This window comes from Eptesicus fuscus, chromosome 8 (assembly GCF_027574615.1).
Source record: "Eptesicus fuscus isolate TK198812 chromosome 8, DD_ASM_mEF_20220401, whole genome shotgun sequence".
Taxonomy (NCBI): Eukaryota; Metazoa; Chordata; class Mammalia; order Chiroptera; family Vespertilionidae; genus Eptesicus; species Eptesicus fuscus.
Genome location: NC_072480.1, coordinates 47,094 through 119,182, shown reverse-complemented (window position 1 = coordinate 119,182; position 72,089 = coordinate 47,094). Strand labels below are relative to the sequence as shown.

The window sequence follows — 72,089 nt, the reverse complement described above, 5'->3', positions numbered from 1 at the left end:
GAAGATATCAAATGAGAGATTGACAGCAATACAATCATAGTAGGAGACTTCAATACCCCACTATCACCATTGGACAAATCCTCTAAACAAAAAATCAGCAAAGAAACATCAATCTTAAATGACTCACTAGACCAGATGGAATTAATTGACATCTTCAGAACATTTCACCCCAAAGCCACAGAATATACATTCTTCTCAAGTGCACATGGGTCATTTTCAAAGATAGACCATATGTTAGGACATAGGCAAAGTCTCTCCAAATTCAAGAAGATAGAAATCATATCAAGTATCTTCTCAGATCACAGTGGCATAAAACTGGAAATCAACTACAGTAAAAACAACCCAAAGAAGTAAAATACCTGGAGACTAATCAGCATGCTATTAAACTATGACTGGGTTACCAAAGACATCAAGGAAGAAATAAAAAACATCATGGCAACAAATGACAATGAAAACACAACAATCCAAAATCTATGGGACACAGCGAAAGCAGTCATGAGAGGGAAGTTCATAGCTCTACAAGCCTACTGAAAAAAACAAGAAACAATGGTAATAAATTACTTAACCCTACAACTCAAAGAGTTAGAGAGAGAGCAACAAGAAAAGCCCAGTGTAAGCAGAAGGAAAGAAATAATAAAGATCAGAGCGGAGATAAACGACATAGAGACCAAAGAAACAATACAAAAGATCAACAAAACCAAGAGCTGGTTCTTTGAAAGGATAAACAAGATTGATGAACCTCTAGCCAGGCTCACCAAGAAGTAAAGAGAGAAGACCCAAATAAACAAAATCAGAAATAAAAGAGGTGAAATAACAACAGACCACGACGAAATACAAAGGATTGTTACAAAATACTATAAACAACTCTATTCCAACAAACTGGATAACCTGGAGGAAATGGACATGTTCCTAGAAAAATACAACCTTCCAAAACTCAATCAGGAATAATCTAAACAGCTCAACAGGCCAGTAACTATGTAAGAAATTGAAGCAGTCATCAAAAAGCTTCCAGCAAACAAAAGCCCGGGGCCAGACGGCTTCACAGGAGAGTTTTACCAAATTTTCAAGGAAGAACTAAAACCTATCCTCCTCAGACTATTCCAAAAAATTCAAGAGGAAGGAACACTTCCAGGCTCCTTCTATGAAGCCAGCATCACCCTAATACTAAAACCAGATAAAGACAACACAATGAAAGAGAATTACAGACCAATATCCCTCATGAACATAGATGCCAAAATCCTCAACAAAATTCTAGCAAATCAGCTTCAGCAATACATCAGAAAGATTATACACCATGACCAAGTAGGACTTATCCCAGGAATGCAAGGATGGTACAATATCCGCAAATCAATAAACGCGATACATCACATAAACAAGTTGAGAGATAAAAATCATATAGTCATATCAATAGATGCAGAAAAAACATTTGACAAAATCCAACACCCTTTCTTGATAAAAACGCTCAACAAGGTAGGAATAGAAGGATCATACCTCAACATAATAAAAGCTATATATGATAAACCCACAGCAAACATCATACTCAATGGGCAAAACTAAAACCATTTCCCCTAAGAACAGGAACAAGACAGGGATGCCCACTCTCACCACTCCTGTTTGACATAGTACTGGAAGTATTAGCTATCGCAATTAGGCAAGAAGAAGAAATAAGAGGCATCCAAATTGGAAAAGAAGAAGTGAAGCTGTCCTTATTTCCAGATGACATGATATTGTACATAAAAAACCCAAAAGAATCCATGAAAAAACTAATAGACTTAATAAATGAATTCGGCAACGTAGCGGGATACAAAATTAACGCCAAGAAATCTGTGGCATTTCTATACACCAATAGTGAGCTTACAGAAAGAGAGACTAAAAAAGAAATCCCATTTACCATCGCACCAAAAAAATTAAGATACCTAGGAATAAACTTAACTAAGGAGGTAAAAGACCTATACGCGGAAAACTACAGGACACTGAAAAAAGAGATAGAGGAACACGTAAACAGATGGAAGAACATACCATGTTCATCGATTGGTAGAATCAACATCATTAAAATGTCCATACTACCCAAAGCAATCTACAGATTCAATGCACTCCCCATCAAAATACCAACAGCATATTTCACAGACCTAGAAAGAACTCTCCAAAAATTCATCTGGAATAAAAAAAGACCCCGAATAGCCACAGCAATCCTGAGAAAGAAGAATAAAGTAGGAGGGATCTCAATACCAGATTTCAAGCTGTATTACAAAGCCACTGTTCTCAAAACAGCCTGGTACTGGCACAAGAACAGACATATAGATCAGTGGAACAGAATAGAGAATCCAGATATCGAACCAAACCACTATGCTCAATTAATATTTGACAAAGGAGGCATGAACATACAATGGAGTCAAGACAGTCTCTTCAATAAATGGTGTTGGGAAAATTGGACAGATACATGCAAATAAATGAAACTAGATCACCAACTTACACCATACACAAAAATAAACTCATAATGGATACAGGACTTAAACATAAGACAGGAAACCATAAAAATACTAGAGGAATCCACAGGCAACAAAATCTCAGATATATGCCAAAAGAACTTCTTCACTGACACTACCCGTAGGGCAATGGAAGCTATAGAGAAAATTAACCAATGGGACTACATCAAAATAAAAAGCTTTTTTACAGCAAAAGATACCATCAACAAAACAGCTAGAAAGCCCACTCTATGGGAAAACATATTTGCACATGCTATCACTGATAAAGGTTTAATCTCCAACATCTACAGGCAGCTTATGCAACTTAATAAAAGGAAGATAAATGATCCAATAAAAAAATGGGCAATGGACCTAAACAGAATATTTTCAAAAGAAGACAGAAGGAAGGCCAAGAGACACATTAAAAGATGTTCAAAGTCACTTATTATCCGAGAGATGCAAATCAAAACAACAATGAGGTACCATCTCACACCTGTCAGAATGGCTATCATCAACAAATCAACAAACGACAAGTGTTGGCGAGGATGCGGAGAAAAAGGAACCCTCGTGCACTGCTGGTGGGAATGCAGACTGGTGCAGCCACTGTGGAGAATAGTATGGAGTTTCCTTAAAAAACTGAAAATGGAACTCCCATTTGACCCAGTAATCCCACTCCTGGGAATATATCCAAAGAAACTAGAAACACCAATCAGAAAGGATATATGCACCACTATGTTCATAGCAGCACAATTTACAATAGCTAAGATTTGGAAACAGCCTAGGTGCCCATCAGCAGATGACTGGATCAGAAAACTATGGTACATCTACACAATGGAATACTATGCTGCCATAAAAAAGAAGGAATTCTCATCATTTGCAGCAACCTGGATGGAATTGGAGAACATTATGCTAAGTGAAATAAGCCAGTCAATGAAAGAAAAATACCACATGATCTCACTCATTTGTGGATAATAAAGAACATTATAAACTGATGAACAAAAAGATAGATACAGAGACAGTAAAGCATCAAACAGACTGTCAAATTGCAGGGGGAAGGTTAGGGAGAGGTGGGGGAGATAAGAAATCAAACGAAGGACTTGTATGCATGCATATAAGCATAACCAATGGACGCAAAACTCTGGGGGGTAAGGGCATGTATGGGTGTGGGTGGGGGGGCAATGGTAAGATATGTATACATATAATACCTCAATTAAAAAAATACAAAAAAACAAAAACAAATACAAAAACACAAACAAAAATAAATAAATAAAAATAAAAAAACATAGGGTAGCTGAATGGATAAGAAAACATGACCCATATATTTGCTGTCTACAAGAGACCCACCTCAGAACAAAGGACTCACACAGACTGATAGTGAAGAAATTTTTTGGGGAAAATTTTACAGGCAAATTGAAATGAGAAAAAAGTTGAGGTAGCAATACTTATATCTGACAAAATAGACCTCACAGTGAAGGCCATAACAAGAGATAAGGAGGGCCACTTCATAACACCAAAGGGAGTAATTCAACAAGAGGATATAACTCTGGTAAACATATATGCACCCATTACAGGAGCACCCAAATACATAAAAAAACACAAAACTTCTGAGAGATATCAAGGGAGAGATTCACAGCAATACAATCATACTAGGGGACTTTAATACCCTATTGACACCACTGTAAAAATCATGTAAACAAAAAAATCAGCAAAGGAACAGCAATCCTAAATGATTCACTAGATCAGATGGACTTAATGGACGTCTTCAGAACATTTCACCCCAAAGCCACAGAATATACATTCTTCTCACGTGCACATGGGATATTTTCAAAGATATACCACATATTAGAACACAGACAAAGTCTCTTCAAATTCAAGAAGATAGAAATCATATCAAACATCTTCTCAGATCACAATAGCATAATATTAGAAATCAAATACAATAAAAACAATGAAAAAAATCAAACACTTGGAGGCTAAATAGCATGCTATTAAATAATGATTGAGTTACCAAAGAGATAAAAAAAGAATAAAAAGCATTGTGGCAACAAATGACAATGAAAACACAACAATCCATTATCTATGGGACACAGTGAAAGCCATCCTGAGAGGGAAGTTCATAGCATTACAGGCTTGCCTCAAAAAAATAATTAAAAAATGGTAGTAAATTATCTAACCCTGCAGCATAAAGAATTAGAAAGTGAGCAGCAAGAAAAGCCAAGAGAAGGCAGAAGGAAGGAAATAATAAAGATCAGAGTGGAAATAAATGACATAGAGACAAAAATAACAAACAAACAAACAAACAAACAAAAAACACACACTAAAAAACAAAAACAAAAACAAAACAAAAAAAATAAAATAAAATACAAAAGATCAATGAAACCAAGAGCTGGTTCTTTGAAAGGATAAACAAGATTGATGAACCTCTAGCCAGGCTCATCAAGAAACAATGAGAGAAAACCCAAATAAACAAAATCAGAAATGAAAGAGGTGAAGTAACAACTGACCCCACAGACATACAAAAGATTGTAAAAAAAAAAATACCACGAGTAACTCTACTCCAACAAACTGGACAACCTTAATGAAATGGATATATTCCTAGAAAAATATGACCTTCCAAAACGCAATCAGGAAGAATAAACAAATGAAAATACCAACAACTACTGATGAAATTGACACAGTAATAAAAAAAAGTCCAACAAACAAAAGCCCTGGTCCAGATGGCTTCACAGGGAAGTTTTACCAAACATTCATAGAAGAACTAAAACCTAATCTTCTCATAATAGTCCAAAAAATTCAAGAGGACTGAACACATCCATGCTCTTTTTATGAAGCCAGCATTACCCTAATCCCAAAACCAGATAAAGATACTACAAAGAAAGAGAACAATATTCCTTTCCTGATGAACATAGATGCTAAAATCCTCAACAAAATTCTAGCAAATTGGATCCAGCATTACATTAGAAAGATCATACACCATGACCAAGTGGGATTTATTCCCAAGATGCCAGGGTGGTACAATATCTGCAACTCAATAAACATGATACAGCACATAAACAATTTGAAAGACAAATATCACATAATCATATCAATTGATGCAGAAAAGGCATTTGACAAAATCCAACACCCTTTCCTAACAAAGTTCTCAGGAAAGTGGGAATAGAGGGATCATATCTCAACATAATAAAAGCCTTATAAAACAAACCTACAGCCAACATCATACTCAATGGGCAAAAATTAAACCCATTTCCCCTAAGAACAGGAACAAGACAGGGATGCCCACTTTCACCACTCCTGTTCTATATACCACTGGGAGTGCTAGCCATAGCGATTAAACAAAAAGAAGAAATAAAAGGCATCAAAATTGGAAAAGAATTAAAACTGTCATTATTTGCAGATGACATGATATTGTACATAGAGAACCCTAAAGACTCCATCAAGAAACTATTAGATTTAATAAATGAATTTGGCAACGTAGCAGAACACAAAATTAACATCCAGAAATCTATGGCCTTTTTATGGATGAATAATGAACTCACAAAAAGAGAAACTAAACAAAAACAAAACAAAAACAAAAACAAAAACCAATCCCCTGCCCTGACCGGTTTTACTCAGTGGATAGACCGTTGGCCTGTGGACTGAAGAGTCCCAGGTTTGATTCTCGTCAAGGGCATGTATCTTGGTTGCAGGCACATCCCCAGTAAGAGGTGTGCAGGATGTAGCTGATCGATGTTTCTCTCTCATCGATGTTTCTGACTCTCTTACCCTTTCCCTTCCTCTCTGTAAAAAATCAATAAAATATATTTTTTAAAAATTAAAAAAACAATCCCCTTTACCCTTGCACCAAAAAAAAAAAAAATAATAAGGAGGTGAAAGCTCTGTACTCAGAAAACTATAGGACATTGAAAAAAGAGATAGAGGAAGATATAAACAAATGTCCATACTACCCAAAGCAATTTATAGATTCAGTGCAATCCCCATTAAGATACCAATGACATATTTCACAGACCTAGAACAAACTCTCCAAAAATCCATATGGAATAAAAAAGACCCCAAATCGCTGCAGCAATCTTGAGAAAGAAGAACAAAGTAGGAAGGAGCTCAATACCAGATATCAAACTATATTACAAAGCCTCTGTCCTCAAAACTACCTGTTACTGGCACAAGAACAGACATGTAGGCCAATGGATCAGAACAGAGAACCCAGAAACCGACCAAAGTCATTATGCTCAATTAGTATTTGACAAAGAGGCAAGAGCATACAACGGAGTCAAGACAGTCTATTCAATAAATGGTGCTGAGAAAATTGGTCAGACACATGCAAATAAATGAAACTAGACCATCATCTTACACCATACACAAAAATAAACTCAAAATGGATAAAGGACTTAAACATAAGGCGGAAAACCATAAAAATCTTAGAGGAATCCACAGACAGCAAAATATCATACATATGCTGTGGCAATATCATTACTGACACAGCTCCTAGGGCAATGGAAAATAGGGAGAAAATAAACAAATAAGACTATATCAAAATAAATAGCATCTGCACAGCAAATGAAACCATCAACAAAACAATAAGAAAGCCCTCAGCATGAGAGAATATATTTGCCAATATTATATAGGATAATGTTTTAATCTCCAAAATTCACAGGGAACTCATACACCTTAACAAAAGGAAGATAAACAATCCAATAAAAAAATGGGCAAAGGACCTAAATAGACACTTTTCGAAAGAGGACATACAGAAGGCCAAGAGAAATATGAAAACATGCTCAAAGTCACTAATTATCTGAGAGGTGAAAATCAAAACGACAATAAGGTATTATCTCACACCTGTCAGAATGGCTATCATCAACAAATCAACAAACGACAAGTGCTGGTGAGAATGTGGAGAAAAAGGAATCCTCGTGCACTCCTGGTGTGAATGCAGACTGGTTCAATGACTGTGGAGAACAGTATGGCGTTTCCTCAGAAAATTAAAAATGGAACTCCCACTTGACCCAGTAGTCCCACTTCTAGGAATATATCCCAAGAAATTAGAAAGACCAATCAGAAAGGACATATGCACCCCTATGTTCATAGCAGCACAATTAACCATAACTAAAATTTGGAAACAGCCTAAGTGCCCATCAGCAGATGAGTGGATTAGAAAACTGTGGTCCATCTACACAATGGAATACTACGCTGCTATAAAAAACAAGGAACTCTTACCATTTGCAACAGTATGGATGGACCTGAAGAGCATTATGCTAAGTGAAATAAGCCAGTCAGAGAAAGATAAATATCACATGCTCTTACTCATTTGTGAAATATAATGAACAACATAAACTGATGAACAAAAATAGAACCAGAGGGGAAAAATATTTTAGAATATAATAGAAGTGATCCTGTTATTTGCAGATTTTTAATATTTCCTACAACTTTTGTTATATTATACTATGTTAGTACAGTTTTGGTAATGTTATTATATTGAAAATATTTTTTCTTGTAATAGTAATGTTTAGTGCATGTACTAGTAATATTATATTTAAAATCATTTTTCTTGAAATATCAATGTTTATTAAATTTAACATTATTGTATTTAAAATCATTTTTCTTGAAATATTAAACAACTGTGGTACATCTACACAATGGAATACTATGCTGCTATCAAAAAGAAGGAACTTTTACCATTTGCAACAGCATGGATGGACCTGGAGATCATTATGCAAAGTGAAATAACACAATCAGAGAAAGATAAATATCATATGAACTCATTCATTTGTGGAATATAATGAACAACATAAACTGATGAACAAAAGTAGATACAGAGACAGAGAAACACAGAACAGACTGTCAAACCTCAGAGGGAAGGCAGTGGTGGGTGAGGGTTGGGAGGGATAAGAAATCAACCAAAGTACTTGTATGCATGCATATTAGCATAACCAATGGACACAGACACTGGGGCCGTGGGGTCTTGTCCTGGGGGTGGGAGTGGCTGGGGAAGGGTTGATGGGGGGGGGCGGGGTAAGGAGATATATTGTAATACTTTAAACACTAGGAAAGAGAGAGTACCCAAATAAATAAACTCAGAAATGAAAAAGAAGTAACAACTGACACCACAGAAATACAAAGAAGTATAAGAAAATACTACAAACAATTATATGCCAAAAATTTGAATGACATGGAAGAAATGTTTAAATTCCTGGAAAGAAACGATCTTCCAAGATGAGACAAGAAGAAACCAAAGATCTGGACAGAATGATAACTACTAATGAAATTGAATCTATAATCCAGAAACTGCCAACAAACCAAGTCTTGGACCAGATGACTTCACGGGTGAATTTTACCACACATTCAAAGGAAAAATAACACCTATCTTTCTCAAACTATTCTAAAAATTAGACAAGAAAAGAAGGCTTCCAAGCTCATTTTTTAAAATATATTTTATTGATTTTTTACAGAGAGGAAGGGAGAGAGATAGTTAGAAACATCGATGAGAGAGAATCATCGATCAGCTGCCTCCTGCACGCCCCCTGCTGGGGATGTGCCCGCAGCCAACGTACGTGCCCTTGACCAGAATCGAACCTGGGACCCTTCAGTCCGCAGGCTGATGCTCTATCCACTGAGCCAAACCGGCTTCGGCCCAAGCTCATTTTATGAAGCAAACATTATTCTGATTCTAAAACCAAAGACATTTCAAAAGAAGAAGATTATACGCCAATATCTACCAAATGTATATGCAAACATCTGCAATAAAATATCAGCAAACCAAATGCAGCAATACTTTAAAAGATTATACACCATGATCAGAGGAATTTATTCCTGGTATTCTAGGTTGAGCCTATATCCTCAAAGTTATCAATGTGATAAGCCACATAAACAAAATGAAGGATTAAAAATCATATGATCTTATCAATAGACGCAGAGAAAGCATTGGACAAAATCCCATATCCATTTATGATGAAAACTCTCAGAAAAATGGGTATATAGGGGTAATACCTCAACAGGCCATATATGAAAAATGACAGCCAACATCATACTCAATGGGGAAAAACTAAGTGTTTCTCTTAAGATCAGGAACAAGACAGGGATATCTGCTTTCATCACTCTTATTCAACACAGTACTTAGAGTCCTAGCCACAGCAACCAGACAGAAAAAAATAAATAAAAGGCATCCAAATTGGACAGAAAGAAGAAAAACTGCTGTTATTTTCCAGATGACATTATACTGTGGAGAACCCTAAAGAATACACACACACACACACACACACACACACACACACACACACACACACACACAAATATTGGCAAGAGGAAGGAAGATGGTGACTGGAAAGACAGCAGGGAGAGAGAGAGTGTGAGAGAGTGAGGGAGTGAAAGGGGAGTGTGTGCATGTGTGTAGTGAGTGTGTGTGTGAGCTAAGGACAGTTAGATCCTGCAGGACTTTTGGGGGCTGGTGGACCAGGCAGTCTTAGACTGCAGGACCCCGTTGCTGCTGCAGCAAACACTCCCAGGTGGCTGGCACTGACACATAAACCACTGCCATGTTGAAGGGCAGAACTGCTGTGACTAGGATTCTAGCCTAACCATCACCCAGACTGGCCTCAGACACAAACTGGGATCCTACAGCCACTCTGGACAAAGACCTGCTATGACAGCTACAGACCCAGGGACACCAAGACTCCAGACACCCTGGTTGCAGATTTCTGTGAGTCACAGAGTGAATTTCTGTCCCTACTGACCCACCTCAGCAGCACAGGGCCTGTGTGACCCACGGCACGCGAGTGGGCCTCCTGCCAACACACAGATTATTGACGTGCATGTACATGGACTGAATCTCAGCATGAGTGAGAGGCTGCACTGAGGGACACTGACTTTGATTCTCCCCACATGCATGCAGGAACACTGTTTCTTGTTGCGTGCATGTAGGGGGATTCTGATTATCAGTGCAAATGGATTGATTCTCAGTGTGCACGCAAGGCCACACTGAGCACCAGTGACTTTGATTCTCAGTGTGCAGACACGGGGACTCTGTTTCTTGCCATGTGTGCTCAGGGACCCTGATTCTCAATGTACAGGCAAGGCCACACTGAGCGCCAAAGACTTCGAGTCTCGATTCTGGGCATGTGCACACGGGACTCTGATTCCTGGAGCACTGTTGGGGACTCTGATTTTCAGCACATGCATGCAGAGACTCTGTTTTTCAGTGCGCGTGTGCAGGGAACCTGATTCTAGGTGCGTGTGTGAAGCCTCACAGAGCACCAGTGACTTCAATTCTCAATGTGCACATGGGGACCCTGATTCTCAGTGCATGCACAAGGCTGCACTGAGCACCTGTGACTCTGACTCTCAGCGCATGTGGCTCCCGCTGACCCACGGCAGCCACATGTCTCAGTGTCTGAGTTCTTCAGTGATGCTTAGGTGACATGATGCTCCTGCTGTGTATGGCTCAGGCACCTTGGACCTTCTGGTGATAGCAAGAATGGGGAGACAAGGAAACAATCCCCAAAGGAAAAAAAGAGGAATCACCAAGAAAGGAACTAAATAAAATAGAGACATGCAATATGACAGAAAAAGAATTCACAGTAATGGTCATACAGTTCATAAATTTGATGGATGAGAAAATCAACAATCTATGCAAAAATCAGGAAGAAATCAAAAGTGATATAGCTACAATAAAAAATGTGATGGAAGGTTTCAACAGTAGACTAGAAGAAGCAGAGGACAGAATTAGTGAGTTAGAAGATAAGGTAGAGAAAAAAGCCCAATTGCAAGAGCAATTGTAGAAAAAATAAATAAAAAGCAGGAGGAGAGCCTAAGGGAGCTTTGGGACAACATGAAACAAACTAACATCTACACTAATAAATGGGTAATATGCTAATTAGACCAGACATCTTCAGGACGACCTTCTTGGCATCCTTCCGGAGAAAGCCACGGTGGCGGGGCTGAGGCAGAGGCAGATAGGGGCGAACAGGTCAGCAGGGGAGAGCAGTTAGGGGGATCAGGCTGGCAGGAGAGAGCAGTTAGGGTGATCAGGCTGGCAGGGGAGAACAGTTAGGGGAATCAGGCCAGCAGGGGAGAGCAGTTAGAGGGATCAGGCTGGAAGGGGAGCAGTTAGGGGCATCAGGAAGGCAGGTAGAGTGGTTAGGGATGATCATGTAGGCAGGCAGGTGAGCAGTTAAAAGCCAGAAGTCCTGGAATGCGAGAGGGATGTCCGAGGGGTCACAGATTGGAGAGGGTGCAGGCCAGGCTGAGGGACCCCCCACCCCGTGCATGACCCCCAGGCCTCTAGCATGTTATAATAGTGGTGCAAAAAGGACAAGAAGAGCAGCAAGGATTAGAGAATCTCTTTGAAGAAATAATGACAGAAAACTTCCCTGATATGGGGAAGATAAAAGTCACACAAGTACAAGAGAGTCCCAAGCAAGATGAACCCCAAAAGACCCATACCAAGACATGTCATAATTACATTGGCAAATATTAATGATAAAGAGAGAATCTTAAAGGCTGCAAGAGAGAGACAGAGAGTTACCTACAAAGAATCCCCCATCAAATTATCAAAGGATTTTTCAACAGAAACACATCAGGCCAGAAGGGAATGGAATAAAGTATACAAAGTGATGCAAAACAAAGGACTATATCTAAGAATACTCTATCCAGCAAGTCTATCAATCAAAATTGAAGGGGAAATAAGGAGCTTCACAGAGAACAAAAGACTAAGGGAGTTTATCACTACCAATCCAGCAATGCAAGAAATGCTAAAGAAATACTGTAAAAAGAAGAAATAGAAAAGAAGGAAGGAATAGAAATGGCTACAAACAAGTACCTATCTACACTAATAAAAATGAAATGCAAATTGACCGTACGCCGAAACCGGTTTGGCTCAGTGGATAGAGCGTCGGCCTGTGGACTCAAGGGTCCCGGGTTCGATTCCGGTCAAGGGCATGTACCTTGGTTGCGGGCACATCCCCAGTAGGGGGTGTGCAGGAGGCAGCTGATCAATGTTTCTCTCTCATCGATGTTTCTAGCTCTCTATCCCTCTCTCTTCCTCTCTGTAAAAATCAATAAAAAAAAATTGACTGTACCTCTGCTACACCCACAAGCCATGCCCACCAGCCAATCAGGAGCAAGTATGCAAATTAACCCAACCAATATGGCTGTGGCCATGGAGCGAGCAGGAGGCTTGGGTTTCCCCGGCAATGGAGGAAACCAAGCTTCCTGCACACCCTGGCCAGCCCAGGCCTCCGCTCAAGCTACAAAGTTTCAATTATAGAAGATAAATAAATCCCAGATAACAGGGCCTCTGCTTGGGTTGCTGAGGAGCATGGCTGACCTGCAAACCACCACAGGCCCCTCGCCCAGGCCACCCCATGCCCCAAGGGAACCCCCACCCTGATCCGGGACACCCTTCAGGGCAAACCAGCTGGCCCCCACCTGTGCACCAGGCCTCTATCATCTAATCTAATAATAGACAAATATGCAAATTGACCGCACCTTCGCTACACCTAAGCCACGCCCACCAGCCAAGCCACGCCCACCAACCAATCAGGACTAGTATGCAAATTGCCCCAACAAAGATGGCGGCTAATTTGCATATCAAGACAACGTCCAAAGAAGTCAAGAGCTGCAGAAGGGAGTAAAGCTTCGAAGAAGCAAGCAAGCCGGTGGGGGGGGGGGAGGGAGGATAAGGGCGGGGTGGAGGCGGAGTCGGGGGCGAAGGGAAAAGCGGGTGGGCTGGAGAAGAAGGCGGGGCGGGGGACAAGGGCGGGGCGGAGGCGGGGCAGGGGACAAGGGCGGAGCGGAGGCGGGGCCAGGGCCGAAGGGAAACGCGGGTGGGCTGGAGGAGAAGGTGAGGCGGGGGACAAGGGCGGGGCAGAGGCGGGACCGGGGGCAAAGGGAAACGCGGGCAGGCTGGAGGAGAAGGTGAGGTGGGTGATAAAGGCGGAGCGGAGGCGGGGCCGGGGCCGAAGGGAAACACGGACGGGCTGGAGGAGAAGGTGAGGCAGGTGAACAAGGGAGGAATGGAGGCGGGGTAGAGTGCAGCAGGAAATCCTATTGCAGGATTTTTCCTGCAACGGGAAAGCTAGTATCTAATAAAAGCGTAATATGTAAATTGACCATCACTCCAACACACAAGATGGCTGCCCATATGTGGTGAAAGATAGCTGCCCCCATGTGGACACAAGATGGCTACCACAAATGGCCAATAGGGCAGGGCAGTTGGGAGGGACCAGGTCTGCAACGGAGGATATAACTCTCGTAAACATATATGCACCCAATGAAAGAGCACCCAAATATATTAAAAAAAAAAACCAAAAAAACTTCTGGAAGATATCAGGGGAGAAATTGACAGCAATACATTCATACTAGGAGACTTTAATACCCCATTAACATCACTGGATAAATCCTTGAGGAAAAAAACAACAACATACAACACAGCAAAGAAATAGAAATCCTAAATGACTCACTACATCAGTTGAACTTAATTGACATCTTCAGAACATTCCACCCCAAAGTTACAGAATATACATTCTTCTCAAGTGCAGTGGGACATTTTCAAACATAGACCACATATTGGGACACAAGCAAAGTCTCTCCAAATTCAAGAAGATTGAAATCATATCAAGCATCTTCTTAGATCACAATGGTGAAATATTAGAAATAAACTACAATAAAAACAATCACAAAAATTCAAACACTTTGAGGCTGAATATGATTGGGTTACCAAAGAGATCAAAGAAGACATAAAAAAACATGCTGGGGAAAAAATGACAATGAAAACACAACAATACAAAATCTATGTGACATAGTTAAAACAGTCCTGAGAGTGAAGTTCATGGCATTACAGGCCTACCTCAAAAAAACAAACAAACAAACAAAACAAAACAAAACAAAACACCAAAAAGAACAAAAAACAAGAAAAACTGGTAATAAATTATCTAATTCTGCAACTTGAAGAATTAGATAGAGAGCAACAAGAAAAGCCCATAGTGAACAGAAGGAAGGAAATAATAAAGATCAGAGCATAAATAAATGACAGAAAAAAAAAACCACAATAGAAAAGATCAATGAAACCAAAAGTTGGTTCTTTGAAAGGATAAACAAGATTTACCTCTAGCCAGGCTCACCAAGAAGCAAAGAGAGAGGACCCAAATAAACAAATCAGAAATGAAAGAGGTGAAATAACAACAGAACCCACAGAAATACAAAGAATCATAAAAAAATACTATGAGCAACTCTATTCCAACAAACTGGTTAACCTAGAAGAAATGGACATATTTCTAGAAAAATGCAACCTTCCAAACTCAACTAGGAAGAATAAAAAAAAATCTAAATAGGCCAAAAACTATGAAGGAACTTGAAGCAGTAATAAAAAAAAACTTCCAAGAAACAGAAGCCTGGACCAGTTGGCTTCACAGGGAAGTTTTATCAAAATTCAAAGAAGAATTAACCTATCCTCCTCAGACTATTCCAAAAAATTCAAAAGAAAGGAGCACTTGCAAGCTCTTTCTATGAAGCCAGCATTACCCTAATACCAAAATCATATAAAGACAATACAAAGAAAATTACAAGCCAATATCCCCCATGAACATAGATGCCAAGATTCTAGCAAATCGAATCCAGTAGTACATTAGAAAGATCATACACCATGACCAAGTGGGATTTATTCCGGGGATACAAGGATGTTTCAATATCCGCAAATCAACAAATGTGATACACCATATAAACAAACTGAGAGATAAAAACCATATAATCATATCTATTGATCAGAAAAAGCATTTGACAAAATCCAACACCCTTTCTTGATAAAAACTCTCAGTAACATGGTAATAGAAGGATCATACCTCAACATAATAAAAGCCCTATATGACAAACCTACAGCCAACATCATACTCAATGGGCAAACACTAAAACCATTTCCCCTAGGAATAGGAATTACCCACTCTTACTACTCCCATTTGACATATAGTACTGAAAGTACTAGCCATGGCGATCAAACAAGAGAAAGAAATAAAAGGCATCCAAATTGGAAAAGAAGAAGCAAAATTGTCATTATTTAAAGATGACATGATATTGTACATAGAAAACCCTAAAGAGTCCATAAAAAAACTACTAGACTTAATAAATGAATTCGGCAATGTAGCAGGATACAAAATTGACACCCAGAAGTCTATGGCTTTTTTTTACCAGTACACACCAACAATGAACTCACAGAAAGAGAAACTAAAAAAGCAATCCCATTTACCATTGTAACAAAAAATTTAAGATACCTAGGAATAAATTTAACCATAGATGTAAAGCACCTGTACTCAGAAAATTATAGGACACTGAGAAAAGAAATAGAGGAAGACATAAACAAATGGAAGAATATACCATGTTCTTGGATTGGTAGAATCAACATCATTAAAATGTCCATACTACCCAAAGCAATCTATAAATTGAATGCATTCCCCATTAAAATACCAATGGCATCCTTCAAAGACCTAGAACAAACTCTCCAAAAATTCATCTGGAATAAAAAAAAGAACCCGAATAGCTGTAGCAATCTTGAGAAAGAAGAACAAAGTTGGAGGGAGCACAATACCAGGTATCAAGCTATACTACAAAGCCATTGTTCTCAAAATTTCCTGGTAATGGCACAAGAACAGACATATAGACCAATGGAACAGAATAGAGAACCCAGATATCGACCAAAACCACTATGCTCAATTAATATTTGACAAAGGAGAAAGAACATACAATGGAGTCAAGACAGTCTCTTCAATAAATGGTGTTGGGAAAATTGGACAGATACATTAAAAAAAAAAAAAGAAGAAAGAGAGAAAAGAAACTAGACCACCAACTTACACTGTACACAAAAATAAACTCAAAATGGATAAAGGACTTAAATGTGACATGGGAAACCATAAAAATATTAGAGGAATCCACAGGCAGCAAAATCGGAGACATATGATGGAGCAACATTTTCACTGATACAGCTCTTAGGGCAATGTAAACTAAAGAGAGAAAAAAACAAATGGGACTACATCAAAATAAAAATCTTCTGCACAGCAAAAGAAACCATCAATGAGAAAGCCCACTGCATGGAAGAACATTTTGCCAATGTTATCACCAATAAGGGTTTAATCTCCAACATTTACAGGGAACTCATACAACTTAACAAAAGGAAGATAAACAATCCAATTAAGAAATGGGCAATGGACCTAAATAAATACTTTTTGAAAGGGGACATAAAGAAGGCCAAGAGACATATGAAAACATGCTCAGTCACTGATGATCTGAGAGATGCAAATCAAAACAACACTGAGGTACCATTTCACACCTGTCAGAATGGCTATCATCAACAAATCAGCACACGATAAGTGCAGGAGAGGAAGCAGAGAAAAAGCAACCCTCTTGCACTGCTGGTGGGAATGCAGACTGGTGCAGCCACTCTGGAAAATAGTATGGAGTTTCCTCTAAAAAGTATAAATGGAACTTCCATTTGACCCAGGAATCCCACTTCTAGGAATATATCCCAAGAAAACAGAAACATCAATCAGAAAGAATATGTGCACCTCTATGTTCATAGCAGCACAATTTACAATAGCTAAAATTTGGAAACAGCCTAAGTTCCTATCAGCAGATGAGTGGATTAGAAAACTGTGATCCATCTATATAATGGAATACTACGCTGCTATAAAAAAGAAGGAATTCTTACCATTTGCAGCAGCATGGATGGAACTGGAGAGCATTATGCTAAGTGAAATAAGCCAGTCAGTGAAAGAAAAAATACCACATGATCTCACTCATTTATGGATAATAAAGAACATTAAAACCTGATGAACAAAAAGATAGATAGACAGGCAGAGAAGCATTGAACAGACTGTTAAATTACAGCGGGAAGGCTGGGGGGCAGAGGGGTAAGCAAGAGATCAACTGAAGGACTTGCATGCATGCATATAAGCATAACCAATGGACGCAAAACACTGGGGGGTGAGGGCATGTATGTGAGTGGGGTGTGGTGGCAATGGTAAGATATGTACAAATATAATACCTTAATAAAAAAAGAATATAAAAAAGAAAAAAGATCCATTTGCTAAAAAAACACCTAAAAACAATGACACCTCAGTAACAACCTAGATCATGGTTTCCAAATACCATTTCCCACCAAAAGAACCATGGCTACTTGCAAAAATTACTGATTCCAGGTAATATCTTATTGTGCCAGAAAATAAGGGAGTGCTGAAAAAAAAAAAAACAAGTTAAAAATTTAAAAGACAAAATGGGACACAGAGGTGAAAGAAGAGTGCTGAGATAATTGAATATTCATGTTTAAACAAATTAAGCTGAACCTTACACCATACACAAAAATTAACTCAAAATGGATCAAAGAGCAAGTGTAAAAGCCCAAACTATGAAACTCTTAGACAAAACAGAGGTGTGAATCTTCATAATCATGGATTGGGCAGTGGTTTCTTAGATATGACAATAAAAGCATAAGCAACCAATGAAAAAATAAAGTGAACTTTATCAATATTAAAAACTTTTGAGCTTTGACTGTTGAACATTAGAGGGAAGGCAGGGGAGGTGGGTGGGTGGGAAGAGATCAACCAAAGAACTTGTATGCATATATGCATAACCCATGGCCACTGACAATGAGGTGGTGAAGGCCTGGGGCTAGGGGCAGGGTGGGCTAGAAGGGGTCAGTAGGGGGGAAAAAGGGGACATGTGTAATACTACTTTCAACAATAAAGATTAAAAAACAACAACAAAGAAACAACAAACAAAAATAATAATAAAGAGTACCATTTATTCATTAATAAAAAAGAAATAAGCCAGTCGGAGAGAGAGAATTATCACATGATCTTACTCATTTGTGGAATATAAAGAACATCATAAACTGATGAGCAAAAATAGATACAGAGACAAATAAACATAGAACAGACTGTCAAACTGCAGCGGGAAGGCAGAGGAAGGTTGGGGTGGTTGGAGGTGGGGGTAAGAAATGAACCAAAGGACTTGTATGCATGCATATAAGCATAACCAATGTACACAGACAATGGGGAGTGAGGATATGTGCTGGGAGGTAGGGGAGGCCTGGGGGAAGTCAATGGGTGAAAAAGGAGACATATGTACTACTATTTGTAATACTTGAAACAATAAAAAAAAACTATTGGCACTAATAAATGAATTCTCTTCTTCTGGCATCCCTATGATGAGGATGTTGGTATGGTTGATGATAAGCTAGAAGTCTTTAAACTTTTCTGTTTTTCTTTTTCTTTTTGCTGTTCTGATAGGATTTTTTTCTCTACCTTCTCTCCTAAATCACTAATTTCATCCTCTACTTTATCTAATGAACTGTTGATTTCCTCTAATGTATCCTTCAGTTATTGTATTCATTTCTGACTGGTTATTTTTTATTTCCTATATCTTTGTTAAAGTTCTCACTGAGTTCATCTGCTATTCCCCTAAGGTCATTGAACATCCTTATAACCAGTGTTTGAACCCTGCATCGGATAGATTGCTTGTCTTCATTTGTTTAGTTCTTTTTCTGAAAATTTATCCTGTTTTTCATGTTTCTTTGTCCCCTCAGTTTGACTGCCTCCCTGTGTTTGTTTATATGTATTAGGTAGAGCTGCTGTATCCCTTAGTCTTGGTAGAGGGGCTGTAGGTAGTAGGTGTCCTTTTCCTTGGTCACCTGAGCTGGGTACTCCTTTGGTATCCCTTGTGTGGATTGTATGTGCCCTCCTGTTGTAGTGGAGCCTTGATTGCTGCTGTGACATCACTGGGAGGAATTGATCCTCAGACTGACTGGCTATGAGAAGTGACGATGACTGCAGCAGATAACCTATTTGTCAGGGGTCTGACCCCACTGAGTGGGATTTGCTTCACCTGGGCCCTGGTGCCTACTGAGTCCACCCTTTTGGGTATGTCATTATTGGAGCTGATTGGGTGGTGCCCTGGTATGTTCTAAAGCCAGGTACCAGGTGTGTTGGTTCTGGGACCTCTTGGGAGGAGCTTTGGTATAGGCCAAGTTTAGCCACTGCCTATGCCTGATTCAGGGTCACCTGGTAGGAGCTGCAAAGTGACCTGTAGTTAGAAAAAATCCAATGCAAAGAGGAAATACTTCTAATACTCAGACTACCAACTTATTCTATGGTGTACCCTGTTTTCTCATCATTTTTATCTATGGTCTTTTTATTCAGGGCCTCAGACCTGAAAGAAAGTGGGCTAAAGAATCTCTTCTAGGAAGTTAATCTGATTGATTACATTTCCCAGAAATACAAAGGATTAACATCAAAGGGCTGTTACAAGTCACCAGGGAGGAAATCTGTCCTGATGGAGGCACCTGACAGGTGAGAGCAGAAGGGGAGTATCTGTGAGTGACCCCAGGACAAGGGGACATAGGGGTGAAGGAGTGGGGACAGATTCATTAGTGTTTTCTCAGGAGCCCAGTTCTTAGCTTTCATTAGCTGCGTCTGCTTCTTCAACTGCTTCATTAACTTGAGCAGAAGTCGTTCAGGGTAGCTGTTGGCTGGCGTTTTCTCTGGGAGAGAGCTAGGAGACTGCCTATAATCACTCCAGTTAGCAGATGGCATCCCACCAATCTGCTTTCTGGCTTGGACTGGTTCAGTCTTAACATTTGCAGAACCTGCTGCAATGCTCACAAATGAGTGCAGATTGTATCCTTGCCCCATGTGGGTGGGCTTTGGCACCAGTTGACATAGCTGAATATCTCACACTGAAGCCTGTGAAGACCAGCCCCGAGTACCACTGCTCCTAATGAGAGCAGCTTTGCTCTCTAGCACTTACTGAAGTGCAAAGCTATGGGGGAGCAGAACTCTGAATGTGGCCTTAGGAAGGGATCCAGCCCAGAAAGCAGTCATTAATGGCCTGTGCTATGAGTAAATGTTCCCTGGGAGATTAAGACATGAGCTAAATGAAATTATGATGATAATATCATCATAATCAACTACCTTTAACTGAGTACATACTCTGTTCCAGGCACTGGGCTAAAAACCCTTTGAATTCATTTCCTGTCTTTATACAATAGCCTGTTAAGATAGATATTGATACCTTTTTAGTTGGATAGTTGGAAGCTTAAGAGGTGAAATAACCAGTCCAAGATTACACAAGCTCAGTGGCAGAGCTAAGACTACTGATCCCAGAGCTCAAGATCTTACCATTTACTATACTAGTATCTGCTCTGCCTTACATGATGATTGGACAAAGAACTTTCCAAAGATTGCGTGTGCCAGGGGCAGGTGGAAATAATGAAGGCTGTGAGTTCTAAATCTCACACCCCCATGGATTAGTTATACAGACTGACCTCTAAGAGACTGGAGAAAGAAGGTTTGACTCAAACTGACCCTTATTCAAGAGGCAGGTTTAGTGGCAAGCCCTGCGCAACCAACTACTGCGGTTCCACTGATCCCTTCCCTCAGACTGTATGGTGTCTAGGAAGATGATCCTAGCAGCAGAAGGTTTAAGGAAGTCAGGAAACATGCAGTCTGAGGTATGTGGAGGATGAGGGAGCAGGCAAATTTCCAGCCTTGCTTTGATGTGGCTGGGATGTTTGCATTATACATGAGCCTCATCTTTTTTTTCAAACCCCAACTGCTCTAGTCATTTTTTTCTCCCCTAACTCCCTGAAGGTATAACTCTACCTGCTGCCTTCCAGCCCAGTCGTGGACTGAGTTCATGGGGGTGAGTCAGTATGAGTACCGTGCTTGTAGGTGCAGAACCACTATACCTTCTGTCCACCCTGGCAGGTTGTAACATTCACCATCACCCACTTTGAGCCTTTGTTTTTTCAAGGTACCCATACCTATAAATGCCTCTTTGTTTTCCTTTCTGCTAGATACATCTTCCTATTGTTTCCAATTCAATAATTATTTTACCTGCTCTGTCTTCCCAAGCAGTTATATACAGAGAACTACTCCATTCTCTGGAAATTGGGACCTCCCCAAGGTGGCTCACTGAACCCAATGCAGGACACATGAATATGTAGAAATACATGTCTGCGGCTGCTGTTTCTGGTCTTTTTAGTCAGAAAGCCCTGACTGCTCTATTAGTTTTTAAGCGCCTTAAAGAGAGGTAGGCTGGTGTGGTGGAAAGGGCACTAGACAGCATAGAGGCCAAAGCTGCCCTAATTCCTGCAAAAGAAACTGCTGACTGGGAATAGAGGCCTGAACCTGTCACCTCAGCCTGGTGCTGGGAGGCATGGTCTATACTGAGACCAAGGCCATGTGGTCACTAACCACTAATGCTCCAGGAGTTCTGCTGGTGGGGCCTTGAAGAATCTTCTCCAGGAATCCTATGCTTCCTTTAGGTTCCCCCAGCACTGATCCCTCCCTTCCCTTCCCTATCCCTCCTCCTAGTGATAGCTACCTCCTCCTCCCCTCTCATCCTCCTGGTCCACGGTGCTTCCCATCCCAACGGCTCTCTCTCTCTCCCTTTTCTTCCAGTTGATGCAGCCAGCCATGCTTTCTCCAGTCTCTCCTCCTACTCCCTCCCCGCCTTGAATCCAGTCCTGGTTTCCCTGAAGCCAGCCTCCCTTTCCTTTTTGCCCCTCCTCCCTCCTCCCTGCAAGTGGCTACTTGGGGAGGTGGTATCAGCTGGTCACCATCCCAAGCTGGCCCAGTCCGGGCGACTCCAGTCCAGATCTCGCTGCTGCCACACCCAGGTAGGACTCCAGAAGCTGGGGAGGCGGGCAGGGTACAGCTGGCAGCCTCCGGGAGGACAATGCACCCAGCTCTTGGCCATCCCCGTTCGGTCTCTGTCTTGTCCTCGTCCAGCTCCGTCCTGCGGCTCCCAGCCGCCACCGGGTCGCAGTCCTTCTTCCTCCAGGGAGGTTTCCCTCGTGGCAGGAGAGGCTCCGGTGACAGCAGCACCAACACCAGCGCCGGTACCAGCCAGGGGGAAAGCAGCGGCGGGGGCAGCGGTTCCCCCAGCAGCAGCACAGGTGCAGAGCGGGAGGACAACCCCAACCAGAGCGTCAGTATAAGCAAACCACTGGTTCCCACGGCCGCCACTGCCGGGATCGCAGGACCCCTAGCCCCAAACGCTGACCCAGCCGCGCGTGTTTCTTTCTCCTCCTCGGCCGCCACCCCCTCCTCCACGCCCACCTACTCCTGCAGCATGACAGCAGCGGACGTCAGTGGGAGTGCTGCCAGGGGCATCTTCTGTGGGGGTGCTGCCGGGAGCGTTGGGGGCCCCGGGGTCCGCTTGGCTGGGGTTACCAGTGGCGCAGGGACTAGCAGCGGCGCCTCCTGCTGTTCGTGCTGCTGCTGCTGTAACCGCAAGGCCCCGGCCCCGCCAGACCACAGAGGTCAGCATCGCAGTGGGGACTGCGCCCCCAGTTCGGGGTGTCGTTGGGGCTACCAGGCACTGTCCGTGGTGCTGCTTTTGGCACAGGGAGGGCTACTAGACCTGTACCTCATCGCAGTCACCGACCTGTACTGGTGTTCCTGGATTGCCACCGACCTGGTGGTGGTTGCGGGCTGGGCCATCTTCTTCGCCAAGAACAGCCAGGGCCGTCGGGGCAGTGCTGCGAGCCACCACCAGCACCACCATCATGCCTCGCCGCCCCTACACCTGCCCGCTGCTTCCATTGGGGCTGCGGCAGGGGTCAAGGCTCACGGTGGCCGCGGGGGCTCCGGAGGTCCAGGGGGTGGCTTAGGGGCGGCTGAGGCGGTGGGCGAGTTTGCCTTCGCCTACCTGGCCTGGCTCATCTACTCCATCGCCTTCACGCCGAAGGTGGTGCTCATCCTGGGCACGTCCATCCTGGACCTCATTGAGCTGCACGCACCGCTGGGCACCACAGGCTTCCGCCTTACTATGGCGCTGTCGGTGCCGCTGCTCTACAGCTTGGTGCGGGCCATCAGCGAGGTGGGCACTCCCCTGAGCTCAACAGGCCCCTTGATTCTGCAGCCCCAGCAACACCGCGCCTCGGGATGTTTCCTAGGCACGTGTCTAGATCTGCTTGATAGCTTCACCCTAGTGGAACTGATGTTGGAAGGCCGCGTGCCACTCCCCACACACCTTCGCTACCTGCTCATCATAGTCTACTTCCTCACCCTCTCCTCGCCTGTGCTTTGGCTGTATGAGCTCAACGCTGCAGCAGCCGCAGCTGCAGCTTTGTCCTGGGACCAAGCTCCTGGACCTGGCAGCTGCAGTCGCCTTCTGCGCCTACTGGGCGGCTGCCTGGTGGACGTGCCCTTGCTGGCGCTGCGCTGCCTCCTAGTGGTGAGCTACCAGCAGCCCCTCTCCATTTTCATGCTCAAGAATCTCTTCTTCCTTGGATGCCGTGGCCTGGAGGCCCTAGAAGGCTGTTGGGACTCTGAAAGTCCAGCTTCTTCCAGTTGGGCCAGAGGGGGCTATGGCGCTCCGCCCTCTGCCCCGCCTTCACTGCCACCTCCACCACCACCTCAGGGAGGCTCCCAGCTGAGTCACTGTATCACAGAGAACAATGAGGCAGGGGCCCATGGCTATGTCAACACCCTAGATGTGGCCTCCCAGAATTAAGGGGAATAAGGGGGGATGGGGTGGGGCTTGCTTTTCTGTTGAGAGACCTCTGCTCCCTTGTCCTCTAACCTTCTCTCACCCAGATTATATCAAGCTTTGTTTAGAGAGGTGAGTGTTGTCCAGCCTGTGTGGCTCCAGTGGTTGAGCATGGACCAGGAAGTCATGGTTCCACCCTCCATCAGGGCACGTGTCCAGGTTGAAGGCTTGATGCCCAGTAGGCGGGTGTGCAGGAGGCAGCTGATCAATGATTCTCTCTCATCATTGATGTTTCTTATCTCTCTCTCTCCCTCTTCCTTCCTCTCTAAAATCAATAAAGATATATATATTTTTAAAAAGAACAGGTAACTGTTAATAGAGTTAAGGGCTAGTGTGTCCTTTTGCACTCCTTGGGTCAAGACTGCTTGGAGGAAGACCAACAGCTAATGGTGAGGGAGGAGGGTCTACTCCCTCTATTCTCCCTTCTCCATGCCTGACCCTGATTCTCACTTCTAAGGGTCTGGATACCTCTGCTTCTTGCTTTTGCCATCTCCGCCCTAATTCCTAGCCATTGTGTGGAGAAGGGAGGAATGGAGGAAAGGAGATGCCCAGGCACAAGGTGCTGGACCTTAGGCCTTCTGTCTTGCTTAGAAGTGCCAGCTTCTTTTAGGCTGTGGTTAGTGACCATTGTCCCATGCCTTGAAATTGACTCAGAATCTACTGTCCCCTCATGTGTTTATTGGATTTATTCCAAATGGTAGATACAAAGCCTATGTCTCTATGTACATGTAGTATTGTTTTCTTATGTCCACCTTGTGGCCCGTTGCAATCAGTAGGAGACCTGGGGAGGCCCAGCCCACTATACATACCACCACCCTCCTTGTTCCTACCTAAACTTGTGGCAATAAATTCCCAGAAAGAGCTGGGCTCCTGGCAGCTGCCCAGTTTCTCTTCTTCAAGAAAGAAGCTCACCCAGGATCTTCCTCAATCCTATTCCTCTCTCCTCAGCTTATGGGGCGGAGAGTGTCAGAGAGTTCATATTCTGAGGACCAAACTGCACCCTTTCTCGGGTGAATGGGCATTTCTACCTCCATGCTTTTGACTTTCATTGCATCACGCACTGATGCTGCTTGCAAAAAAATAAAGACAAAATACTTGGAAGTTGCATTCAACATGGTCACTAGATCCAGGTGGGATTTTGATGTCAAGGTAGTTACAAAGTCTGTAGTATCAGCCATTGGCTTGCCTGTCTCTCTCCCTATGCATTCATATCTCTTTTCCCAAGGTTTGTTGCTGGCTTGGTCAGATCTTGGCTCAGAACAGCACCCTTGGTGGGGTTCCTGGATAGATGTGAAGTTGGGTCTCTCATGGGCCCACCTGCCCTCTAGAAAGTTTTGTGAAGACCAGAAATGGTGGTGGTGACTTTTGTCTTTTGCTCTGTTAAGAGAATCTCCAGGGAAAATGCAGGCTTCATGGAATAGGATAGGCAAACCCACCAGTCTTTCTTTCTGGTATTCCTCTTGTTGAGGTTGATGAGAAGGGACATCCAGGGGTTTCCCACTAATAGTCTTATTGTGGGCATCACTCTTGGAATCTTGGAAATAAGATAAGTATTTTTAGGAGAGGTAAGAGTGCAATTGGGAGCAAATCCAGGAAATATTCTCCTCCACCCCACAATAGGGTAGAGGGGTGAAATTGTAAGAATTTTTGTTTCCGCTTCACTTTGTTATGCTCAGGAAGTTTTGTGTGGTGTAGTAAACCCTGGACAAAGGATCAGAAAAATCATGGATTGTAGTTTTGACTGTCACTTTTGCTTTCTAGGCCTCAGTTTTTTTACATGGGGTCACTTTCTCCCAACTTTTTTGGGGGCTTGTTGACAGAAGACACCCATGTGGACAGACACAAGAGGGGCTCATGGATTAACCAGATACTCTCACAAAAGAGAAAAAATGTGTATACTCAATGTACTATCATGCTTCCAACCGCTAACCGTATCAGGTCTAACATAAACTGGTGGAATTTTGCAGCTAATTGTTTCCTCCTCTGTCTTTTCTCCTTTCCCTATTGACTCCTCTTCTTTCCCTTTGAATTTCATGTGCTCAGTTCTAGGGCCTAGATCCTGGGTGGGCCCCAATTGCTGCTTCCTCTGTTTCCACATTCTCCCTCCAGCTTTGTTGCTTCCTGCTAGCTACCTAATCTCAGTGAATGTGAAAGGACTTTGCATCTGAGCTATGTGCCAGCCCCTGGCTGGTCCCCTACCCCACCCCCTTTTTACTGTTTGGATGGTATTCTCCCCACTGAATGACTGTAAAATCTCTGAGTGCTTTTGGTTTTCTGGTGGGAGGCTGTGATAGGTTCCCATGAGCCGCCACTTCCCTAGGTACATCAAGAAACTGATAGATGGGGGGATAAGGACACATATGTAATATCTTGATCAATAAAGAAAAAATAAACAGAAAGTTAAAAAAAATAAAACTGATAGCAATTGGGCCAATTTTGGTAGATTTGTCTGCCCCCACATATCTCCCCCCCTCCGCCCCCACTCCCTAGCCATCCTCTTCCAAATATTTGATGCAAGCACCTTGTGTTCAGAGTCAGTCCCTCCCTTCCTTCTGGTATATTTTCCTTGAGTGCTTTTACTTACTTTCCTTGTCCCATTCACAAGAAGAAATTACCCATAAAGCTTCATTTTTCTCGCCTTCTAGGGGCATCTGCATTGTGGGAGTCAAATTGGAGATGTTCTCCATGGTTAGAAAAACAGGAGTGCACTTTCTCCTAAGGTTGAGGGGAAGCGCAGTTCACAGCCAGGAACCCAGGTTCAGAATTCACATTGCCTGCTTCTAACATTTAAGCAAGTAAGCATGTCCTCGCTCTGAGCCACTGACAGCTTACCTGTTTTAAAAAGGGGTTGGGCCGAAACTGGTTTGGCTCAGTGGATAGAGCGTCGGCCTGCGGACTCAAGGGTCCCAGGTTCGATTCCGGTCAAGGGCATGTACCTTGGTTGCGGGCACATCCCCAGTGGCGGGTGTGCAAGAGGCAGCTGATCGATGTTTCTCTCTCATCGATGTTTCTAACTCTCTATCCCTCTCTCTTCCTCTCTGTAAAAAATCAATAAAATATAAAATTGAAAAAAAAATAAATAAAAAGGGGTTGGACTAGACCCTCTGAAGTCTGGTCTAATTTAACAGGTCCTGACTCTGATTTCATGTGCTTTTGTGGAAGAGCTAGCTGGCAGTTAGAGCCTGGAAGAGGGGAAGTGGCACCTCACTAGCATTTATCAGGCCCCCCTCCTTCTCTTTTTAAAAATAAAACCAGCTTCTGTTCTGAAAATAAAGACTTGAGACTTATGACAAACTTCCTGCGTGAATCTTTCCTGTCCAGGTTTCCTTACTAAATTCTTAAATGTCACTGTGACATTTGTTACCATTGTACATATTTGTGTTAACGTTATGAGTAAACCTTGGTTATTTCCTCCTAGTGGCATGCTATTCAGGGAGGCAGTGTGGCTTTGGCCTTGACCTGGTGTCTAGCCAGGTTTTCTGTAGGCAGAATTAACAGAGATGCAGCCTGTGAGTGATTTCCCCAGCTATCCAGAGCTTTCTTTCCCATTTTTTTTTTTTCTAAAAATAACTTACCAAAGGGGAAAAGACTGAGAACTAATTTTTAAATACTTTGCCCTTCTCTATTACTCTTGCCCCTTCAGAAGCATGAATCCTTATGTATGAATGAGAACAAAGCCATGTTTTTGTTTTGTTTGTTATTACTTTGTGAAGTCTAAGACAGAACATAGAGTCTGAACAAAAATAAAATTATAGTTTGTTGTTGTTGTTTTTCTTTAGCACAGAGACAGCCAGCACTATTCAAACCACTCTGCGTTGTTGCCCTATGATGCTCTGGCTGTTCCAAAGTTACAGAGCCTGGTCACAAGCTTTCTTTGCCTCCAATTTGCTATGCCTTTGGGTTCTCATCTGACCTCCTGGAACATTTTCATTCTTTATAAAACAGGAACAACATTACCTACTTCACAAGGCTGTGGTAAGAATTAAATGAGGTGACATGTGCAAAAATATTTCTTTTTCTGAAGACATTTATAATCATAATGAGGGGACAAAATTTACACAGGAAAGAATTATAGCACAACATAAGGCCATACCTTCATTCCTTCCTAAATCTAGATGTAAAATAAGTTGATTAATTTGACTAAGCATGTTACAAATATTTATACATTTCTCATAGTTAAGCATGCAAGCTCTCATTGATTTTGGTCAGCTAGAGCATATATGAGGCATTTTGGGAAAAGTGAAGAAGTGTAAGCATGATCTAGTTATGAGTGGCCTTGCCTGAGGGGTTGAGCCTGACCCTGCACTTCTGGCCCTAATGAGGAGCATGGAACTATATCCTGTGCTTGATTGTATCAGGCCCTTGATGCACATTGTGTTATTTCATTCTCACAGCCACCTCAAACTAGCTTCATTTCCATTTCCAGAGAAGCTTGCTGAAATGCCACACCATAGTCAGGAAGGGATCCAGATTTGAATCCAGGTGTGTCTGCTTTCAAAATCTGTATCCCAAGTAGCCTTCAGACTTCAGCTGTTAACAGGTTGAACTTATCCTTCATTAAAGCTGTGCAGTTCTGGCTAAAAAGCAGGGGCTAGTTTTCATATTCTGTGTGCCATGGAAGAAGCATTGAGCAAGACAACTGGTGAGACACCATGAGTGTGCAGGCAAAAGTAGGGGCCAGCCAATTTTGCCTCCCTTTCCCCTTTCTGCTCTCTCAACCTCTCAGGGCACTAAAATCTTCTTCCTCTCTATTCAGAAAGGAAGGATGCAGTAAATTAATTTATATTAAAGTATTAATAACTTAAGGGGCCATTCCTCCTAGGAAATGAATCTAGGTACCTGGGTAGAGAGCAGGCATATTGGACAAGATTTCTTTGTATCCTTCAAATCATGGGAGAGGATGAACATCTCATCTATGTTCCTCTAACAGGCAAGCTGGCTCAGTAGGGTGCCCCGCTTGCCTTAACCAACCTAAATTGACAGGATGAGAGTGTGGACCCAGTGCCAAGATCTAGGAGCAGCAGTAGGGCATGGAGAGCTCGGGAGAGGCCAAAAGAAAGGAGATGGACCTAGAAGCCATTTAGGAGCGATGTTGGAAGCACTGAGTGGGAAACAGACATTGGACAAAGGTCCCATCTGGCAGAAAGCAATGGGGTACAACTTCACAGCCTATACCTATGGGCTGGGGGCAGTTGCTTTATTTTATAGTCTTCTATAACATAATATATATTGTTTCTATTTTCCCCAAATGAGCACGTTTGCTCAGACAACGCATTTGCTGAGCTCTTAATATATGCCAAGTATTGGGTCACATATTACTTTTATAATCTGAAAAGGTAAACATATGGTTAAAAAAAAAGCAGTAGCAAGAGGAAAGATAATCAGTACCATGGGTTCATAAACTGCTCTGGCCCAGAATCAGGTTAGAGCTCTTCTCCTTGCTCAGAGGCAAAGAGACCTAAAGACACCCCTGGACTCCTTAGAAAGGCAGCAGTGTGGGAAGGGTGGAAATGCCTGGACCAATCTGGTTATGGCTATGGTGTGTCCAGTGTTTTCTGGTGTAGGACACCACCTAAGTGCTTCACAGGTATGTTTCATCCACTCCTCACAAGAACTCTGTGAGGTAGGAATTCCTGCTGTACCCATTTTAGAGACAAGATGAGACCTGTGAACCCTGACAAAAAAAGACACCCACTAAGAAAGTCTCCTAAACAGTATGGCGTTTCCTCAAAAACTTAAAAATGGAACTGCCATTTGACCCAGTAATCCCACTTCTAGGAATATATCCTAAGAAAACAGAAACCCCAATCAGAAAGGATATATGCACCCCTATGTCCACAGCAGCACAATTTACAATAGCTAAGATTTGACAACAGCCTAAATGCCCATCAGCAGATGAGTGGATTAGAAAACTATGGTACATCTACACAATGGAATACTAGGCTGCCATAAAAAGAAGGAATTCTTACCATTTGCATCAGCATGGATGGAACTGGAGAGCATTATGCTAAGTGAAATAAGCCAGTCAGTGAAAGAAAAAATACCACATGATCTCACTCATTTATGGATAATTAAGAACATTAAAACCTGGTGAACAAAAAGATACAGAGGCAGAGAAGCATTGAACAAACTGTCAAATTACAGCGGGAAGGCTGGCGGGCAGAGAGGAAGGCAAGAGATCACCTGAAGGACTTGCATGCATGCATATAAGTATAACCAATGGACACAAGACACTAGGGTGGTGGGGTGAGGGCATGTGCCGGCGGGTAGGGGAGCCTGGGGGAAGGTCAATTGGGGCGAAAAAAGGAGACATATGTACTACTATTTGTAATATTTAAACAATAAAAAAATAAAATAATGTCTCCTAGTGGCTAACTGGGCTAAAACAAAAACAAAAATAGCCTAGCAGCCATTTCTACACAGGGGCCTTTTACACAAACTATACTTAAAGGAGAAGCCTGCACTGAACTGCCTGTTTGCATGGTTTCTGCCATGTGAATCAGCCCTTATAAAAGCTCCTGGAATCCTATTTTAACCAATAAGACAGGTTTTTCCACATCCAATTGGAGCTAACAGCTCTGACCAACCAGAGTGGCTCTATTCTGACCATCAGGGCAGTGCCTTCTGGACCAATCAAACTGGGAGGATATGAAGTCCTCATTTGCATGAGGACAGATGAATCAGGGGTCAGGGGTGGGGACTTCTATCTATATAAGCCAGCTCCTCTCTGGTTCTGAAAGTGTAACTTTCCCTCCACCAAGACTGAGTCTCCTTGGCTGAGCTAAACACCAAAGATGTCTTGCTGGAGCAGAGAGCAGGCCAAAGCAGAATGGAGCAAAGCAAAGCAGTACAGCACAAAGCAGACCTGCACAGAGCAGAGCTATCTGGCCCAAGAAGGGCCTGGCCCCAGAACTGTCCTATAGCTGTCCTGTATCACAATTGAGCTGTTTTGCACTGAATCAAGTTTCTTTCTTCACCACACCACAAATTAGAGAGTCCTGTTGCTGTTGAATTGGGGCCAATGGTGATCAAGAGTTGGCAGGCTTAAGGAAGATATCTTGATTTAAGTCATTTGGCTGGCAAGCAGCAGAGCCAGGGGCCTGTTTGTGTTAACTGTTGTCGGCCTTCTTTTAAGGACACTCACTCTCCAATACACCTTACTTGAGGCCCAGGGCCAGGGCTGCAAGGCCAGCTCTGCATTTTACTCTGAGTTCAGGTATACTTGGGCCCCTACTGTCTTGAAGATCCTGGAGCAGAACAGACTGGCTCAACCCCTGACTTTTTTGGGAAGAACACCAATTGCTGGGCCTAAAGGTCACAGAATAAAACTCACCCATAGTACAGCTTCTTTTCCCTTATGCCTTATTTAATACTCAAAGATCAGCAGGAAATAAGTGAAAGCCATCATACCCTGGCATTCGGAGATCCCAGCTCAAATTACTATATGAATGTTTAAGTGACTGAACATACCCCCTCAAAACTGAAACACGGCTGAGGGCCTTCCTAGGCAGAGAAACTGGTTTATAAAAGTATAAGCAACACTACATCAAGCAATGTCCAGACTGCACATCATCTAATTATACACCCCCCTCACTAGGATCAAGACAGCTGCCAGAAAAAACTTATGGAAATCCACCCAAAGTTCAGAGGCTTGCATTGGACAGCAGTCACAGGCAGCTGCTCCCCTTCATGTTTTGGTCACAAGGTTGGCTTCTTCCCACCTGGAGCCACCTCTGCTACAGTCTATTTAGGAGCAGAGCCAGAGAGGTGGGAGAGTCATAGGTTGGAGGACATCTGTTCTTGGAGGGGCTCTTCTGGGCAAAGCAGGATTTTATTTAGCTATGGTTCAAAATAATACAAAAAGAAAGGCCTGGCTTGCTTTATACAAATTCTTGAAGCTCTTGGCATTTGGCTGACAACAAACACCACACTCTGATTGACAGAATTTCCAGCACTACGGTGACTAGTGTGAGATTTGGGGGCTCTAGGGTCCCAGTAAAAAAAATTAAGGAAGATAAAAATCAAGATGTCTATATTTTAAAGGTATCATTTCACATATGAATATCCTATATAATAAAGAGGCAATATGCAAATTGACCATCACACCCTCGCATAAGATGGCCGCAGCCATGTGGTCACAAGAAGGCTGCCACGAGATGGCCTACAGGGGAGGGCAGCTGGGGGGACCAGGCCTGCAGGGGAGGGCAGTTGGGGGAGGGACCAGGCCTACAGGGGAGGGCAATTGGGAATGACCAGGCCTGCAGAGGAGGGCAGTTGGGGGCAACCAGGTTGGCAGGGGAGGGCAGTTGGGGGGGACCAGGTCTGCAGGGAAAGGCAGTTAGGGGTGACCAGGCTGGCAGGGGAGGGCAGTTAGGGGTGACTGGGCCGGCAGGGAAGGGCAGTTGGGGGTGACTGGGTCAGCAGGGGAGCAGTTAGGCATTGATCAGGCTGGCAGGGCAGTGGTTAGGGAGTGATCAGGCTGGCAGGCAGAAGCGGTTAGGGGCAATCAGGCAGGCAGGCAGGCAAGCGGTTGGGAGCCAGCAGTCCCGGATTGTGAGAGGCATCCCAGATTGGAGAGGGTGCAGGCTGGGCTGAACGACACCCCCACCAAGTGCATGAATTTTGTGCACTTAGGCCTCTAGTATATACATATAGAGACACACATGTACACTCCCTTCTCTCAATGCTCTTGTCTAGGAGGCACTATGTAACTGGCCTCTCTGGTTTCATATTGTCCCAGCCAGAGTTATTCTGAAGCTCTTGGAAGAAAAGCTGTCGCTGGAGGCTTCTCAGGCTCTTCAGGGCCTCATGAGAGAGTTGCTTGGCAGACTTTCCCAGGTTCTGCTTTGTTTCCTCTTCCTCCATTTCCACCAGTCCATCAGGGGGTTGTGGGGAGCTCCTGGAGATGTAGCCCTGGTCAGACTGCACTGACTCCCACTGCCCCTCTCCATAGGGTATGTATCGGTCTTTGAAGACCACCACAGGTCTCTCCCATCCCTCAGGGGTCTGGTAGCTCAGACTTTCCTGGGAGAGTGAGAGCATCAAGCCTTCAAGCTGCCCCCTTTCATCCTCTGAGAGGTGGTCTGGTGATGCCATAGGGGTGCTACAGAGAGGTGGGTCCTCTGAGTCCATGGGGAGGAAGAGGACACTGTTCTGCTGAGGGTCACAGCATTCCAGCAGTGGGCAGGCCTCATCTCCTTCCACAATGGCCAACTGACTGGCTGTGCTGCTCCTAATAGCAGGAGGGGCAGGTACCACATCTTGAGTGGGAGGGACAGCCTTCAGGGGGAGCACCATGGTGTGAAGGGTTTGGGCCACCAGCTGCCCCTGGGGCTGAAGCTTAGGTTGTAGCCTGGCCACTTCTCTGCCTTCCTCAGTGATGAGCAGTGCCACCACCAGGTGGCCCTCAGCAGCAGGCTCCTGCACCAGGGGCTCCTGCTTCACAATCCCTCTTCCAGGTGGCAGTAGCCACTCTGCAGACACCTCTTCATTCAGGGACGGGGTATCCTGGTCATCTGCTGAGCAGAGGTTCTCACGCTCAAACCAATCAGGGCACTGAGCCTGCCACTCTCTGAACCTCTCCACAGCTTCCTTGAGCTGCCAGCCACTGGGATTCTGCAGGTAATTCTCCCCTGTGAGCTCCCCAACACGGTGCATCCGGCCAGGTTCATACATCTCCAGGTCCTGAATCCGGAAGTAAACCTCCTCAAATCTGTCCATGAGTGGGTACCTAGAAGTGATGTTGAAGAGGTCTGGGATATCACTCTCACTGCTGATGTCACTAAAGTAGCATATGATGTAGGTGCCAAAGCAGGCTGGCTTCTTGAAATCTGGCAGGATCATGTTCATGGCTGCTGTGAAAAGGTCCCCAGCAAGCTTCTGGTGGTCACATCGAAGCTGGACAGCAGGCTCCTCCCAGCCAAGTATGGCCTGCCACTTGGCCCGGGTACCTCGGGAACACAGGATGATGATCTTGGAATTGCTCTCTACCATCTCCTGCTTCTGCCGGCCCACCCAGCTCATGACCCCCATCTCTGAGATGATCTGCTCCTCCAGCAGGTCGAGGGTCACTTCAATAGCACAGACAGTAAGCAGGAACTGAGCGAACTTTAGGACCACATCCACAAAGAGAGGGTGGTCAGCGGAGTAGACAATCCAAACCTTTCTGGGCTTCAGGGGAGGGGGCATCAGGCCAGTGGTGGGCAGGACATCTGGAGGAAACAAGGCAAGCAAAGCTCACAGGTTCAGGTGTGTGTCTGTGCTGACCTTACACCACAGACCAAGGGGAGGGACCCAGACCAGGCAGAGCTTGGCTCCCTGGATTAAGAAATGCAACCGAGGTCTAGGAGTAAGCCAGATTTGCTGTTTTACCTATTTTGGCTACATGAAAAAAATCAGTCTGGTACCTTCTGGAAAAAAGAATCTCTCACATTTCTATCTGGCCTTCAGCCTATGTAAGTTTATCAAAAAGAAAAAAACAGAAACAAAGACCTGACTATGGAACAGGGATGGCCTCTTTTTTAAAAAATTAAATTTTTATTGATTTCAGAGAGGAAGGGACAGGGAGAAAGAGATAGAAACATCAATGATGAGAATCCCTGATTGGCTGCCTCCTGCACATCCCCTACTGGGGATCAAGACCATAACCCTGACTAGGAATTGAATCCGGCACCTCTTGGCCCATTGGACAACACTCAATCCACTGAGCCACCACAGCCGGGCCAGGGATGACCTTTTTTTTTTCACAAAATATGGTTGGTACCTTACCTCCTTTCCTTGTCCAAGTGATTTAAAAAACTTTTGACCCAGCCATGCCATTTAAGGTGGCCTCTTTGGGGATGAGGTCTTCTGAAGGGACTCAGGAGTTACACTGCAGAAGGTGACCCACCCATTATCTCAGGAGAACCCTCCATCACATCTTTAATAATAAACACACACCTTCTCTCTCATCATTGATGTTTCTATTTCTTTCTTCCTCTCCCTTCCTTTCTGGAATCAATAAAAATATATTAAAAAATAAACATACGCTAAACCCAGCATACCCACACCAGGAAATACTGACCTGTGTCTCTGTTGTCATTGCCATAGTTTTCATGATGAGACCCTGAAATAAAAAACATCATAGTTCTTTTGAAAAACTAGGGACTAACTCACAGCGGCATCTGACAGAGGAGTGCTGCCCCACCCCTAACAAAGAGCAACTTATAAGGGAGGGCAGCCAGAGGCAGGGAGATCGTGCTGTGTGGAGTTGCTCAGATGAGAATCTCAGTCAGCCATGACAAGCTGTGAGATATGGGAAAGTCTCTGTAAAATGGGTCTGTGGTGGGTGACTAAATGAGATTGTTTATGTGTCCGACACATACTCAGTCAGCTGAAGTCACAAGTATGCTGTGGAAGGGACCCAGCCAGAACCCCTAGAATGGTGACTGAAGTACCTCATTACAGTCCTGGTTGTACTCTTCCCACAGTCTGGCCACTCCCAAGGAGACTTCTCACTCGAGGAAAAGCCCTTCCCCAGAGATGTCTTTTCGGGAAGCATAAATCTTACAATATATCTCCAAAAGTAGCCTCCAACAGGTGCATTTACATTTTCTCCTAGTTTTTTTGAAGTGAGGAAAGGAAACCAACATACTTGAGCAATTGCCCCATCAGAGATGCAATGAATGAAACTTAGTGCAGGAGTCAACTCCTTGGTGATACAGATGGGAGAAAGAGAACCCATAGATGGTCAAGGAAGACTCTTACTGTAGAGCCTTCATTTTAATCCCCACCCTTTGGGCCTCTTCCCAGAACTGTCAAAAGACAAGTCAGATAATGAGGTTTCTTTCCTATCCTTTCCTTCAGCCTGCATGTGGCACTTCAGGAAAGGTCAGAAGTGCAAAAGCAGTAATGAAACAAGAAGTCTACAGAGACTGACATCTATAGAGAATTTTATGGTTTATAAAGCACTCGCAGAGACATTTAACTCATTTCACTGCCAGTATTCCTAGGGAGGACCCTCTCCATAGGTATTCTGGTGTCTGGTTTGGTGTTCTTTCCACCACACACACAATAGTTAATACTGATTAAATAATCCTGATGAGCCTTGTAAGTATGGAAATGGCCTCCCAGATCAATGAAGGAGTCCAGGGTTGTGGAGGGGGAGGGAAAGGCCGAGTGCCCTAACCTGAAAATCCATGTTCTCTCTTTAGAACCTGGCCAGAGAGGGCTGTAGTGTGGAAGGGGGAACCAATATTTATTAACTAGAGGCCCGGTGCATGAAATTCGTGCATGGGGGGGTGTCCCTCAGCCCAGCCTGTACCCTCTCCAATATGGGACCCCTAGAGGGATGTCCGACTGCCCATTTAGGCCCGATCCCACTGGGATCGGGCCTAAATGGGCAGTTGGTTATCCCTCTCACAATCCAGGACTGCTGGCTCCCAACTGCTTGCCTGCCTGCCTTCCTGATTGTCCCTAACCGCTTCTGCCTGCCAGCCTGATCACACCCTAACCACTCCACTGTCAGCCTGATTGATGCCCAATTGCTCCCCTGCCAGCCTGTTTGCCCCCAACTTCCCTCCTCTGCCGGCCCGGTCACCCCTAACTGCCCTCCCCTGCAGGGTTGATCGCCTCCAACTTCCCTCCCTTGCAGGCCGGGTGCCTCCCAACTGCCCTCCCCTGATGGCCATCTTGTGGTGGCCATCCTGTGTCCACATGGGGGCAGGATCTTTGACCACATGGGGGCAGACATATTGTGTGTTGGAGTGGTGGTCAATCTGCATATTACTCTTTTATTAGATAGGATAGAGGCCTGGGTGCAGGAGTGCAAACCCCAGCTGGTTTGCCCTGAAGGGTGTCCCAGATAAGGGTGGGGGTTCCCTTGGGGCATGGGGCAGCCTGAGCAAGGGGCCTGTGGTGGTTTGCAGGCCAGCCACTCCCCCTGGCGACCCAAGCAGAAGCCAGGTATCTGGAATTTATTTACCTTCTACAATTGAAACTTTGTAGCCTGGAGCGGAGCCAAGCCTCCTGCATGCTCCACCGGCAGCCATTTCTGTTTGAGTTAATTCACCTTCTATAATTGAAACTTTGTAGCCTTAAGCAGAGGCCTGAGCCCAGCCAGGGTGTGCAGAAAGCTTTGCTTTTTCCGTTACCGCGGGCAACCCTGGCCTGGTCTCTCCAGCTCCGTGGCTGCCGCCATTCTGTTTGAATTTGTTTACCTTCTATAATTGAAACTTTGTAGCTTGAGTGGAGGCTTAGGCCTGTCAAGGGCAGGCAGAAAGCTTGTTTCCCTCTGTTGCCTGGGAAACCTTGCTCTCGGTGGCTGTAGCCATCTTGGTTCGATTTATTTGCATACTCACCCTGATTGGCTGGTGGGCGTTGCTTGGGTGTAGCGGAGGTATGGTCAATTTGCATATTTGTCTATTATTAGGTAGGATACCGACCAAAAAGCACCTTCCCTGCTATATCATTTAACCCATCCACAGCTGTGAGAGGGAGGCATTATGACTCTATTTTCCAAAAAAGACAACCAAATCTATGGTTTATTAAGCAACTTGCCTATGACTGCAAATCAATGAACTGGGGTACACAACCCTGTGCTCTGGTTCCCCAGAGCTTTCCCTATCATAGCATGCTGTCCCTTGTCATGCTACTCTCCCTGACCTCAGGAGTACAGTCTGGAGACTGCTGCAGGATGGGGTCGCTCAGGTTGTTCCACCTGCCTGGCTGATCATGTCTCATGCAGGAAAACTCCACTCTAATTCCTTCCAACCTGTTGACTTTTTAAAATTGATTTTAGAGAGAAGAAGCTGGGGGGAGAGAGAGAAACTGATTTGTTGTTCCACTCATTTTTGTATTCACTGGTTGATTCTTGTATGTATCTTGATCAGGGACTGAATCTACAACCTTGGCAAATCAGGCCATATCTAACCAAATGAGCTACCTGCCCACGGCCCCAACCTGTTGATTTTAATATTAATTTCAGTGGCAATAAATATAATTGTGGCTAACATGTAATAAGCAAATATGTGCCAAACTCTATGCTAAGAATCCATATGCATTATCTCATGTAATCTTTATAATTGTTTGATGATGTGGATATCATTATAATTTCCATTTTGATAAAAGAGGAGGCTTAGAGAATTAAGTAATTTTCCCAGGTGGTAAGTGATGGAGCTGGTATTTGAGCCCAGCCAGGTCAGCCTTACTGCAGGCTCTAATTGATAACAGAGGTGACATCTGTACAAATTTGAGATTGAAGGGTGCCTTCTGAGCAAAGCATTACAGAAACTGGAGTGGGAAGGGGGAGATAGGAAGAAAGAGAAGAGCAGAGGGAAAACCCCAGGATCCGCACCACAGTGTCTGCCCCTTACCAGATAGCCTCCAGGTCATGCAGAGGATCAGCAGGATGATGCAGCCCACCATCAGGATGGAGATGCCCGTGATGAAACCATACACCCACAGGGGTATGTACTCTGTGGCAAGCAGAACAGCATGATGTGGCAGGGAGGCCTGGTATGCCAGCCCTGAGGTCCTCCAGCCCCTAGGCTGGCCTCTCCGGCCTGCACCATGACATGCTGGTGATCTCACCCACCCCTGGGCAACTTTGTATGCCTGGCTCGGGACCAGGCTCAGTCAGGAACTTCTCATGTGGCCCCTGAGGAATGTCCCCTTGGGTCTCCTGCAGCACACTATGTGAAGGATCAGTGGCCTTACCTGCAATCAGGTCTGCTATAAGAAGAAAGAAAAATAGTATTTCAATTATTAACAGTAATCACCAAACCATTACTGACATTCACCGAGGACCTGCTAATGGCCGTGGCCCTATACCAACGTTTATTTATTTATTTATTTATTTGTTTGTTTGTTTGTTTGTTTGTTAATCCTCACCCGAGAATATTTTTCCATTGATTCTTAAGAGAGAGTGGAAGCGAGGGGGAGAGACAGAGAGAAATATTGATGTGAGAGAGACACATCGATTGGTGGCCTCCCACATGAGCCCTGACCAGGGTCAGGGATCAAGCCTGCAACCAAGCATGCCCTTGACCAGAACTGAACCCAGGATCTTTCAGTCCACAGGACTCTATCCATTGAGCCAAACCGGCTAGGGCTCAACCACTCTAGATACAGGTTTATCTTGATGAAATCACGTAAATGAAACACCTGAGTTTCTAGGCTACTAAGTAATGCCCCACCCTTCACTTGGCAGGCTGGGGTTTGTGTCGAAACCAGTGCAATGCCTGTTGCTTTCTGCTCAGTTTTGACTATAGCCACAAGTTAGGCCTCTGAACAGCCTCTGCCACTTCCTCGGTGTACGATCTTGGACAAGTTACATGTCTCAGCCTCAGTTTCTTCATCTATGAATCTGGGGGCAGGAGTTTCTACTTCTTGGTACTTTGGTTCACAACTTATGAAGATTTTGTTCTGTACATTGAATATAACTGTAACTCTATGACAGTAACAATCCCCATTTTTTCAGTCACAAAAGTTGAGGATCAGAAAGATTAAGTACTTTACCCAAGTCTACACAGCTAATACAAGGCAGTCGGGAGTCCAACCCAGGAGTGTCTTTCTAAAGCCCTGCATCACAGACCTGAATAACTCCAAGTTAAACTCTGCCCTCACCCTTAGGATCAGGCCAGGGTTCAGCTCAAGTTGTTGACCTTCATTTATTTCTATCCCAATTGTGTTCCAAAATAGTCATCTGCTTCCTACCTGGAATTTCTGGACAGGAAACATTCACGGAGTGTCTACGGCAGTCATTCAGACAGCTGCTAAAGAAGGGCTGGATCTATGAGACCAGAGAAGGGCAGGGAAGACAGGGACTGGGAGACACAGGACCCCATCAACGCTTTCCTGACAGAAGAGTAATGGACCCTGGCTGACTGCTTAGTATCTCAGTGTGGCAGTTAGGTGGCCACCCATCCATCATCAAGAGGAGCCCTGCCCAGGTGAGGCTGGGAGAGAAGGCCTTCCAGGCAGGGGGTCCCAGATGGTAGTGGCGTTGGGTCCTCAGAGAGAGCACCAGTCACAAACTGCCCTTCTCCCCTCCCTCATCCCTCTAGAAGGAATGCCCACCTGTGCATGCTCTCTCTGTTATATCACATTCACCCACCTGCACTTGGTGGTGGCAGCACCAATTAAAGTTTGGTAGGGTGAGCGTGACATTGGATCGCTGGCGGAAGTCCTCTCGTGTGGGCTAAAGAGAGGGGAAAGGATAGGTGAGGCTAGCTGGATGAGAGCTGGCCACAGTGCTGCAGGAATTGATGACAGCGTTCCCCACTCCTGTCAGTGTGCCTCACAAAGGCTACAAGAGAAACGCCTTCAGGTTTCTGCTCCAGGAAAACTGTTTCTCTAGTGCACCGGGCCTGTTAACTTATGAACACAGCTGGTGACAAATATTTCCCTCTTTCCATTAGCTGCTAAGGACCATGGAGACAGATCTGTGCTCACCCCCAGCAGCGTTGCATACATTTTCTGTACTGATCTCACCCTGGCTCCATCTTACTTGCCTCATCTTTATTTCCCCTTTGTCTTCATTTCCATATTTTAAAAATCTCCAAATCCTTTTTGAAATAAATAGAATAAACAAAGTGGAACAAAAAGAGAACAGCAGAGAATGTGGGAGGGAAGGACATAAAGGATGGGATGGTAAGCAGGGCAGAGACCAACTAACTACAGACATTAAGAGCAAAAGGAAACCTCAACCACAGAATCAACTACTCGTATGTATCAACTACATACCAAAGGGCACAGCACTGAGCGCTAGACTTCTGGCAATATAGTTTTGTCAGAACCAGTAAGGGGACTCTGAAGGCTTGGAGAGGTGGCTCTGAGCTATGTTTGAGGGGTTAAGAGTGGCAAGAGTTACCGCAGGTATATCCAGTATGTGTTTGAAACATCTCTGATTCTCTGTGCGTGGGAAACTGTTCAGCAGGATCTGGTAATGGGTAGATTCATCCCACAGAGTGAAGCTCACCCGCAGCCGGTAGGCTTCCAGGGTCTCCACGGTGATGTTAGGATCCCACAGGCTGCCTGCCCAGGGCACAGACATAGGCTGGGAGTGAGAAGAGGGCATGTAAATATATAAAGCTCCCCTGGCATGCCAGCCAAAGTTACCTGAACTCACACAGGGCCTGGTCATCTTCATCTTGGGGTCCTCACAGTCTGCAGACCCAGAAAAAAAATGAAACCATTAAGTCTCTGCCTTATAAAGTTTGCTCTTCTTCCAGAATGCCGATACCAAAGATAACATCAATTTCCTTCTGGGGAGCCTATTCAAGGATGGCCCCTTCAAAGCAAGCTCTAGGACTGGACTGTGGCCATTGGTCAGAGACCCCAGAGCACTGAGACTGACCTGGTTGTCTCATCCCTCCTCTATCAGGGAACTGTCTAGTTTCAAGTGTATTTATCCTGAGCTTGCTTTAGATAACCAAAGTCTTGGGCCACTTCTGTTCCATCTCTCCCCATTGCAACTTCTTCTCTAGAGTTGCCTCTGCCTTTTTACGAGGGGAGAACTTTGTTCTTTGTTCCTCCATGGCAGTGTTTCACAAACTTTCATGTGTGTAATCATCAGTAGTTTCTGATTCAGCAGGTCTGGAATGGGTCCTGAGAATCTGCATTCAATGACATTGTTGGTTCTGGGACTACCTTAAGGACCACTGCTCCATAGATATCTTCTTTTTTTTTTTTTTAATATATTTTATTGATTTTTTTACAGAGAGGAAGGGAGAGGGATAGAGAGTTAGAAACATCGATGAGAGAGACACATCGATCAGCTGCCTCTTGCACACTCCCCACCGGGGATGTGCCCGCAACCAAGGTACATGCCCTTGACCGGAATCGAACCCGGGACCCTTGAGTCCACAGGCCGACGCTCTATCCACTGAGCCAAACCGGTTAGGGCCATAGATATCTTCTTGATATCCTTCACCAATTTCCTTGACTGTAACATTTTTACTTTGTTTGTTTTGTTTTTTAAATATATTTTTATTGATTTCAGAGAGGAAGAGAGAGATGGACACATCAATGATGAGAATCACTGATTGGCTGCCTCCTGAACGCACCACATTGGGGATCGAGCCCACAACCTGGGCATGTGCCCTGACCTGGAGTCAAACCATGACCTCCTGGTTCATAGGTAAACATTCAACCACTGAGCCACGTCAGCCAGGCTTTACTTTGGTTTAAGACATGTGACAGTTATGAATTGCCATTGCCATGGAGTGACAGGGACTGAGTCAGTCTACTTTAAGGAGAGGGGAGGGAACTGGGGGACATTCATTCATTCAACAAATACTTATGGAGCTCTCAATATGCGCCAGGCACCATTTTAAAAACTGGAGATATAGTGGTAAATAAGACAAAGCCCCTGTCCTCTAGAGATTACATTCCAGTAGAAGGGACCAATAAAAACAAACAATAATGTCACAAATATATTATGAAATGTCAGGGAGTGATAAGTAAGAAAAAAGAAAATAAAGTAGGGTATGTGGATAGTGAGTATATGTGTGTGTGTGTGTGTGTGTGTAATTGCTCCACAGATGAAGGTCATCCTCATTCTAACAAGCATTTCCTGATCATGTGTGTGTGTGTGTGTGTGTGTGTGTGTGTGTGTGTGTGTAATTGCTCCACAGATGAAGGTCATCCTCATTCTAACAAGCATTTCCTGATCACCTAGTATATGCAAGCCAATTTGTGAGGTTCTAGTGACTACACAAACGAATATGAGGCCCAGATCCTGTCCTCAGAGAGGCTGGTGTTCTGGATATAGTTGGTTTTGAACAATAAAAAGTGTTGTAAGTAGTGGCTGAGATTCTGGGGAGGGCAGAAAAATAGAAGGTGCATATTGAATGCTGCTTTAATAGATAAACCTGGCAGTATTCATAGGCAGGATGGATTAGTGGGGGAAGAGATGGTGTCATACATTGGGTGGTATAGATAAATGCAGGCAGGATGTGGGGTGAAAGTGAAGAACAAGGTGATGGAAGCTGGGACGAGGCTGGGAGCAAGGGTTACAACTCTTCCAAAAGGGGCTTGTCTTCCTGATCCTTTCTAGGTAGGAGCATGCTTCTCTGGACAGGAAGGAACTCCAGTTCCCATAAAACTTCTGGGGTCGTGGGCCAATATTCACTGTTTGTGCCAACAGAGAACGGGCTCTGTCTTCAGGGAGTAGAGGTTGAGGCCACATACAGAAGAACTCCCCATCCCTGGCATCTGTTTGTTCTGTGGGTACCACATGCTGACAATGGCAGCCATTGTCCAGCTGAGCAGGGAGGCTGATGTCTAGGCCACTTGTTGGTTTCTTCTGCAGAGCCATGTGGTGAAGGGAAGGGCTTGGTACGGCACTCTTACCTGGCACAGGAAAGTTTCTGGACTGGTGGTTTGGGTCCCCATCAGGGATGGGCTTGGGTAGGTGGTGAACGGTCACTTCATATTCCTGGCCAGGTTCTACCACAAAGTGGCTAAAGGTAAAACGCCACTGAAGAAAAGGGAGGAAGGGGAGGTTGGACAGGTCACACACCATACCTCTCACACAGCTATGCCCAAAAAACCCCACCCTACCCATACCCAAAAGATCAGTGAAAAAATAAGAAGAAATAACCATCACAACAAGATCCAAAATCAGAGGTTTCTGTATCTTTGCTCTTTGTTTCCTCTGGTCTTTCCTTCCTATTTCAAAAAACCTAGACCTGGCCTCATCAATATAGTGTCATATACAAGAGAATCTGGGGAAAGCCCTCCTCCTACATCAGACCTCCCAAAGTACAGAACAATGGTGTCACAAACCAGCTCAGGGCTATTAAAGAGCTGGCACACAAGAAGCGGCTAAAAACTATTTGTTAAGTGATTCTTCTTCCTCAAATGGGAAATCCAGGGATCTCTTCAGATTGTTCTGGAGCACGAACGTGCAGAGGGAGGGATAGAAAAAGCCCTAGTCATCCTGGACCTATAGGCATCTTCGTTGCAGAGATGACAGAATGTGAGTGGAGAGATTTTCTGGAGGGTGCCTATAACAGATACTGACTTCAACTTCCATTCTAATTACCCTGGTGGGGCCCTTTGCTTTTAAGTATCTAGGCACCTGGTCCACACCATGCACCTATCACTCAAGTTTGGGGGCTAATGAAACATGGAGCGGGAAATGTATTTGTGGGAGATCTGCAAATGGCCACTTTTTGCAGATGTAAACTAGCAGTTTTCAAACTGGAGCTTGCATCAGAATCACTTGGTGGGCTTGTTGAAGGATTGCCACCTGAGTTTCTGATTCAGCAGGTCTAGAGTAAGGCTCTAGAATCTGTATTTCTAACAAGCCCAGGTCATGCTGATGTGCAGTTCTGGAACCACATTTTGAATACAACCGCTTTAAACAAACTTAATGAGAATCAACATTTTACCATCTGGCCATGAACAGCAATGTGAGCTGAAATTGTGCAGAACTCACTTGCTTGTGCTCTGCCCACAGTTTTCTGGTCTTGGCAAAGTTGTTCTTTTCCAAAGGTAGGGCCCAGATTAATATCAGTTACAAATAAAGGTGGCAGGAAGCAGGACAGGGGAAGTCTTCTCCCCATTCAACTTTCTTTACAATGACTAGCTAGGGAAGGTTGAAAGGAAAAGCAGGGTGTTGGCATGTCTAGGAAGTTTTCAAAAACATGTTCTGCTCATCGTGATCATCAGAGAAACATAATCCATCCAGGAGCATGATTCTTACCCGCTTATGATGATGCTGCAGTTTAGAGAGAAACTCAAACTTGACACACAAACGCTCATTGGTGTTCAGCTGCAGGACAGATAGCTCTGCACCCTCCAGGTAGAGGATGCTGGCTGAAGACCAAAGGGAGGAGAGGAGACACAGATTCAGATGAGTAAGACAAACCATTGGGTGTGTCACTTCCCTGTTGGTTAGGCTTGCTCACTATTAAAAGAAAATCTGCCCGTCTTACACAACCTGTACTTCCTGTTCCTCCCAGCTCATTCTTGGGTCTAAGTTAGCCTCCTGCCCTGCAGATAGTTACTTCCCAGCTACACAGGGACAAGCAACACTTTATATTGGTCTAGAAACAAAGGCTTTGCAAGTTTGTGGCTAAGGCGTTGGCAATAGGGCATGGTGTTTAATATGGCCACCCCACCATCCTTGAAGAGGCTGCAACAGCAGAAGGGGCTGGGGACTTACAAAAAGAACTTCCCCGGGCTGTTCAGAAATCTAGCGCTGGCTCTTATTAACCCCAATTTTCTCAATTCTGTAATACAACTCTCTATCCCTATGAGTTTTTTGGGAGGTGTCATTTGAAGAAATGGTAACCTCTAAAGTAAGGGAAAAAGCAGGCTGACAAATGTGTTAACCATTAAATATTTGGTCTGGTCACAGAATTAACCATGTGACTTTTTTTCTGGGGTGATAAAGATTTTAGGCTGAAGGAAGGTCTTTCATAAAGGATAGTAGGATGAGAATATATTGTGGACCAATATCTAAAACACTGAAAAAGTATTCACTGTATGAAATGATGGATCCTTTCAGCACTAATTTGGGTCCTCATGTATGAGCACAGGACTGGAAATCTAAGTCTGACTCTGATGTGAGAGTCAGATGGTCTAGTCCAGTGGTCGGCAAACTCATTAGTCAACAGAGCCAAATATCAACAGTACAACGATTGAAATTTCTTTTGAGAGCCAAATTTTTTAAACTTAAACTTCTTCTAACGCCACTTCTTCAAAACAGACTCGCCCAGGCCGTGGTATTTTGTGGAAGAGCCACACTCAAGGGGCCAAAGAGCCGCACGTGGCTCACGAGCCGCAGTTTGCCAACCACGAGTCTAGTCTGTGGGTTCACCTTGAGGTGAGCAGAATCCCTCAGGTCTCACTGGCATGGCCACTCACCATCCGTCTGCAGTGTCCATTCAATATGAACCACGGGGACGGAATCTCCATGCTGGGTGTGGGCAAAGTGCAGCTGGACCTGGACATCTTTTGGGGATGAGGGGGTCAATTTTTGAGGCTGGATCCAGCTGTCATCCAGGCAGGTACCTGGAAGCCAGGAAAAGCAGAAATCAGAGACTTGCATGCTCTGCAAGACACTGCAAGAAACTAAAGCATGCAAGCTAGATGCCCAGCAGTGCATCCAGAGAGCTGGACCTTAAACGTCAGGGGCGGGGTTCTCAGCTTTCCCATACTGCCCCCTCTTTTCTTGTGCTTGTCCCGGGTCACTGTAAAGCTTTGAAATCTCAAAGGCATATCAAGAACACAAAGTACACAAGTTGGTTTTGAAATGAAGTAGTGGTTGGAAATGGGGACAGAGGAAGGATGGGGTAATGAAAAGAGTTGTTTTATTTTTATATGCCAGGGCCCCTAATCAGCACAGACACTTAAAATATGTTCCTTCTTGAATTAAAACCACAGTTCTCTCTCCTGTTACAGTGACAAGCTCTGACAAATCAAGCTGAATTACTGACACACCACGGCAGCACCTTAAGGATAATCTCAAAATCCAAAGGACAGTTTAGCTTCTCACTTCCTGACTTTGGATAATGAATATTCATTTTTTTAAGTTTTTAAAAAAATATTTTTATTGATTTCAGAGAGGAAGGGAGAAGGAAAAAGAGAGATAGAAACACTAATGATGAGAATCATTGATCGGCTGCCTCCAGCATGCCCCTACGGGGATTGAGCCCACAACCTAGGCATGTGTCCTTGACTGGAATCGAACCTGGGACCCTTCAGTCCACAGGCCAGCAGTCTATCCACAGAGCCAAACCAGCTAGAGCTAAATATTCATTTTTTAAAAAGATTTATTATTGATTTTTAGAGAGAGAAAGGGAGAGGGAGAGACAGAGAGAAACATAAATGTGAGAGTGAAACATCTATCAGCTGCCTCCCCACCAGGGATCAAGCCCAAAACCTGGGTGTGTGCCCCGAGAGAAATCAAAACAGCAACCCTCAGTGTGCTGGATGAGGACCAACCAACTGAGCCACACCAGCCAGGCCATGGATGATGAATATTCTGGATAAGAAGCGCAGGTGTGCGCATTCAAGGCTCTCAAGGGTACCTACTGCTGGAAGGTGCAGCCCCCTCCCAGACTGGAAGAGGAAGGGCAGCGCTTCTGTCAGTGATCAGCATGAGGTTAGCACTTTATCAAAGCAACAACAAGAACAAAAAAAAGATGACTTACTATTTTTGACTGTGCAGTTTAGCCCCTGTGGGGAAAAAAGAAGGAGGTCATTACATCTGGAAAAGAACTTTAATTCACAAGTTGGGCTCCAGACACCTTTTTTTGGCTCATTCTGGCCCTGCCTTCTCACTTTTGGGGGCTAGCCTGGGAAGGGGGATGATACTATCCTCACATTTTCTCATCATGCCCAACTGATGAGAAATAGGAGGAGAAGTGGATAACAAAACAGAACTGCTGTTTTCTGAGTAATATGAGCTGGGAACCTTCCAACTTCATTTATTTATTTTAAAAATATATTTTTATTGATTGCAGAGAGGAAGAGGGAGAGATAGAAACATGAATAATGAGAAAGAATTGATTTGCCTCCTGCATACCCCCCTACTGAGGATCGAGCCCGCAACCTGGGTATATGCCCCAACTGGGAATCGAAACGTGACCTCCTGGTTCATAGGTTGATGCTCAACCAGTAGGCCACACCAGCTGGACAAACTTTCCAACTTTAAAAACACTGAGAGGGTTCCCCTGGGGTGCTCTGGTGATAGGCCTCTAATCCTTTGAGGCTTCCAATCTTCAGTCTAGAAAGAGTGCTGAAAGAGGGGAGATAAAAAAAACTCCAGTCCCTGGTACAGAAATTTCACTAAGTCCCTACAAATTGCCTAAGGAAGATGTGCCAGACTGTTTTCTGCACGAGTTACATACTATATTGTTTCATGAATCCTCATAAAACCCCTGGAGTTGAGTCACCTCAAGAAATTTAACATTGCCAAGCCTTGATTTCTTCAACTGTAAAATCAGAATAACTACAATACTAACTTCATAGTGTTGTTGAAAATTAAATGATACAAATAGAAATAAAGATATTGGGGCAGGAAGTGAGCTAGTAGTGATGGTGGTGTATGTATGGTGCTCTTAACTTCTTATCTGTCTGTATTGTGAAAATTTTTGAACAAAGGGAATGAATTCTTGTACTAGTTATACAATTAAATAAAATAATACATGCCCCCACACTGTTACTAGAAGCCCTAGGGGAATCATTATGAGAAATTCTGTTGGCTGCAATACCCAGAGAACCATCTCACTGCCTACTAAATGAGACTAAATTTGTCCAGTGTCTGGCACATAATGGCTGCTCTTTAATTACTCGTCCCCTTCTTATAATAAGTGCTCAATAAGTGGGGGGAAGGGGGTGGGAGTAAGGGCTGGGAGTGGGGTTAAAGGGGGGGCAAAAACGGAGACGTCTGTAATACTACCAACACTAAAAAATATATATTTTAAAAAATTTTAAAAAATTTAATACTATTTTTGGTCTTGGTTTTTGATAGCCATTGTTGTATATAAATATGTTCTTCATAGCTTTTATATAAAGCTCCTGAAACTTATCAAATATCTCTCTAGCATTTATTAACATAACTTCATAGATTTTTTCCTTTATTGATATAATGAATTATGTTGATAGACTTGCTGATAATGGACCAATTTTGGAATAAATCCTACTTGATTATGGAACACTATTCTTTTGATAGTCTACTATTAAATTTACTAATATTTACTAATAGAATTGTTTGCATTTATATTCATAAGTGAGATCGGTCTATAGTTTTCTTTTTGTATATGACTTACCAAGTTTTAGAATTTAGCTTTGCTAGCTTTAAAAAATACCTTTCCCTCTTTTTCTATGGTATTGAATACCCATCATAGGGTATGGTTGAATAAAGTAAGATCTAATTTAAATCTCAATGTCCATCAAAACAGAAATGGTTAAATAGATGACTTTCTACTATGGATTATGCAAATATTAAAGAGCATTAGATACACAGATGTCTATTGAGCTGGAGTGATGACTAAATGTGTTAAAGAGTGAGAAAAATAAGATGCAAAAACTCTTTATTGTAGAATCCAGTTTTCTATGGAAATAAGTAATGAAAAAATCCAGGAATATAACTGTATGAACATAGAAAAACATGTAGACAGATATATATCAGATACACTGGTTACTGAGGAATAAAGGAATGGAAGAGATGAAGAGAGGGACAAGGCCCAATATCATGAAACTTTTGGTATAGCAGGAATAAAAAGAAGATTCTGGGAAAAAAAACTAAAAGTATTTCCCTTATGATCAAGGACAAGACAGTGATGTCCTCTTATTCAACATTAGAGGCCCGGTGCATGAAATTCATGCACAGGTAGGGTTCCTAGGCCTGGCCAGCGATCAGGGCCGATTGGACCCTTCCAGCTGGGGCCTTCCAATCCAAGGCCTTCTGTCTGGCTACTGCCAGGGCCTCCATTCGCTCCGCGCTGCCCCTTGGTGGTCAGCGCACATCATAGCGAGTGATCGAACTCCCGGGGGGGACACTTTGCATATTAGCCTTTTATATATATAGATAGTACTAGAATTCCTGGCCACAGCAATCAGACAAGAAGAAATAAAAGGCAGATGACATGATATTATATAGAGAGAACCCTAAAGATTCTATAAAAAAACCTACTAGAACTGAAAAATTTAGTAAAGTACTAGGATACAAAATGAATATTCATAAATCAATTGCATTTTTATACACCAATAATAAACTATCAGAGACAGAAACTAAAAAAATAATCCCATTTACAATTGCATTAAAAAATTAAAATACCTAGGAATAAATCTAACTGAGGAGGCAAAAGACTGGTGCCTGGAAAATTATAAGACACTGAAGAAAGACACTGAAGAAGATACAAATAAATGGAAGTATATACTGTGCTTATCGATAGGAATCCTATATAACAGTGGTCGGCAAACTCATTAGTCAACAGAGCCAAATATCAACAGTACAACGATTGAAATTTCTTTTGCGGCCCCTCCCACCAGCCAGCCCCTCCTTGGTCGACCCCCATAATTGGGGGTGGGGCCGGTCTGCCAACCGCCCATGGACCCGCCCCCTGGCCAGCCCAATTGGCCCCAATCGGGGTGGGCCAGCTGGACCCCTCCTACGCACGAATTCGTGCACCGGGCCTCTAATAATTAACGTAACTAAAATGTCCATACTGCCCAAAGCAATCTATAGATTCAATGCAATTCCTATAAAAATGCCGATGTCTTTAACATTCTGAAGAAAAATGATTTTTAAACTAAGGTTTTTATAGCCAGCCAAATTATTTTAAAAGTGAGGGCTAAATAAAGACATTTTTTTAGACATGTAAAGACTTAAATAAATAAATAAATATATTTTATACAGGGGTTGACACAAGTAGGTTTACAGTTGTAATGCAAATAAATACAATAATTAATAAATACAAGAATAAACTGTGTTTTGTGTACTCACAACTACTTTTTCCACCTCTGTATGTATCCATCCCCCATACCCTCATAACTTTTCTTAGGAAATTGCAAGAGGATATGCTCTAGCCAAATGAGGGAGGTAATCTTTGAGAAAGACAACACAGGTTCAGGACATGGGAGCTGTAAACATGACAGAATGCCTAGTATGGCATTTGTGCTACAGGTCTAGAGCAGTGGTCGGCAAACAGCGGCTCGCGAGCCACATGCGGCTCTTTGGCCCCTTGAGTATGGCTCTTCCACAAAATACCACATGCGAGCACGCACATACAGTGCGATTGAAACTTCGTGGCCCATGCGCAGAAGTCTGTTTTCGGCTTTCAAAAGAAATTTCATGGGGTGGGGTGGAGGGCAATGGTAAGATATGTACACATATAATACCTTAATAAAAATAATGGGGGAAAAAATAAATTTCAACCGTTATACTGTTGATATTTGGCTCTGTTGACTAATGAGTTTGCCGACCACTGGTCTAGAGAGTTATCACTCCAGATTGGAGCGGAGGACAGAGGGCACCAGGGGAAGTTTTCTGGGGACAGGGGAACGAAATTGATGAGATATCTGATGTTTGTGGAAAAAAAACATATGACAAATCTAATAGAAAAAACTAAGACTAGCTACAATGAAAATTATGAAAATGAAGAATTAAAGCAATTATTACCTCCACAGGAAAATAAATTATAACAAAAAAGAAATATAATCAAAAGTACACATACTTGTCTCATCAGTGAAAATTATTTACTTGCCATAATAAACACTGACCATTGATTTAACTGAAATTGTGATATAACTACAATGGAAAAATTGGGAGAAGCAGTGGAAGGAGATTAATATAAGACATTTAGATATTCATCTATTATAAGTCAGTAGATAATATCTAAAATTGACAAATCGAGAATAACAATATAAGTACATTTGGAAAGACAGAGACAAATGTCAGAATAACTAAAAGAAGTATAAGTGGATCCATCATTTAGAAAGGGGTAAAGGGTGGAATAAGGATTCGCTCTTTTTTGTTTTAAACATCTTTGTACCATTTTAAAAGGATCAACCTTGATAAAAATTAATTAAAAGACAGAATTTTATCTATGATGTTTCTCCAAACAAATGAAAGGATTGAAAAGTGAGATAAACAAATGAAAACATTAATTTATTTAGGACAGTGGTCGGCAAACTCATTAGTCAACAGAGCCAAATATCAACAGTATAACGATCGAAATTTCTTTTGAGAGCCGAAAACCGACTTCCGCGCATGGGCCACGAAGTTCCAATCGCACTGTACTTGTGTGCCCGCACGTGGTATTTTGTGGAAGAGCCACACTCCAGGGGCCAAAGAGCTGCATGTGGCTTGTGAGCCGCAATTTGCCGACCACTGGTTTAGGAGAAGAAATAGCAGACATTTTTTCCTTATAATTTCATTTCTATATAGAATTTATATTAACAAAACATTTTAATAATGTAAAAAATACATTCAGGCCCAGCCAGTGTGTCTCCGGGACTGAGCGTTGACCCATAAACCAGGAGGTTATGGTTCAATTCCTAATCAGGACACATGCCTAGGTAGAGGGCTCTATCCCCAGTAGGGGATTTGCAGGAAGCAATTGATCAATATTCACTCTCATCAATGATATTTCTGACTCTTTCCCTTCCTCTCTCTGAAATCAATAAAAACATATTTTAAAAAAATACATTCGGGTTCTTTGGATCTTGTTTTATTCCCCTCCAATAAATCATTCCTAATTTCTTTATTTCAAATGCCTATTTAAAAAAAATAGTAGGATCAGGATATTATTTATAAGCTACCTGTTTGTGAATGACATTATGTTAAGGCCTCCTGCAGAAATCCAAGAAGGAGAATGTTCATGATGATGATGATGGTAGCAGCTAATATTTATCAAGCTCTTCTTCTGTGTCAGGCATCATGCTAAGCACTTTATAAACATATCTCATTTAATCTTTGCAACAACCCTCTGAGGTAAGTTCCGTTATCTCATTTTTACTAGTGAATAAACTGAAGCACAGGTATGTTATCTAAGTGGCTCAAGGTCCCACAGGGCTAACACTCAAGCAACTTTGCTCCAGAACTCATGCTCCTAATCACTGCTATGCTGCCTCTCAATAAAAAATTGTGGGCCAACATTATCTACCCATAGTGGTGAAGATTAAAATGAAGAAATAAAAGGCTGTATTCACCCTGTGCATTCAGTGGCCACTACCAAGTGCAAGGTAAAGAGAAGTAAACTCTGAAGTCCCAGGCAGAACTATTTTTTTTAAATCCTCACCTGAGAATATTTTTTTCCATTGATTTTCAGAGAGAGTGGAGAGGGGGAAGGGGAAGTGAGGAGAGAGAAACATTAATGTGAGAGAGACACATGGATTGGTTGCCTCCCACATGTGCGCCAGGTACTTGCCCTTGATGGAAATCAAACCTAAGACCCTTCAGTGTGCAGGCCGACGCTGTAAATATTGAGCCATGCAGCAAAATCTCAGACATATGCCAAAAGAACTTCTTCACCGATACTGCCCCTAGGGCAATGGAAGCTAAAGAGAAAATAAACAAATGGGACTACATCAAAATAAAAAGCTTTTTTACAGCAAAAGAAACTATCAACAAAACAACAAGAAAGCCCACTGCATGGGAGAACATATTTGCAAATGGTATCACTGATAAAGGTTTAATCTCCAACATCTACAGGCAGCTTATACAACTTAATAAAAGGAAGATAAATGATCCAATAAAAAAATGGGCAATGGACCTAAATAGAATCTTTTCAAAAGAAGACAGAAGGAAGGCCAAGACACACATGAAAACATGCTCAACGTCACTAATTATCCGAGAGATGCAAATCAAAACGACAATGTGATACCATTTCACACCTGTCAGAATGGCTATCATCAACAAATCAACAAACGACAAGTGTTGGCGAGGATGCGGAGAAAAAGGAACCCTCGTGCACTGCTGGTGGGAATGCAGACTGGTGCAGCCACTGTGGAGAACAGTATGGAGTTTCCTCAAAAAACTGAAAATGGAACTCCCATTTGACCCAGTGATCCCACTTCTAGGAATATATCCTAAGAAACTAGAAACACCAATCAGAAAGGATATACGCACCACTATGTTCATAGCAGCACAATTCACCATAGCTAAGATTTGGAAACAGCCTAGGTGCCCATCAGCAGATGAGTGGATCAGAAAACTATGGTACATCTACACAATGGAATACTATGCTGCCATAAAAAAGAAGGAATTCTTACCATTTGCAGCAACCTGGATGGAATTGGAGAACATTATGCTGAGTGAAATAAGCCAGTCAATGAAAGAAAAATACCACATGATCTCACTCATTTATGGGTAATAAAGAACATTATAAACTTGAACAAAAAGATAGATACAGGGGCAGTAAAGCATCAAACAGACTGTCAAATTACAGCAGGAAGGTTAGGGAGAGGTGGGGAAGATAAGAGATCAACCAAAGGACTTGTATGCATGCATATAAACATAACCAATGGACGCAAAACTCTGGGGGGTGAGGGCATATATGGGAGTGGAGTGGGGGGGGGCAATGGTAAGATATGTACACATATAATACCTTAATAAAAAAAAATTGAAAAAAAATATTGAGCCATGGTGGCCAGGGCCAGGCAGAGCTTTGGTTCTCAGCTCTGCACTCACCAGGGTCAGCAGTGTGATCCTGGGCCCATTACCTAGTCTCTCTAACACAGGTGATGGTAGGCCTGGCAGGTTACTGTGAGCTCTGAATGAAGTTATACATGCTAACACCCCTGGCATAGTGCCTGAACAAATCTATAGTACATGTAAGTACCCCTTGCACCTTCCCACACCGTAACCTATGTGATCTGGCCCTTTCATATATCTAGCAAGTTACTCTCCAGATAATCCTATAGGTGAGGGTCACCTCCTTTTATAGACTAAAACACACGCTCACAGCAGTGGAGTAACAGACAAGGGCTGTAGAGCTGATGAGGGGAGCCCAGGTCTCACTCACAGCCAAATGTCCTCTCCCCTGCACTGCATCACCTCTTGCTTAGCCTCTGTAGCTCTTTGATGTTAGTCTCTAGATAAAAGGTTAGCATAGTGCCGAAACCGGTTTGGCTCAGTGGATAGAGCGTCTGCCTTCGGACTGAAAGGTCCCAGGTTCGGTTCCGGTCAAGGGCATGTACCTTGGTTGTGGGCACATCCCCGGTAGGGGGTGTGCAAGAGGCAGCTGATCGATGTTTCTCTCTCATCGATGTTTCTAACTCTCTATCCCTCTCTCTTCGTCTCTGTAAAAAATCAATAAAATATATTTAAAATCCATAGTTTACATTAGGTTCACTGTAATTTCAGACCTTTGAAATTAAAAAAAAAGGTTAGCATAGTGGGGAAGTAAGAAGTCCAGCATGATGGCAGAGGAACCTGTTAACTTTGCTGGGTCTACTGCCAGCAGTGACAGCAGCCCTGACTGCCTAAATGCCTACACTGCACAAGAGCATCCACAGAACATACCTTTGTACACTTTGAAGAGCGGCCCAGCTGAAAGCAGCTTTTGAAAATCAGTAAAGGTTAAAACAAACAGTTGTTGTACCACAAGTCAAAACCAGAAGTGCTCACACCGAGAAATAATTTAGAATGCCATACACACTCTGTCTGAAACATTGTGTGCTAACTGTCTATCTTTGTGGGCTTTCCTCTGGGCTGATAGCCAAGGGAAACCTTGCATAAAGCCTACTCAGGAACTGCAATTACTATGGTTTCTCTAGTACCAACTTCTGTGGGAACTCAATGTCATCAGGTTTTGAGGTACCAATCCAAGCAGCCAGTTTTTCACTGCTGTTCAAGTTATGAACATTCATTCAAGTTATGAACCATTCATTCATAATCCACTCATCCCTATGATTTTTTTATTGCAGACTAGAGGCCCAGTGCATGAAAATTCATGCACTGGAGCGGGGGTGGTCCCTCAGCCCGGCCTGCCCCCTCTCACAGTCCAGGAGCCCTCAGGGGTGGGAGGCGACGTGGTGATCAGGGGAAGGGGATGCCTCCATCACACCGCTGCTACTGCCATTGCCGTCAGCACAAGCCTCGGCTGGCCCTGGTTACCTGAGCCTCGGACAGCCCTGGGTGGCTAGACAGCTGCCATCTGAGGCTTGCCTGTGCCTCAGGCCAGCCCTGGGTGGTTGGGGGGCTAAGGAGACTGGGGGACTCCGGAGGGAGGCACGCAGTGGGCCCACCTGGGGGCAGGCCTGGCCTTGCCGCGCCTGCCACCCCAGAGGGGCTGCGGGGACTGGGCACCACCATCTTGTGGCTGTGGGAGCCACCATTTTTGAGGGTGTGGCAGCAATTAGCATATTCCCTCCTTATTGGCTGTGGGCGCTGCCATCTTTGCAGCGGCATGAGGGTCAATTAGCATATCCCCTCTTTATTAGATAGGATATTTATCAAGCTCCCACATCCTGTGTTGTAGCACTGGGCTAGGAACAGAATAAGCTCTGCTCTGTCTATGAGACAGTCACTGAGAGCTAAACCAAACTGGGGTTTGGATAGACAGTTATATTCTGTAAAGTGTTATGAGCCCACTTTGAGATGGCTACCTAACCAGCCCTTCTACTGTGGAAATAAGGAAATCCAGGTGCAGACAGCCTAAAATGTCCAAGTTTGCAGAAACTGTAAGTGATGAAGAGGGGTGTAAACGCGGGTCCTCTGAGATCAAGTTTTCGGCTTTAACTCTCCTCATTATAGGGTGTTGCAGCTACAACACCAGCAGAGAGAGAGAAATCTGAGGGGTGTAGTTTCTTTTTTTTTTCTAATCTTCACCCAAGGACATGTTTTTATTTATTTTTAGAGAGAGAAACAATCGGTTACCTACCAAATGTGCTCCCATGTGTAATTGAACACAATACCTGGGCATGTGCTCTGACCGGAATTGAACCTGGAACCTTTTGGTGTACAAGTACGTCAAACTCACAGCCAGTGGGCCGCATGCCGCGAGTTTGACATGCTTGTTGTACAGGATGACTCTCCAATCAAGTGAGCCACCTGGCCAGGGCTAGCTACTTTTTTTTTAAAGGGCTCAGTCAATGATGCTGGGGAGCTGTTTGTCACAGAAGTGCACTGTTGGTAAGCCAGGTCTATGCAGTTATGAGGGAGGAGGAAGGGCATGGAGATAGCAGACAAACCTGGCCAATAAGCATCTCTTCCCCGCTCTCTCTGGAATCATTCTGTGCCCCTGCTCCCTACTCTCAGTAGCTTCCCACTTAGCATTAATGTTAAAGTCAGTTAGTCCAGCTCTCCTGCCAACCAGAGAGAATCCTTCCCTCTCACTTTTCAACCACATACATTATCCTGCCCAACCAAGGGCTGTGGCTCAGCCCCTTTCCACCACAGGGGATGCTCAACAACTTGAGGAGGTTTCTACTGACCCCTCAGGGCTACCCCACTGTCTTCTCTGCCAGACAGAACACCCCAGCTGGAAGTAATTTTTCCTTTCCCTGGAATTTTGTACATGCACTGGTTGTACAAAGAGCACTTGCTTCAGGCCACCTTGTATCATAGTTACCACCTTCAAGCCTTTTCTCTCCTGGATGATTCAAGTCCCTTGGACATTAGGGTTTCTTTATAGTTTCAGTTCCCAGCAACAGTACCTTGTACTTTGCAGGTACCTGACAAATGGCCATCAAAATATGAACTTGGAATCTTCCATGGTAGAATAGTTCTATACCAAATCTACGGGAAGGATCTGCTGAGCATATATCTCCTGCTTTGTCCAATAGTGGGAGTCACAAGGACATATTTTTCCTCTGCTAAACTAACCACAGTCCATCCTCTTTTGGTAAATTCTCTACAAAAATTAGATAAGGAGAAACATCTTTAGAGTTGTTTCACATCCTTTGACTCAGACACTGAGCAGGGAGGGAGCGGAGGAAACCAGAGAGAAAGTGGAGGAAAGAGGGGGAACACTTTGAGGAAAGAAGCTGTGAAGGCGGGCACTGTGTTTCCTCCTTTTTAAAAAAAATTTTTTTTATTGACTTCAAAAAGGAAGAGAAAGACAGAAACTGCAGCTATGAGAATCACTGATCTGCTGCCTCCTGCACGCCCCACACTGGGGACCCAGCCCCCAACTCCGGCATGTGCCCTGACCAGATGGAATGTTGACCTCCTGGTTCATAGGTCCCCACTCCACCCCTAAGCAACACCAGCCAGGCTGCTGTTTTTCCCCCTCCCCCCCCCCCACCCTCGCACCCCTTAAGTTTGTCCTCCACAACAGGGCCACTACCCCAAGGGTAGGTGTGTCACCTCCTGTGGGCACACGTGGATACTATTCGACAGTTGTAAAACTGAGATCCCAGGCCTGAGTGGTGGTAGTGGTGATGCAGGGCGCTGGAGGGGCGGTGTCTTAATCATCTGCATATTCTCAGGGCTTAGCCCTGCTGGGGAGGTGGTACGAAGCTGCCCGAGTCAGTCGGCCGTCCTCAGGCGTTCTCTGCACTGCTGTTCCTTGAGGGTTACAGACCGCGTCTCACCGGAGGCTCCGACCCTTGGGCCCCGGAGGCCGCTGTCCTTCCGAAGTGTCCCCCCTCCCCCCAGGGGAGCGGGCTGATATCCGCTGGGGCCTCCACCTCTGACCTGGCTGCTGCGGCCTTGCCGGACTCCTCTGGAGAGGTAGCATTAGGGTCAAATTATCTTCCAGGGCTCTACAGGCGGCGGCCGCTCGGGCCTAGCAGGGCGTCTGCAGGGTGCACGGCGCGGAGGAGGGGGAGCTGGCCCAGTCCCTCCCCCCTGCTCGTTCTAACCAGCTCCACTCTATCTCTTGGGCGGGCCGCACTCCACGATCTCTTTCCCCAAACCTTGGAGCCCAACAGAGGTGTCCCTCCCCCCTCTCGCCTTCCGCCTCCGCCCAGGACGCCAGTCAGGTGGTGCAACACACACCACTGTCTCTTTTCCCTGAAAACTCCCTCTTCTCCCGGCTCCAAACCTCAACTCCCAACGCTTCGAGTGTCCTCCCAGGTGCGCCCGCTCCTTGTGCCCAAGCCGCGAACCCCCTCGAAGATCCCAACACAGACTTCCTGCCGGCCCCGCTCCAGCTTCGAGCCCGGCAGCCTAGCCGTCCCTCCGCGCTTCTGCCCGCAGCATCGTGGCGGCTCCCGCGCCCCGGGGCGCTACAGGGTCTCACCTGCTGGGAGCAAATGGGAGCCGGATGGTCCAAGAGCCGCGGGGAAGCGCGACACGGAGCCAGCCCGTACTGGAGCAGTAGCAACAGTCCCAGCCCCAGAGGGGGCTCCGGAAGGACGAGAGGTCGGCGGCACACAGCACCCATGGCCCCAGCACTGTAGCGGAGCGCGCGACCCAGAGTTGGGGGCGCAGGGAAGGAACGCCCGGGCCTTCCCCCGGCTCAGAAGTCCCAGTTGGCAGACTTCGCTTCCGGCCTCCAACACAGACAGAGGGCGGGCCGCGCCGAGGGAAGGGCTTCCGGCTGGGTGTGTCCCTAGGCTGGTCCCTCCCCAGCCCGCTCGGGAATGGAGCGCGCTCCCCGCGCCCTTCCAGCATCTTCCCAGCGCGCCCGCCCGGACACCGGACTGCCTGCCCCGCACGCACCCGGCCGGCTCCCACAGCAGACCCCGCCCGCGGCCGGGCCATCAGCTCACCTTCCACCCTCAGGCTGCTCCACATTTCATGCCGCTCTTATCGTCACGCTAGAAAGTTCGGTTTCCATTCTTTACCTCTTTGCTGTCGCCCCTAATCAGACTTCTCTTTTTTTTTCTCGGCCCTTCGACGCCAGGCCCCTACTCCAGACTCAAAGAAAGGCTTTCTTTTTAGTCCTGGTCCCTCTTTACGCCCAGCCTCCTCGCCTGCCCCCTGCTCCAGCCCCCTCCCCCTCCCATTCTCTTGCTTTCCTTTTTCTTTCTCTAGGTGGCTGGGGCGGCTTAGGCACCAGCGAATTCCTGTTCCGCACCAGAGAGGAAGTCGGAGCTGTCATGTCCCTCAAGTGTGATGTGACCTTGGGGAGATGAGATCCCTGGCCTCGTACTATTAGTTCCCAAAAGCGCCCAGAGTGCAGTGTTTCCCAAGCGACTTACTCCTGGTCTGCTGGAGGACTATCTTCGGCCCCTTTCATCTATTAGTCTCCTGTAGAACATGTGCCAACTGCATCCTCTCCTCTCCCATCTACAGTTGGGTGCGATCCCCTGTCCTGGGTTCCTGCCATCCCTCCTGCTGGATACTGGCTTCCAGCCTTGCCCTCTCTTTTCATCCTACACACTCCATACTCATTTGTGTTTCGAAAACTGCATTTTTATTCCCTTTCTCCCTCCATCCTAAACCCACAACCAGCTGCACTTCCTAGCCTTTGATGCCCATGGAATCCAGACGCACTTTGCATCTTCCTGTACTTTCCATCCACCTGAATTGGAGCTCCCAGAAATGGGCTATGGATTTTCTGCCCTTTCCGCTGCTGGCAGACTCCTGGTGACCATCTCTGTGGGTCCCATACTCCCCCCAGATGCCCCACCCCGCTCGCCAGTCCCCACCCAAAAGGACCCAGCTGCACTAGGCCTGAAGCTCTGAGGTCTTCAAACATCTGTACTTGTTTATTTCTAAAACAATTTTGGAAAACTCTGCATCCACTCATACATCGTTGAGATGACATCAAAAATGTTCATCCTAAGTTTAAATAGATGTTAATTGTTATTAAAATTCAACATTTGTAGTGGGCAGTTTCTAAAATGGCTCTCCATGGTCTCACCTTCTGATAGTCACATCCTTTTGTATCTCCCTTCCCTTGAAGGTGGGCTGGGCCTAGAGACTTGTTTACAACATTAGAATATGAATAGAATAAGACAAAAACAATGGTTTGAAACCAGACAACCAATAGGTCATGGCTGCTTGTCATCACATGAGCCAATTAAGCAGAGACAGAGTTGAACCATATATAAACATTTATTCCAATAATGCCGGCAGGATGGGCGAGAGCAGGTCATCCATAAAAATCTGCCTGTACCCCACCATAAGCCAGCTGCTTATATTGGGTAAAATGACAAAGATTATATAGAAGAGTAGGAATTACAGGCATGGGGAAGTAGGCAAGGTATAATGGTTACAGGACAGGCAATGTGTGCTGGGGGTAGCAAAGGGTGGGCACCTCCCCTATCCAGTTTGTTTTGGCAAGAAGATTGTTAATCTTTCCATGATGATAGGAAGTTCTTGGAAAGGAGAATGAAGTTTATTCTGAGGTTAACTACCATGTCCTGGGGCATACAACTCTCAGCCAATCTAATGTGCTTTCTTTAAACAGACAGAACAATCACAGTTAACAGAACATGATTAATATTTCTTATAACTGTAGCTAGTCCCTTCTATTCTCTTTCTGTCCCTAACAGGCTATCACTTACAAGATTAGGCTACAAAATGATCCTGACTTCTGGTTGCTCAGCCATATATATGATAAAGAACTGACATTCAGGATATATAAAGACCTCCTTACTTCAATAGTAAAAATGAGAAAGCTAAAAGGCTAATTCCAATGTAATCCTGATATTTGTAGGGGAGGGAGGGAGAATAGCAATCTGAATCTGTGCCAGTAATCTAATGTACATTTCTTTTTTTATTGATTAAGTTATTACATACGTGTCTTCATCCCGCCATTAGTCCCCCCCAGCCCGCGCACACATGCCCTCACCCCCCTGTTGTCTGTGTCCATTGGTTAGGCCTATATGCATGCATACAAGTCCTTTGGTTAATCTCTCCCCTACCTTCCCTCTGAGGTTTGACAGTCTGGTGGATGTTTCCCTGTCTCTGGATCAGTTTTTGTTCATTAGTTTGTGTTGATCATTATATTCCATAAATGAATGAGATCATGTGATATTTATCCTTCTCTGACTGGCTCATTTCACTTAGCATAATGCTCTCCAGTTCCATCTATGCTGTTGCAAATGGTAAGAACTCCTTCTTTTTTACTGCAGCATAGTATTCCATTGTGTAGGTCAGTGGTCAGCAAACTCATTAGTCAACAGAACCAAATATCAACAGTACAACAATTGAAATTTCTTTTGAGAGCTGAAAACCGACTTCTGCACAGGTTGTCCAGTTTGTTGGAATAGAGTTGTTCGTAGTATTTTTTAACAATCCTTTGTATTTCGGTGGGGTCTGTTGTTATTTCACCTCTTTCATTTCTGATTCTGTTTATTTGGGTTCTCTCTCTTTGCTTCTTGGTGAGGCTGGCTAGAGGTTCATCAATCTTGTTTACCCTTTCAACGAACCAGCTCTTGGTTTTGTTGATTTTTTTTTTTCTTTTTTGGTCTCTATGTCATTCATTTCTGCTCTGATCTTTATTATTTCCTTCCTTCTGCTCACTGTTTTTTTTCTTGTTGCTCTCTTTCTAGTTCTTTGAGTTGTTGAGTTAGATGATTTGTTACCTTTTTTTATTTTATTTTTGAGGTAGGCCTGTAGAGCTATAAACTTTCCTCTCAGGACTGCTTTCATTGTGTGTAGAGGACCGCCTGGGAAGACACATGGGAATTTTCCTTTAATTATTCTCAGTTGAACTCAGGGTGTAGGCAGAACCACGCCCTGGGAACATGCTTCCCCAATAAGGCAGGACCTCATAGCAGCCCAGGTGTCGGCAGGGGCGGGACTAGATATGTAAATCTGGACCTATAAAATAAACGTGCTGCGTGGCTCGGGTCGTTGTCGTCATGCTGCTTCTCCGTCAGAGAAATGGCTTCCCACCCAGCTCCCAACCATAATCTATTTCTGCCTCTTGACCTCTTTCTTTCTTTAATTTCTTTTTTTTTTTTAAATATATTTTTATTGATTTCAGAGAGGAAGGGAGAGGGAGAGAGAGAGAGAAACATCCGTGAGGAGAGAATCATGGATCGGCTGCCTCCTGCACGCCCCCTACTGGGGATGGAGCCCGCAACCCAGGCATGTGCCCTTGACCGGGAATCGAACCCGGGACCCTTCAGTCCGCAGGCTGATGCTCTATCCACTGAGCCACACCGGCCAGGGCTCTTTCTTTAATTTCTTAATCCCCAGCTCCTACACTCAGCAACCAGACTGTTTCCTTTTCCATGCAGGATGTGGAAAAGAGAGAAACAGCTCCCCTCCCACATTTGGCCCCCGAACAGGGACTGAGTACGGAGGGAAGGAAGCGAGGGGGTCACTCCCACAAGCATGTGAACACAGATTTAAAGGAATAAGGTAAGGGGAGTGTATTGCTGTGAATTGATATTGTTAACGAAAAAAACCATTGAAACCTGTAAAGAATTTTACTGAGTTTATTTGAGCCAAAATGTCGACATATGCCGGGAAGCAGAACCTCAATGAATTGAGATAATGCTCCGAAGAAATGGTGGGTTACATCTGTATTTATACATTGCCATCGAAGGAGGACATAGGTCGGCTACATGAAATTCATTGGTGATGGATTAAGGAGGTGGGATAAAGTCAACCGGTGGGAAACCCCTGGGATTGGATAAAAAGCAAAATGATGGACACATACTTAGGTGGGTACAGGAACAATTAACATGATAATGAAGGAATTTGAAGTATCTATCCTGGCGCCCACCACATTTGGTTGTGCCCCAGGGGCTCCAGCAAAAGAAGGAAGTTACAAGTTACCCAGACATCTCACAGATATGTTATCTTAGAGGCAAAAAGGCAAATGGGCTCAGTAAAGAAGATCTAAGTTGATCTTTGTCAGGGAAGATATCGGACTAGGACATGACTACCCACTATAACCTGTTTGTAGTTAAATATTTAATTTTCAAACCATCCTTTGTGGTTATTTCAGGTCTCTGAGTTTGCAAGACTGCCACGCAGGCCTCCCCTGAGCTTGTCAGGTTAGCATGTGGCTCCTTTCGTTCACAATATGAATTAGCCGGGTGTTAAACGTGGGTAATCCTCAAAAATGCTTTATTTTTTTTTAAAATATTTTTATTGAGGTATTATATGTGTACATATCTTACTATTACCCCCCCCACCCCACACCCACACATGCCCTCCCCCCCCAGAGTTTTGCGTCCATTGTTTATGCTTATATGCATGCATACAAGTCCTTCGTTTGATTTCATAACTCCCCCACCTTTCCCAAACTTTCCCCCTGTAATTTGAAAGTCTGTTTGATGCTTTACTGTCTCTGTATCTATCTTTTTGTTCAGCACTTTATAATGTTCTTTATTATCCACAAATGAGTGAGATCATGTGGTATTGTTCTTTCATTGACTGGCTTATTTCACTTAGCATAATGTTCTCCAATTCCATCCAGGTTGCTGCAAATGATGAGAATTCCTTCTTTTTTATGGCAGCATAGTATTCCATTGTGTAGATGTACCACAGTTTTCCGATCCAGTCATCTGCTGATGGGCACCTAGGCTGTTTCCAAATCTTAGCTATTGTAAATTGTGCTGCTATGAACATAGTGGTGCATATATCCTTTCTGATTGGTGTTTCTAGTTTCTTCGGATATATTCCCAGGAGTGGGATTACTGGGTCAAATGGGAGTTCCATTTTCAGTTTTTTGAGGAAACTCCATACTGTTCTCCACAGTGGCTGCACCAGTCTGCATTCCCACCAGCAGTGCACGAGGGTTCCTTTTTCTCCGCATCCTTGCCAACACTTGTCGTTTGTTGATTTGTTGATGATAGCCATTCTGACAGGTGTGAGATGGTACCTCATTGTTGTTTTGATTTGCATCTCTCGGATAATAAGTGACTTTGAACATGTTTTCATGTGTCTCTTGGCCTTCCTTCTGTCTTCTTTTGAAAATATTCTGTTTAGGTCTGTTGCCCATTTTTTTATTGGATCATTTATCTTCCTCTTATTAAGTTGCATAAGCTGCCTGTAGATGTTGGAGATTAAACCTTTATCAGTGATAGCATTTGCAAATATGTTTTCCCATGCAGTGGGCTTTCTTGTTGTTTTGTTGATGGTTTCTTTTGCTGTAAAAAAGCTTTTTATTTTGATGTAGTCCCATTTGTTAATTTTCTCTTTAGCTTCCATTGCCCTAGGGGCAGTGTCAGTGAAGAAGTTCTTTTGGCATATGTCTGAGATTTTGTTGCCTGTGGATTCCTCTAGTATTTTTATGGTTTCCCGTCTTATGTTTAAGTCCTGTATCCATTTTGAGTTTATTTTTGTGTATGGTGTAAGTTGGTGATCTAGTTTCATTTTTTTGCATGTATCTGTCCAGTTTTCCCAACACCATTTATTGAAGAGACTGTCTTGACTCCATTGTATGTTCTTGCCTCCTTTGTCAAATATTAATTGAGCATAGTGGTTTGGGTCGATATCTGGGTTCTCTATTCTGTTCCATTGATCAATATGTCTGTTCTTGTGCCAGTACCAGGCTGTTTTGAGAACAGTGGCTTTGTAATACAGCTTGAAATCTGGTATTGAGATCCCATCTACTTTATTCTTCTTTCTGAGGATTGCTGAGGCTAGTCGGGGTCTTTTTTTATTCCAGATGAATTTCTGGAGAGTTCTTTCTAGGTCTGTGAAATATGCTGTTGGTATTTTGATGGGGAGTGCATTGAATCTGTAGATTGCTTTGGGTAGTATGGACATTTTAATGATGTTGATTCTACCAATCCAGGAACATGGTATGTTCTTCCATCTGTTTACGTCTTCCTCTATCTCTTTTTTCAGTGTCCTGTAGTTTTCTGCGTATAGGTCTTTTACCTCCTTAGTTAAGTTTATTCCTAGGTATCTTAATTTTTTTGGTGCGATGGTAAATGGGATTGCTTTTTTAGTCTCTCTTTCTGTAAGTTCATTATTGGTGTATAGAAAAGCCATAGATTTCTTGGCGTTAATTTTGTATCCCGTTACATTGCCGAATTCATTTATTAAGTCTATTAGTTTTTTGATGGAATCTTTTGGGTTTTTTATGTACAATATCATGTCATCTGCAAATAAGGACAGCTTCACTTCTTCTTTTCCAATTTGGAAGCCTCTTATTTCTTCTTCTTGCCTAATTGCGATAGCTAATACTTCCAGTACTATGTCAAACAGAAGTGGTGAGAGTGGGCATCCCTGTCTTGTTCCTGTTCTTAGGGGAAATGGTTTTAGTTTTGCCCATTGAGTATGATGTTTGCTGTGGGTTTATCATAAATAGCTTTTATTATGTTGAGGTATGAGCCTTCTATTCCCACCTTGTTGAGAGTTTTTATCAAGAAAGGGTGTTGGATTTTGTCAAATGCTTTTTCTGCATCTATTGATATGACTATGTGATTTTTATCTCTCAATTTGTTTATGTGATGTATCACGTTTATTGATTTGCGGATATTGTACCATCCTTGCATTCCTGGAATAAATCCTACTTGGTCATGGTGTATGATCTTTCTGATGTACTGCTGGAGCCGATTTGCTAGAATTTTGTTGAGGATTTTGGCATCAATGTTCATGAGGGATATTGGCCTGTAATTCTCTTTCATTGAGTTGTCTTTATCTGGTTTTGGTATTAGGGTGATGCTGGCTTCATAGAAGGAGCCTGGAAGTGTTCCTTCCTCTTGAATTTTTTGGAATAGTCTGAGGAGGATAGGTTTTAGTTCTTCCTTAAAAGTTTGATAAAACTCTCCTGTGAAGCCATCTGGCCCCGGGCTTTTGTTTGCCGGAAGCTTTTTGATGACTGCTTCAATTTCTTCCATAGTTACTGGCATGTTGAGCTGTTTAGAATCTTCCTGATTGAGTTTTGGAAGGTTGTATTTTTCTAGGAATATGTCGATTTCCTCTAGGTTGTCCAGTTTGTTGGAATAGAGTTGTTCATAGTATTTTGTAACAATCCTTTGTATTTCGTCGGGATCTGTTGTTATTTCACCTCTTTCATTTCTGATTTTGTTTATTTGGGTCCTTTCTCTTTGCTTCTTGGTGAGCCTGGCTAGAGGTCCATCAATCTTGTTTATCCTTTCAAAGAACCAGCTCTTGGTTTTGTTGATCTTTTGTATTGTTTCTTTGGTCTCTATGTCGTTTATCTCCGCTCTGATCTTTATTATTTCTTTCCTTCTGCTTACACTGGGCTTATCTTGTTGCTCTCTCTCTAACTCTTTGAGTTGTTGGGTTAGGTAATTTATTACCATTGTTTCTTGTTTTTTGCAGTAGGCTTGTAGAGCTATGAACTTCCCTCTCAGGACTGCTTTCGCTGTGTCCCATAGATTTTGGATTGTTGTGTTTTCATTGTCGTTTGTTGCCATGATGTTTTTTATTTCTTCCTTGATGTCTTTGGTAACCCAGTCATGGTTTAATAGCATGCTGTTTAGTCTCCAAGTGTTTGATTTCTTTGGGTTGTTTTTATTGTAGTTGATTTCCAGTTTTATGCCACTGTGATCTGAGAAGATACTTGATATGATTTCTATCTTCTTGAATTTGGAGAGACTTTGCCTATGTCCTAACATATGGTCTATCTTTGAAAATGACCCATGTGCACTTGAGAAGAATGTATATTCTCTGGCTTTGGGGTGAAATGTTCTGAAGATGTCGATTAATTCCATCTGTTCTAGTGAGTCAGTTAGGATTGATGTTTCTTTGCTGATTTTTTGTTTAGAGGATTTCTCCAATGGTGATAGTGGGGTATTGAAGTCTCCTACTATGATTGTATTACTGTCAATCTCTCCTTTGATATCTTCCAGGAGTTTTTTAATGTATCTTGGTGCTCCTGTATTGGGTGCATATATGTTTACCAGAGTTATTTCTTCTTGTTGGATTTCTCCCTTTAGTATTATGAAGTGGCCTTCATTATCTCTTGTTATGTCCTTCACTTTGAGATCTAATTTGTCAGATATAAGTATTGCAACCCCAGCTTTTTTTTCATTTCCATTTGCCTGGAAAACCTTTTTCCATCCCTTTACTCTCAGTCTGTATGCATCCTTTTTTTTTGAGGTGGGTTTCCTGTAGACAGCAGATATCTGGGTTTTGTTTTCTTATCCAGTCTGTTACCCTGTGTCTTTTGATTGGGGCATTCAATCCATTTACATTTAAAGTTATTATTGATAGGTACTTATTTGACGCCATTTTTATTCTATACCCCTGTGTTCCTTCTTTGCTTCCTATTTCTTTCTTTTTTTTTTTTTTTACAGCAGACCCTTTAGCATTTCTTTCATTGCTGGTTTGGTGGTGATAAACTCCCTTAGTCCTTTTTTGTCTGTGAAGCTCCTGATTTCACCTTCAATTTTGATTGATAGCCTTGCTGGGTACAGTATTCTTGGATTTAGACCCTTCCTTTGCATGACTTGGTATATTTCATTCCATTCCCTTCTGGCCTGATGAGTTTCTGTTGAGAAATCAGTTGCTAGTCTGATGGGGGTTCCTTTGTATGTAACTGTCTGTCTCTCTCTGGCCGCTTGTAAGATTCTTACTTTGTCGTTGGTGTTTGCCAACTTAACTATAATGTGCCTTGGCGTCGGTCTTTTGGGGTTCTTTTTGCTTGGAACTCTGTGAGCTTCTTGGATTTGTGTGGGTTTTTTCTTCCCTATATCAGGGAAGTTTTCTGTTATTATTTCTTCAAACAGGTTTTCTATTCCTTGCTCAGTTTCCTTTCCTTCTGGCACCCCTATTATCCTGATGTTGTTTTGTTTTGTATTGTCCCGAAGTTCCCTTACGCTCTCCTCAATCTTTCTAATTTTTGTTTCTAGAAGCTGTTGTAATTGGGTATTTTTTTCCATCTTGTCTTCTAGCTCACTTATGCGGTCCTCTGCTTCATCTAGTCTACTCTTGATGCTTTCTATTGAGTTCTTTACAGCAGCGATGTCATTTTTCATTTCTTCTTGGTTCTTCTTCATTTCTTCTTGGTTCTTACTCATATTGTCGAATTTGTCTTCCATCCTTTTCAGCCACTTTATGACCATTTCTCTGAATTCTTTCTCTGATAGGTTGTTTGCCTCTAAATCGTTTACTTCCTTTTCTGGTGATGCCTGCTTCTCTTTCCTGTGGGGGCTGTTTCTTTGTCTCCTCATGGTCTCTCTTCTCCGGATGTCTGGTTATATAGATTTCTCTCTCTGGCGTTGATTTAAAGGTATAAAATACAACACAACCAGGCACAACAGACAAGGCACTGAACATAATTGTATTCACGATATTAATAACCTCCAATAAAGGTAACCACCAGAGAAAGACAAATTAGGGAATAGGAGTGGAAGAGGGAGAGTAAAAAGAAAGAACAACAACGAAAAAAAAAAACACAAAAAACAAAGAGTGTGAATCTGAACTTGGGAAAAGAGCAGAAAGAAAGAAAAGAAAAAGAAATAACAGAAAAGAAAAAGAAAAGAAGAAAAAAAAAGTAAGAGAGACAAGAATGATACTAAGAGAGAAAAGGGGAACAAACTATATATATGGGGAGTAAACTCCACTAGAACAACCACTATTCCCAGCAAATTCCAGCAACACGAGCCTGGAGATTAATACAAACTGCAACACCAGCTAATATCAAGTGAGGCAAGGGAAAACAAAAGTAAAAAACAAAAAAAAACAAAGCAAACAAAAGAACCAACCAAACCAACAAAAAGAATAATCAAAACAATCTCATAAAAAAGCATAAAAATTCAATCTAATCAACATTCAAGCAAACAACAACAAAAGGCCCGAGAGAAAAATAATCTTTTTAAGGTAGCGTAGAGAGAGGTTTGTATGGATTTGGAGCAGGGGGTTGGGAATTAGATATATAAGTAGGGTGAAGTTTTAGCAGGGAGTAAACTGAAAAAGTAGGGAAAATCTAAAGCCAGAAAGGGTTAAGATAAACTGGGGACCAAGGGGGAAAGGTTAGGAGGAGAGTGATGGCATAATGTTAGCTTTGAGATAGGGTAAAGCGATTGTAAGGGAAAGATGCAAATCGAATGTAGGACACTAATCCAAAAATAAAAGAAAGAGAAAATCAAATGACATTAAAAAAAAAAGTAAAATAATAGTAATAATATTGCTGATTGAAAATAAAAATGTAATAATTAAAAAGGTGAAAATCGAGTGAGGAAAAAGAAAAAAAAATTAGTTTCTTAAGTAAAAGATGCAAAAAATGCAAATAAAAAATATGAGAATAAAAAAATTAAAAAATTGAAAAAAGAATTGAAAATTAAAAAATAGGAAGACTAAAATGTGCAGTAGCGGCTGGCATTCACTTCCTCTATTATTCTGTTTGGTACGCCTTTTTCCCAGTCTGGGCAGTATTTCAGTTCAGCTTCATTCCAGGGCTCCTCAGTGTTGGAAGCCAGTCCTGCTTTTTAAGCCAGCCGTGTCTTAATTTCTCGTATTTATTTTTTATTACACCAGAGACAATTAGCGTTTCAGCCCCTGGGTGGCAGTGTTTCTGAATTGACTTCCGGGCCTCTCTAGCTCTTTTTTTTTTTTTTCCCCTCTATGGCACTCACTACCGGTTTGTGGAGGTGTGCGCCTCAGAGCTTGTGGAGGTGTGCGCCTCAGAGCTGCCTCTCTGATGGTCACACGCAGCTCTGGTCCCCAGGTTCCGAAAAAACACCTTCCCCCTGCAGTCTTTCAGGGTTTCCACCTGGGTTTTTCTATGTGTTGGGCTTAGCAATCAGAGTCGGAAAGAGCCCAGGTGTGCGGACCGTGGGTCTGTGCACCAGACTAAGGAGCCTGCACTCCTTTGAAAATTCTTAGTCTGACCCTCCTCGTCAGATTAAAATGAGTTGCTTTCAAGAGGTCACTTCTGTTAGCAGCTCAGAAGACCCCCCTCCTCATTCACAGATCACGGCAGTTCCAACTGCCGCCGATTTTTCTAGGCACAGACCTCCCGGCTCCTGCCGGTCCTGCGGCTGCCGCGCTTCCCTCACCCAGCGCTTCCCTCACCCACTGCGGGGATTAGAAACCGCCCCTCATTTCCGGCGAAATCTGACCTTTCCGTGGTGCAGTGAAGAGTTTCTTTGAATCCGAATGTTTGCGCTGATAGGGGACTGGTGGTCTGGTGCTCCCAGCAGTTCAGTGTTTGCAGTTGTCGCGGAAAGTCAGGTTTCCACTAAAATCCTCCTTTCCTTGCAAGATGGCGAGGCGCCCGGCGAGCCCGCAGCTCCAGGAGGGGACCCAGCCCCTGTGGGTGCTGCGCGGTCAGAGGAACACTGCCCAGCACTCCCCCGCCTTCTCCTGGAGTTTAGCTGTCCCTTGGCTTGCCCACATACACTCCCTCTGCGAGCCTCTGCTGCTCCGACTCTCCGCCCCAGGAACAGACTCCAAACCCGACTCTATTCCGTCGCCATTTTCTCCTCTAGGGTCCAAAAATGCTTTAAACTATGCTCTGTTAAGTGTAGTCAAACTCTTGATTTCTTTCTTAAGTTTTGTTGATGAAACCTGGGAAAAGGTTAGAAAGCAGTTGTGTGACCAATACTCAGCAAAAAGTCCAGAGAATATTCCTATTTTAATTGGTGATGGCCTTGATTCAGCACAGGAGAGTTTAAGAATGTCTATGTGGGGTGGAGTGGAAGGGTTCAAGTCTCTAAGAATACCATCTGCACCTCCTCTGCCTCCACGTGTAAACTACTTGTAACCAAGTAGAGAAGGATTAACCCTTTGCACTCGCTTGCTTTTTTCTCGATTCCTTTATTCTAATGCTAACCATGTCGAGTCACACTTGACATCCGAGTGCAAAAGGTTAAAGAAATTTCTCAGCAACTGCCAGTAATTCTTAGTTTAAAAAATCTTTTTCTTTCCTTAAAAATAAAAATTGAAAAAATAAATAAAATAAAAACAGTAGATGCCAGACCATCACTGAATCTTTCCCCCAGAGCAAGCAGGATGTGGGGGAAGGGAGACACGTGGCTATCCAATATGGATGCCACTCCCCAAGAAAGACACTTTGAAGGCCCTCATCTTCGCCATCCTTTTTTTTCCCCAGCTAATGACTTAAAGCTTTTACAAATTCATAAATGCATCAGGGATTTCTGTGCAAATATAAAGGAAAATGGCCAGTTTAAAAACGAGTGTGCATAGTTTTGAGCTGAACTTGACCTTTTGCTGTGTACAGAATAAAAACCCGAGACTGTTTTTGGCCTTAAAAATGGCAGAGATGAACCAGAGAAAGAAATACAGGCTAGTTTCCCAAGGCATCTAAAGTAGCTCTTTTGAAATTTCCCGCCAGAGGCAAGTAAACAGCAGGAAGTAGTTAGTCAAGCTTACATATGAATGGCTGAGTTTGCTTCTTGACTTCCCCAGCAGGAAAATTGTGACCGTTTTGAAATTTAGTGGCTGGGCCAAGCCTATCGGCTGGAAATTTAAAAGAACTTGGAAGTTTACTAAAACAAATGATAAAATTAAATTATCTCAATGTATTGAAATTTATAATACTGAAATGTTGATCTGAGTATGCCTAGTATGAAGTCTAGATGATAGAAGTTAATCTATTAATTGAATATGCCTTATATTTTATTTGAAATATGTCCTTAAAATGTAAAAGTATTATTGATTTGAGAAATGCTAAGTATTTAATTTTGTTACCTAAAATTTGAAGCTCTGAAAGTTTAAGGTCTCTTCTCTCATCATGAAAAGGCTACAGAAATGAAAAACCCAGAACTTTTTTCTAATAAAAATGGCGGATTTGACCAAAAGGAAAGAACACAGGCTAGTTCCAGCAGCAGATTGGCATTTCCATAATAAAGAATAGTTTTTAAAATGCTGATGAAAGGTGTTAAAAATTTAACTTTAAGGCCTTCAAGACATAG

The 72,089-nt window shown here is 43.6% G+C and overlaps 2 protein-coding genes across 2 annotated transcripts; one reads left to right on the top strand and one right to left on the bottom strand.

The window, feature by feature from the left end:
* The first annotated feature begins 22,175 nt into the window (after positions 1–22,175).
* On the top strand, positions 22,176–23,957 carry TMEM121B (transmembrane protein 121B). Its single transcript, XM_008161313.3, has one exon. The coding sequence runs from the start codon at positions 22,176–22,178 to the stop codon at positions 23,955–23,957; it is 1,782 nt and encodes a 593-aa protein (XP_008159535.2).
* A 6,077-nt stretch (positions 23,958–30,034) lies between these two features.
* On the bottom strand, positions 30,035–58,867 carry IL17RA (interleukin 17 receptor A). Its single transcript, XM_054720345.1, has 13 exons — positions 58,622–58,867; positions 47,138–47,162; positions 45,849–45,995; positions 44,683–44,795; positions 43,326–43,452; positions 41,091–41,138; positions 40,843–41,006; positions 40,087–40,170; positions 39,687–39,762; positions 38,688–38,702; positions 38,345–38,446; positions 35,056–35,097; positions 30,035–34,204 (listed from the first exon to the last, which is right to left on the bottom strand). Exons 1-13 carry the CDS (start codon positions 58,763–58,765, stop codon positions 32,697–32,699), a joined length of 2,595 nt encoding a protein of 864 aa, XP_054576320.1. The 5' UTR covers positions 58,766–58,867; the 3' UTR covers positions 30,035–32,696.
* Between the last annotated feature and the right edge of the window lie 13,222 nt (positions 58,868–72,089).

What these genes read in the sequence shown, in the direction of transcription:
- TMEM121B (XM_008161313.3), top strand. Translation starts at nt 22,176, where the DNA reads ATGCACCCAGCTCTTGGCCATCCCCGTTCGGTCTCTGTCTTGTCCTCG.
- IL17RA (XM_054720345.1), bottom strand. Translation starts at nt 58,765, where the DNA reads ATGGGTGCTGTGTGCCGCCGACCTCTCGTCCTTCCGGAGCCCCCTCTG. An exon ending in AAACTGCACAGTCAAAAATA is followed by an intron (nt 45,996 to 47,137) that starts GTAAGTCATCTT and finishes CCTGGCTTCCAG; the next exon opens with GTACCTGCCTGGATGACAGC. An exon ending in TGCAGCATCATCATAAGCGG is followed by an intron (nt 43,453 to 44,682) that starts GTAAGAATCATG and finishes CCTTTTCTTCAG; the next exon opens with TGGCGTTTTACCTTTAGCCA.